Source organism: Podarcis bocagei (genome assembly GCF_964188305.1).
Source record: "Podarcis bocagei genome assembly, chromosome: 9".
Lineage (NCBI taxonomy): Eukaryota > Metazoa > Chordata > Lepidosauria > Squamata > Lacertidae > Podarcis > Podarcis bocagei.
This window is the reverse complement of record NC_138134.1, coordinates 12208218-12273488: the sequence shown is the minus strand read 5'-3', so window position 1 is coordinate 12273488 and position 65271 is coordinate 12208218. Positions and strand designations below refer to the sequence as shown.

At 43.9% G+C, this 65271-nt stretch overlaps 1 protein-coding gene across 2 annotated transcripts; it reads right to left on the bottom strand.

Annotated features, from left to right (window-relative positions):
* Positions 1–14288: 14288 nt before the first annotated feature.
* SLC34A2 (solute carrier family 34 member 2) lies at positions 14289–47410 on the bottom strand. Of its 2 annotated transcripts, none has more exons than XM_081207715.1 (13): positions 47242–47410; positions 40212–40305; positions 39952–40086; positions 37823–37951; positions 35998–36141; positions 34350–34461; positions 31005–31200; positions 28353–28448; positions 27304–27424; positions 24558–24725; positions 22776–22892; positions 19815–19939; positions 14289–18434 (listed from the first exon to the last, which is right to left on the bottom strand). In XM_081207715.1, exons 2-13 carry the CDS (start codon positions 40300–40302, stop codon positions 17877–17879), a joined length of 1992 nt encoding a protein of 663 aa, XP_081063841.1. In that variant the 5' UTR covers positions 40303–40305; positions 47242–47410; the 3' UTR covers positions 14289–17876. The 2 variants fall into 2 exon arrangements, with proteins under 2 accessions (XP_081063841.1, XP_081063842.1); XM_081207716.1 differs by lacking the exon at positions 47242–47410 and adding an exon at positions 46492–46533.
* Positions 47411–65271: the final 17861 nt, after the last annotated feature.

Below are 65271 nucleotides of genomic sequence, written 5' to 3'. Positions count from 1 at the left end.
ATTATTGTGCTTGTTGCCTTTGCCTGCAACGTATGAACTAGTATACAGTTGGAAATGACCACAAGTGAACCATGGTAACCTCTAGTAAGAGCACAGATGAGGACCTGACCATTAAATCAGCCAACTAAGCTTCCATTTTATTGTGCCTGTTATGCTCCCACGTGGCATCTTGCATATTGTTATCAAATATTGTTTCCACTGAAAATATACAAAATGCAAGTGTGAGGCTGCTGAGTCTTTTAAGGGCAAACTGACATGTGAAACGGAAACGAGATTGGTCGTAGAAATTGCCATAATAAATGCTAGCAGATGTTTTGACGCCATTGTGACGACAATGGTGATATCAATCTGGAGATATTAGAGATGAAAAATGCCGTGCCAGCAGTTTATTGATTGGACTAAAGTAATAAAAAAGATGATAATAAGATAAGCCTTTAACTTAAGTGCCCTGTAAATGAAAGGTGTTCTGCAATGCACAAATTAAGTACATTATTTGTTTCTTCTCACAGTTTGGGTCAGGTATGCACTGATATTCCCGTCGCTACCTTTCCTTCACCAACTTCTTTGGTCATTTCCCCCAATGTTTTACTGGCTACTGAGGTGTGCCCCCCATCTCCCACACCCAATGACCTGCTCAATTCTGCCAGAAAGGGCAGGAGAGAGATGCCAGTCTTCCTTGCTCCACTTGCCATAGCTTGCCACTCCTGACACACCTGTTCAATAAGTGAGAAGGATGGGGAGAGGACCAGGGCTTCTTGGAGCGAGTTTAATTTCAAATTCAATCGACTTGGAAATAAAATGCTTTTATCTATTTTGGGGGAAATAGCTCAACTTATTTCTGAATGAATCTAATGGCAGCAAATGAAATGCTCACAATTTGAACTCCATACTGGTTCTCTCAAACTTTTACCACGTTGAAATGATTATATATTCTTGATATTTTAATAGATATATCTCCATATCTATTATCCATCTACAATGGATTCCTAGGTAAAGCAGGTCAATTGGTATAAACTATATTTGCTTTCTTGGGCTCCATGATCACTGCAGATGGTGACAGCAGTCATGAAATTAAAAGACGCCTGCTACTTGGGAGGAAAGCGATGACAAAACTAGACAGCATCTTAAAAAGCAGAGAGATCACCTTCCCGACAAAGGTCCGTATAGTCAAAGCTATGGTTTTCCCAGTAGTGATGTATGGAAGTGAGAGCTGGACCATAAAGAAGGCTGATCACCGAAGAATTGATGCTTTTGAATTATGGTCTGGAGGAGACTCTTGAGAGTCCCATGGACTGCAAGAAGATCAAACGCATCCATTCTGAAGGAAATCAGCCCTGAGTGCTCACTGGAAGGACAGATCCTGAAGCTGAGGCTCCAATACTTTGACCACCTCCTGAGAAGAGAAGACTCCCTGGAAAAGACCCTGATGTTGGGAAAGATGGAGGGCACAAGGAGAAGGGGACGACAGAGGACGAGATGGTTGGACAGTGTTCTCGAAGCTACCAGCATGAGTTTGACCAAACTGCGGGAGGCAGTGGAAGACAGGTGTGCCTGGCGTGCTCTGGTCCATGGGGTCACGAAGAGTCAGACACGACTAAACAACAACATATATATATAGTTTATTCCAAGTGACCTGCTTTACCTAGGAATCCCAGGGATTGAAGTCTACAGAGGTTGTTGAGAAGTGTCTTTTTGAGATCTCTACCTCCACCTTTCCCAAGAACACCTTTCTATGTTCACTGGAAAAGGGGAACTTAAACCAGTTTCCCACCTTGTTATATTCCTTGGAAGGTGCCCCGGGGCCATAGGTGACATTGAACCTCCTCCTCTGAGAAATAGATCTCCATCCTTGAAGATGTCAGGTTCTGCCACCATCTCAGAACCTTTGCACCCTTGATAACTGTGGGACCAATAAGGGGGTAGTTTGGGGATGTATCAGGGACAACCACAGAAAAGTTTGGGTTCATATGGCTGAGTGCCTTCCTAGTTCACTTGTGTGCCCTCAAATCCAGCAGAAATGTACACTACCCCAGAGCTGGCATATTTTGTTTCCAATCAGAGGGAAATGTTTCTTTAAAGACTATTTATTAGGGTTGCCTTGTTATACCTAATCTGTTCTGCCAAAGCAGTTGTGTTAGCTGCTCAAAAAAGTTCTGGGTCTCCAATTTCAAAAGTGTACATGTGACCACCCCCAAATGCTAATTTCGGAAGAGATTAAGGTCTAGATTTAAGTTCTAAGTCAGCCATACTGTGTTTTTGAAGCGAATCCCCCATTTGATAAGGGGCAGAAAGAAGAGGGCTTCCTTTCTACAGAGTCGTTAAACTGACATCCAATTGGCGTTTTGCATACAGGCCTTAATTTAGCAATACTATCACAGTCTTGCGTTTTCGTCTGAGCTTGGGAAGATAACAGCCAACGTACCTGGTCACAGCAAGATGAGTAGGATGTTCCTTTAAATATATGCTAGGGTCAGAGTAGGGATCAATATGTACCTTCAAGAGGAGGGAGGGGGGAAGATAAGAGAAATTTAATCACTTTTATGTGAAAGAACAAGCTTAGTTTTCAGTTCAATGAGACCTTCTGGGAAGGAAGATTATATGACATTGCTGTATGTCCTGGCCACAATATTGCCCTAGCTCTGTTTGCTAAGCTAGAAGCACCAGGACTGTTGGGTAAACAGTGGTCTGTGTTGAAATTTGAGCCAGAAATTCAAGAATAATCCCCACCGTGAGTTCAATGAGTACATGGCAAGAGCCACTGAATAAGCAGGTCACACTTAGGAGCAGTCCTCAAGCACACTTACAGGATAAATTCCTGTTGGATGCAATGCAGTCGTGCCAATGACTGCTAGAGTTTATGACAGAAACTACAAAATGAGCAGGAGGGTCTCCTAGCATATCAGAGCTCGCGTTCCACATTTTGAAGTGATACATCCTTCAGAGAAGCAAGAGCATTAAGGACAGAGTCCAGAGTCTAAAATGACCTAACTTCATCACTGACACAACGGAACAAATGTCTGGGTAAACATGTTTAGGATCACAGCACGCAGCCATATTTCCACGCAGCCATGTCTCATTTTCAGGAAATCTTTGCTTTCCAGCATTCAGACTCCTATGACTGGACAGCTACGATTTTTGTCCCATGAGGTGTCAGCGGCCGTGCTTGTTCTGCTTTGCGGATTGTACTTGATTATTAGATATAGATTGCTATAAATACATACTGAAAGTGACATTGGAAGAGAGGTGATAATATTGCAAAATACTTGTTTACAACCCTACTAATCATAGAATAGATATCTTAAGCTCCTGTGGTTTGGGGTCCATGGATGAGAAACTGAGTACAGTCGTACCTTGGTTGTCGAACGCCCTGGAACTCAGACGTTTTGGCTCCCAAACACCACAAACCCAGAAGAGATTGTTCCGGTTTGCAAGCGTTCTTTTGGAACCCAAACATCCGACAGGGCTTCTGCGGCTTCTGATTGGCTGCAGGAGAACTCCCGTTGCTCAGTCCCTGCTCCTGCCAACCTAGCAGTTCAAAAGCACGTCAAAGTGCAAGTAGATAAATAGGTACCGCTCCAGCGGCAAGGTAAACGGCATTTCCGTGCGCTGCTCTGGTTCGCCAGAAGCAGCTTAGTCCAGCTGGCCACATGACCCAGAAGCTGTACGCTGACTCCCTCGGCCAATAAAGCGTGATTTGGTTTACAAACGTTTTGGAAGTGAAATGGACCTTCGGAACGGATTCCATTTGACTTCCAAGGTACGACTGTAATACGCAAATGGTCAGCCAAAAGTCTGCTCACCTTATCTGATGGGCAGTGTTGTGGCTGCGCCATGGGCCCTGCAGTGATCCGGCGAGGGCGCCAGGGTTTGGTTGCCTGCCAGCAATTGGCATGAGCAGGCAGGCTTTCCTGGGGGGGGGGGGAGAGGTGGGCCTGACTGGTCAACCAGCGCCACCTGGGCCCACTCCTGGGGAGATAAATTGCAGCCCGGCCTGGCAGTTCCTCCTCTGCCACATTTTTACGCCAGATTCCCCACATCCCTTTAATTTTACTGCAGTTCATACTACAACCTTGCTATGGATTACGCTGGCTGCCATATTGGGGCAAGGCAGGATTTTTTTGCACTTGGCAAATGAGCACCCGCCATTTTGTTTTTGCCTACCTCCTAGCAATCGTCACAACTTTGTGTGGTTAGGCCTTGGTCTTGGCTGGAGGGGAGGTTGTAGCCTCTGCCTGCCCCTAAGGCACATGTATGCTGCCACTACTGTCTTCTCTGAACCCAGTCACATGCAGACAAGCATGGTTCTGCCACCTGAGGCTCACATGTTCTCATGGGTGGCCTTGCCCAGCCCATCTCCCGTCAAAAGGTTCAAGCTTCCAATAATGTGTGTCAAAAATGTGAATTCAACAAAAACTTGCTAATAAAGGAATTACCTGGAATAACACATACCCACGTTGTTACATTAATTCAGTACTATTTAAACTGAGAATGAGCCATCCAGAAGTGATTTCATGTTGATTAGGCTCAATCTCATTTTCTCAAGTATCTTATCGATGTTCTTCCTTTTACAGACCTGTTGTGGGTAATAATTTTTTAAAAGGGGAACTCCATTTCCAACGAATTTCAGGTCTTTTTAGCAGTATGGTGAACATAATTCCTAGTAGATTAGCACTTGGTGTCCTACATGTTCTATTTGACTTTGCATAAGGTCATTTTAAAGTGTAGACCGATCAAAGTGATTAACTTTTCTTCTGTTGCTTCTCCTAAAGTCAACAGCATCCAGTTATGTAAAAATACATCGTCCGACCCAAAGCTTAGTTTTCAGTTCACTTGAGACATTCTGGGAAGGAAGATTAAGACAGGGTGTGTATTCTGGCAACACTATTGCTCCCAGCTCTATTTGCTAAGCTAGAAGCATCAAAGGATGTTAGGCAAACAGGGTCTGTGTTGAAGTCCAAGTCAGAAGTTCAAGAATAATCCCCACAGTGAGGGGAAGTTCAATGGGTACATGTGCTTTCAGACCGTAAAAAGCAAGCCCCACTGAATAGAGTGAGTCATGCTGCGAGACTGCAGGGGAATCCTGTTGAACACAATTTACTGGTGCCACTAAGGGCAGGGCTTGAGGGCAGAAGTCCAGGGTCACACTCAGCAGAATGAGAAGGAGGGTCTCCAGGGCTGGTTTAGCACATTTGGAAGTAAGTGAAGTAGTGCAGTTTACCATCGTAAAAGCAGAGGGGGAGCAAGAGCATTAAATGACCTACCGTATTTTTCGCTCTATAGGACGCACTTTTTCCCCACCAAAAATTAAGGAGAAATGTGTGTGCGTCCTATGGAGCGAATGCAGGCTCCTTGGCTTCAGCGATAGCAACGCGAAGCCTCCGAAGCACAGAGGGAGCGCTCCCTCCACGCTCCAGAGGCTTCGCGTTGCTTTCCCTGAAGCCTGGAGAGTGAGAGGGGTTGGTGCGCACTGACCCCTCTCGCTCTCCAGGCTTCTGGGATGACACCTGAAGCCTCCGGAGTGCAGCGGGACGTCCCGCTGCGCTCCGCAGTCTTCGGGTTCCTTTTGCTGAAGCCGGGAGAGCAAGACTCTCCTGGCTTCATCAGAGAGGGAGAGCTGCAGTGCCCCTTCAGCCAAGCGGGAGGAGAAATGGAAGGGGCTCCGTTTCTCCTGCCGCTTCTCTGAAGGGGTGCTGAGCAAAGAGGGGGAGATTTTTTTTTTTCTTGTTCTCCCCCTCTAAAACAAGGTGCGTCCTATGGTCGGGTGTGTCCTATAGAGCGAAAAATACGGTAACTAAAATTGCCTAACTGCAATCGCTGACACAATGGAACAAATGAGTAAATGTGTAAATATGCTTCTCGGGTGTTATAAATGTAGAAAAAGTTCTATTTCCAGGAAATGTTTGCTTTCCAGCATTGAAGCTATTATTGGGAAAGCACACTGTCCACCCACTGATTCCAGTCCTGCCCTCTGAAGCAAGAGAGAGCAATTCTGTATATTTGGCAACCGTCTTCATGTCTTCCCTGTCTTCTGCATGCTAAATATACCCAGGCTAAAGTGTGATGCCTGGAACATTGCAGTCCGGTGGTCCAGAAGATTCTCTTCTGCCTTGCCTACACCATGTTGAATGCTCTGCCAGTTTTCAGCTTCTTTCTATACCTTCTTAGATCTTCTGCATTGTTTTTCCTGCTTGGGTGTATGGAGTGTTATGGGAGGGGTGGTACCTCTGGTGGGGGACATGTCGTGCTCCTTCTGTCCACCTTTGGTCCCCACCCTGCACTAGGCTCTCATCTGTGGCTCCAAGAAGCTGTCAGCATGCAGCCGCCGCCACACCCCTGTCAAAGCGGCTTCGATTGGCTGGCTAAACCAGGTGAGGGTAGCTGGTGGGTCTCAAACCCTCAGTGAGTTAAGGGCTTTCCCTGCATGCGAAGACAGGCTCTGGTGGATTGAGCAAACAAGACCGAAAGTGGATCCAATGGTCAAGAAGGTGGTTTTTGCATGTGTTGTCGAAGGAAATGAGGGGCCAATGGGGCTCGTCAAACTGGGAAGATAGCCCATCTAGCAGAAGGACAACTCTGACCCTAAACCTCATCCTCTTATTTGTAAGAAAGGCTTTGGGAGTAAGCCCTGGGTAAAAATCTGTGAGTGTCTGGAGGCGGTTGGAGGATGGATGGCGGCTAACAGATTGAGGTTGAATCCTGACAAGACAGAAGTACTGTTTTTGGGGGACAGGAGGTGGGCGGGTGTGGAGGACTCCCTGGTCTTGAATGGGGTAACTGTGCCCCTGAAGGACCAGGTGCGCAGCCTGGGAGTCATTCTGGACTCACAGCTGTCCATGGAGGTGCAGGTCAACTCTGTGTCCAAAGCAGCTGTTTATCAGCTCCATCTGGTACACAGGCTGAGACCCTACCTGCCCGCAGACTGTCTCGCCAGAGTGGTGCATGCTCTGGTTATCTCTTGCTTGGACTTCTGCAATGCGCTCTATGTGGGGCTACCTTTGAAGGTGACCCGGAAACTACAACTAATCCAGAATGCGGCAGCTAGACTGGTGACTGGGAGCGGCCGCCGAGACCATATAACACCAGTCTTGAAAGACCTACACTGGCTCCTAGTACGTTTCCGAGCACAATTCAAAGTGTTGGTGCTGATCTTTAAAGCCCTAAACAGCCTCAGCCCAGTATACCTGAAGGAGCGTCTCCACCTCCATCGTTCAGCCTGGACACTGAGGTCCAGCACCAAGGGCCTTCTCCCCCCCCCCCCCAATGCTTTTTATTGATTTTCACAAACATAAATAAAACTTAAACTTTTACAATCAACATTTTGCGTTATCTTATTTACCTTGCACAATTTCGTGCCCCAACTTCCCTCCTTCCCTGCTACGGTTTTCCTAATTTACATCTTCTCTTACGGATTCTTATTTATCCTCTATTCACATCACAGGATTTATATTAGCCTGGAAAGCTGTACACCGGCTCCTTCGGCCAGTAAAGCGAGATGAGCACCGCAACCCCAGAGTCGGCCACGACTGGACCTAATGGTCAGGGGTCCCTTTACCTTTTACCTCAGGAGCAGGATTCTTAAATGGGGTGGGTGACTGAAAGAAAGTATCACCATATAAAGGAACCAAACCTATAACGCACAAAAACATCTGTGGACGAAATAAAGCGAAATCGCACTGTATTTTTGAAGTAACCTGAATTTAATCCATTTGTGTTATATACCATCTTGCCTTAAATAAATAAAGGTCCCCCGCAGGATACTTTTTAAGCTAAGGGTACAATGTAAAATGGGATGCGCGTGGCGCTGTGGGTTAAACCATAGAGCCTAGGACTTGCCGATCAGAAGGTCGGCGGTTCGAATCCCTGCGACAGGGTGAGCTCCCATTGCTCCGTCCCAGCTCCTGCCAACCTAGCAGTTGGAAAGCACGTCAAAGTGCAAGTAGATAAATAGGTACTGCTCCGGCAGGAAGGTAAACGGCGTTTCCGTGTGCTGCTCTGGTTCGCCAGAAGCGGCTTAGTCATGCTGGCTACATGACCCAGAAGCTGTACGCTGGCTCCCTCAGCCAATAAAGCGAGATGAGCGCCGCAACCCCAGAGTCGGTCACGACTGGACCTAATGGTCAGGGGTCCCTTTACCTTTACAATGTAAAATGTGTTAAGTATATACACCGGAGCTTGCCTCTTGTCCTCTCTGCTGCTTGAGCTACCTGGCTGTTCCTCCAGAGCAAAGCTAACCCGGTGAGGATGGAACTGTTTCTTCCTGTTCTTGATGCTAAATGAGGGAAGCCTGACTCTCACAAGTGCCCGGTGGCATTCATAGTACTTCTTCTTTTGTTTACTTGCTGTTGGCAAATAAGATAATTTATAGTGCACTTCAGGTTCCAGATAATTTATCGTGCAATTCAGGTTCTTTTACAACCGTTTAATTGCAAGAATGGCCTCTGCCAAAGAAGTTTCAACTTTCCTTCGCTGATATATGTGTCAGTTTATTTACAAGGGAATCATAGTCCCTTGTGTTGAGAGAGCTGTTGGCTTAGAATTTTTTATCGAACTGTCACATTTGTGCAAACATCTCAATATTATTTTAATTTTTAATTTTAGTTTCTCTTTAGTGTGATGGTGAATACATTTTGCTTGCATTTGGGGTTTTAGTTTTCATATGATTCTGTCAGTGCCAATGGATGTTGTTTTATGGGTGATTGGCTGCATTATTTAGATTTTTTTGTAAAGTTTATTACTATTAGTATTATTATTATTATTTCATTTCCTAATGTATATAAAACAGAGAGAACAATTCTAACAACAGATGAAAATTAAAAGCTGCAAAACAAAACTGTAAAATAGGCACATAGAATAAGTTGTTGCAACATGAGTTTAAATAACAAAGTCCAAGTAATGACCGCTCCCCACATTAAATGGGGGGCACCCTTTGCGTGGTCATGCGCAGCCCCCTGGACCCTATGTGGCACCATTAGCACAGGCTTGGCTTGGCCTTCCCCAGGTGGGATACCTGGAGGTCTCCGCCTACCTCAGCCAGTTGCCCAATCCCGCCTGGGGAGGCGTTGCCAAGGTGATCAGGCCAGGTAGGGGGAAGGACTACCTGCCCACACAATAGGAGAGGATCTTACTTGGGAATTGTCAGTTGGCTCCGGAGCTTCTCCCACCCTACCGACCCTCAGTTAAGACTTCTTTTGCAGGTTAACCTTTTCTCCACAGGTACACGGGCGCTGCTACGTCAAGGTCGCTGTTGAAGTGCTGGAAAGGAATTCCCCTGCATTGGCAGGTTTTGCCTTTCCCGTAGCAAAACGTCACAACTTTGGCAGTATCGGGCCTTGGGTGGAATCCTTTAGTCTATCTTCCCTAAATGGGGGGGGGGCGTGCAGAGGTGACCCACACCCCCCTCCTCTTCACAACAGCGATACTAGGGTTCCCCATTAAAGGGGTTGTTTGAGGGGAGGCATTGGCCATACGCCTAGAGGTCGTCATTGCTCTCTCCTGCGGGATGGACTCTCTCCTTGAACACATATTCTCTAGAGCCAGCCCATCCCTCACTCACACTGGATAACCCTGATGTTCCCCAGATCCCCAGCGAGGGACTGGGAGGGATAAATGGCCAGTGCCTGAGCCAAGGTCTACCCACATCTGAAACATAATAAAGTTGTGGCCAATTTTAATCCCATAGCACGTTGTCTTGAGTCGTTATATCACATGGGGCCACCCAGGGTTTGGGGGACTCTGCCTGTCCACGCAAAGACTATCAACGTTATCTGATCATCAAGTATAGTTCTAGATTTGGCATGTCTTGAAAATGATGGTTCCATTGTATATGCCATAAAGGAATGCCAAATTATATAAAAACGTGTCTGGGAGTTCTAGACCTTGTCAGAATCTCAAAATATGCAAACTATATTTTAACTGATGACCCCCCCCCCCATTGATTTGCATTGTGTTTTCTCTGCATTGAAATGAATTGTGTGTAATAATACAATCAATTACATAATTAATCGTGCAAAATTCTGCCACAGAATTTTCTGAGGACAGAGAGATGAAGAATGTAGTTTTTGTTGGAAGCCGAACTGCAGTAGAACAGAAACAGCTCTGTATGTGACAAACAGGGGTCAGAATAGAAATTGATGCATTCTCACATCCCTAATTTGTGGTGCTGTGAGAGCCTAGCTAACTCCGCTATGCTCCGTTTATAATAATAATAATAATTTATTATTTATACCCCGCCCATCTGTCTGAGTTTCCCCAGCCACTCTGGGCGGCTCCCAATCAAGTGTTAAAAACAGTACAGCATTAAATATTGAAAACTTCCCTGAACAGGGCTGCCTTCAGATGTCTTTTAAAGATAGGATAGCTGCTTATTTCCTTCACATCTGAAGGGAGGGCGTTCCACAGGGTGGGCGCCACTACCGAGAAGGCCCTCTGTCTGGTTCCCTGTAACCTCACTTCTCACAATGAGGGAACTGCCAGAAGGCCCTCAGCGCTGGATCTCAGTGTCCGGGCTGAATGATGGGGGTGGAGACTCTCCTTCAGGTATACAGGACCGAGGCCGTTTAGGGCTTTAAAGGTCAGCACCAACACTTTGAATTGTGCTCAGAAACGTACTGGTCAGCACCAACACTTTGAATTGTGCTCAGAAACGTACTGGGAGCCAATGCAGATCTCTCAACCGGTGTTATGTGGTCCCAGCGGCCACTCCCAGTCACCAGTCTAGCTGCCGCATTCAGGATTAATTGCAGTTTCCAGGTCACCTTCAAAGGTAGCCCCATGTAGAGCGCGTTGCAGTAGTCCAAGCGGGAGATAACTAGAGCATGCACCATTCTGGCAAGACAGTCCGCAGGCAGGTAGGGTCTCAGCCTGTGTACCAGGTGGAGCTGGTAGACGTTTGAATGTTTGTACAGAAAATAGGTATTCCCTTCTTCCTCACTCCATGAGCAACATTAACAGCCAACACAACACACACACACACACACACACAGAGAGAGAGAGAGAGAGAGAAACAATATGAGCCAAAGTTTTCTGCAAAAATGTTGACAGCATAAAAATGTAGATTGTGGAACTGTTTTAAAAATCTTTAATTTCTCATTGAATGGCCTGTACTTCCTTTAAAGAACAAAATCAGACTACAAAATCATATCTTTTCCCATTGCTGGTCATACATACTATCCTCCTAATTTATGATGAAATCTTAATACAAAAAGAGAAGTTTCATTCACAGCAAAAAAAGGGAACAGTCCATAAAAATAGTTAAATATTTGAATACATTGCAGATAGAGTTTCATCTTTTAAGGGTTTTAATTTTGCTTTATCAGCGAATCTCGTTACAACTTAAAATAACATTGCCACCCACACTTTTGGCCACATTCAAACACATCATAAGCCAGGCCAGAGTTTATGACAATGTGGTTTATAGTGCATGTTTCATTACTCCCCTTGCGCAAGCAGGAGGATAATTGAATCATAAAACTGAAGAGTTGGAAGGGACCCGAGGGTCATCTAGTCTAACCTCCCGCAGTGCAGGAATCTTGCCCACAGCCATCCCTGGGTGGTCTCGAACCACCAACTTTGTGCTTAACAGCCAGACACACGGACCCATTGCGCCACAGCAAACAAACCGGGAAGTGGCAATTAAGCTTGGCTTTCTGTTGCAACAGAATCCAGAATCATATTTTGTTTCTCCTTGAGAAGCCAGCCTTAATTCCGGTTTGTTGTTGGTTTATGGATTTTCTCACTTGTGACAGAGCAACAAATCACAATCCTGGGTTGAGATGTAGCGGGAAAGCAAACATAATTGTGTTCAGGGGTGGGCGAATCTGTCGTTTTTGCTTTTTTCCTCAGTTTCTAAATTCTCCACATTTCCTCATCAGTTGGTGAATTTTTAAAAAGCAAGTCCTTGTGAACATTCTGCATTTTACTGAAAATTTCCAATATACGCATTTTAGTATGCAATTTTATCCAATATAATGCATTTTGTAAGCCATTTCCACAAATATATACCAGGGTAATACACAGTTTACCCTAGTATATGCATTTTTGTAACACATTTCTTGGCTGGAGAACTGTATTGCAAGGTTGGCTGTGTTTCAGTCCAGGTATTGTTTCGGAGAATGGTTTGCCTATAAAAACTGGATCAAATTTCTCCCCACCCCTTATTACATCTTTCTGCTTTGCGTCTCCCGCTTACGGCTGCAGAGGAGCAAAGCAGGAAGAAAACCGTGGCTTATCACGACATGTGCATGTGAACCAAATGTGCAGACACAAAAAAATGCCATTTCAAAAGCCATTTCTCTTCTTTAAAAGCATTTCTTACCACAGTGCGCCAAATTGGAATGTTCAATATAAAAGTCACATCTCAAGTTGAGGTGCTTCTTACACAACTTATGAAAAGGAAAAAAACAACTATACATTAAAAACAATTATAAATAAAGAGTCTAAAAAGCTAAAAGATATGACAGGAGTCGACGTTTCCATAAGAAGACTCTGAGATTTCCACACAAAGGAGAGGCTACTTCACTTACACTGCAAGACAGGGGCAGCTTAATGTACACAGCACTCGAGAGAATAAAATTTCTTGCATGGCCAGTGTTCTAAATCTAGGAAAGGGACCCCTCTCACACGTTCCCCTCCAATATGTTGATGATGGCAGTGTGGGGTTCATGAGATGTCACAGAGGGGATAAAATACAGCTGCTGTTTCTAATTTCATGAGGGGTGAGTGGCTAGATCCAGAAGATCTAGACTGTGCACCCACAGAGCTAAAATATTTGAAGCCAGTGGTCTGGCCAGAATGGGGGAATGGGGAAAGGTGGTTTCAACCTCCTTACTCTCGCTTTCCTGAGAAGCTTTTCCGCAGAAATGTAACCTTTCAAATGGACTCAAAAGCTGCATCTATTTGTAACGCCCAATCCAGCTTGGACAATACATACGGAAACCCATGTTATGTATTCAGTGGTCTGGGTTTGCCTGAGCTTGATTCTGGATTAAGGATTCTGAGCCCGTGTTCTGATTTGATACATGATATCCAATTGCAGAACATTTCAGGATTTGGGCATCTGCCATTGGCCCTGAAACTCTGAGTCATGATTCGCAGCTTGGAAGTTTAGGCAGCCAATCATGTTGGGAGTGGGAGTGGCCCAAGTCTTCAGAAATGTATATAAGCAGTTGTTTTTGCCCCTGTTGTCCAGTTCTGTTAATTCAATAAAGGTTCTTGCTGTTATCACTGTGTCTTGCCTCGTGGGAACCCACCTACACTTTAACTTACTTCCACATGGAACACCTTTTGCTGGGTTGGGGTGAGAGTCAGCAGCAAAACACTCAACAGGCCTTTCCTATTACTGCCTAGGGAAGAGGAAGTTTTTTTCCTAAAGCATGCAACTCATGTGCAAAACAGTAGAACCGAGTGCAAAAGCCTTTCCAGAATTGTATCACTTCGGAGAGCAGGGACTCAGCTACGCAGCTTCAAATAAAACATTTTAGATATGTTGTAAAGTGCAATATATAAATGTGACACTAGATGGCGAAAGTGAGCTATGCAAAATTCAATGTGTTTGTCAAAACGTGTGGGGGGTTTTTTAAAAAAAATAATTTCACAGCATTTTTTTTAATACATGTGTAGATTTCACCGGGGTGGAGGGTTGAAGTTTTGCAATAGACAAAAGTACCAGTTTAGGACCCAAAAATTTGTACCAGTAGCAGATCTGTTTGCTTAAACCTGGACCTGTAGAAATCATGTAGATTTAGGAGAAAATGGAGAATGTACCGATTAGGAGTACATCCAAAGTTTTAGCTTCTGGCAGCCTCCCTCCTTCCTCCATGGCTTCCCCTCACAAATACTGGAAGTGAACCAGGTGAGAAGAAAACTGGTTTCCAGGGATCTGACCTCTGCATGTTCTTTTTGCTCCTAGCCTTAGACCCATATACACCACTGTCTATGTCTAGGGCTGGCCGATATCTGGTTTTCAACATTGTGATATATCAGCAGCTAAATATTGCAATATGCTGATATATCATGATGTCTGGCTCTGGAATGGATCTCAAACTGTCTGAAACCAGTATCGTGATCTGAACACCATATTGGACAATTTATCACTATATCGCCCCGCTCTATCTATGTCATTTCAAAATAACTGGGTTTCTACAGAGATCTTGATAGCAGACATTCTGCTGCCACATCTAGCTTGGTCTCTACAGTACCTTTCTTTCCCTTATTCTGTTTTTCAATATGCAAAGAGGGTTTTCTTTCACGATGAACCATGTGTACCATCCATCCAAAATGAAATGTTACAGTTCAGGAAAAGCTTCACCACTTTATTCTGCCAGTTGTACAAACTGGCCTTAAGTTCGACAAACTGCCCAGAATGAAATTGACTGATCAGGACTCCCATTTAACTCTCAAAGAAAGGAGCGCTGTGTAAATAAAGTACATAAAGAAAAACGCAATACTAGTAATGGTCTTCTCCTTTTCGTAAGTGTAACTCTGTCCAGCCTCCTCTCAGTGTTTTTAAGTTGAGACCCTCATCCAAATCTGTGTACCCTAGCCTCAGAGCATCAGATTTCCCCTCCTAAAAACTCAATATTGGACTAGAGAACATGTCTTTTATAAGCTTTTATGAACACCCCTTCTAAAGGTAGATGATGCTAGAGAGAAGGAGGTAGATGAGGTTCAAATAATATGGTCTGTGACTGAGTTCTCCAGAAACCAGATAAGCTGCTTGCCTCTATCCCAGAGTTATTGCAGAGTAACACAGTTTCACTTAAAAATAAGTTTGTCAACATTCTCTGACAGATATGTTAAATAAACTAGTAATGATTAAGCATAAAGACAACATTTTCCATGAAAAAACAAGCAATTAACAACATGACATAAAAAGAATATAGGTACAATGGGATTATGCCCTATCAAATTCAGTAGGAGGGTGAGGCATACGCTTAACAGTGCAATTCTGCATATTTCTACTCAGAAGTAAGCTCCGCTGAGCTCAGTGAAGCTGACTTCCAGGTAAGTGGTAATATGAAAGCAGCCTAAAATTACAATGAGACTGAAAGTGCTTCGTGTTGGATGGACTCTGCCCTTTGTGCCAGGTGCAATCCATTGTATAAAATCTGAATATTTTTCTTATATAAAACAGGTGACTGCTTTAAGTTATATAAAAGCCATATACAACCTCAAATATCAGTGGAACTATAAGATAGAAACCCACTTCTTTAAGAACAACTGCAAGCAAAAATGCTAGTGTCAGAAAGTCTGTGCACAGGACAAAACCCTCTTTTTTTAAAAAAAATAATGTAATACTGTTTTTCAGTTAAAATTTGCTTATGATTAAGCTTTCCTGAACGTGGTAGGAGTTACTGTCTAAGTAAATGTGCATAGAACTGAGCTGTATGTTTGATTTCTCAATTTCATTATAAATTATAGTGGAGAAAAATATGTAGACAAATTTAAGCACTTTTAAATAGCACTGATTTCAGTGGAAGGCGTTCCATCATAAACAATGGAGTTTAAAGGTGTATAAATCTGGCTGGTTCTGACTTAGAGTTTTAGCTAGCCTATTTCAACATCATTTTATCGTCTCTGATGTGTTAACAAGTGGGAGTGACTTTCTTTTGAACCTTTTTAAATGTCTGGCCGCAGGTGGACACTTCTAAGTCCCTAATGATCCCCACAGGAAAAGGTAAAATATTTCCCATGGGAACAACTGGAGGAGAAGAATCCTTCACTTTTACTTAATCTTGCAGATATAAATGTCCTCTTCATACTTGTTCCATCCCCTGAGATCAAAGCTTAGACAATGCCAGACGTATATGTTAAAATTTCCTGCTCAGTCTTAGCTAACAATTAAAATTCACCTCAAAGTATTTTTTGTCAAATAAATAAATGATGCACATCAGATGCAACTATGTTACATAAATCAACTAATGGTTTGGTTTTCCATCCACAGCTGATGACGCAGCAGTATGGTTAGGACATGTTACTCCCAGCCCCATAATATTTTCTAGGGTTTGATTCTCACAAGCCCCTTCCAAAATCCCCTTGGGAAAACATCAGGTTGTCAAACACTTTGGCCTGGAATTCATTACAAAATTACAAGACCTAAAAATGTGCAGTGATCTCAAAAGTGCTTTTTTGCATATGCTGCAAATTTCATCCATGGGGGTCTTAGTCTCGACCTGAACGCAATATTGCATGATACTACAGTCAAACCTCGGTTCTTGAACAGCTCCATTATTGTACGTTTTGGCTCCAGGTTGCCTAAAACCCAGAGGTTTGAGAACGTTTTTCGGAAGGCTTGCAACCAATCAGAAGCCACGTCTCGGATGTCGAACAGTTCGGAAGTCGAACAGTCTTCCAGAACGGATTACATTCGACAACCAAGGTTTGACTGTACTTGCAAAAATGTATTGCTTAAATGCTGGCTGTTGCAGCCAGAAATCATAGGACAAGGTGCACTCTGTTATTGGGGTGCTATTTAGAAAGGCCAGTTTTTGCCATGCTCTAAGTTTTGGGTCACAGGAGGTTATTCCTCAGGAGCTCCTATGTCCCTGGCTATAAAAGAAAAATTATCATAGCAAATAGTTTCAAATCACATTCCATTTTTATGCAATTGAATTTTGCCAAGAGCAGACGTGGGCCTCAATGGGAATCTCAATGGGAAACTCCCTTTGTTCTCTCTTCTGAAAAAGTGCTCTGTCTGAAGGAAGCCAGGTCTGTAATGGTGAGATCCTGCAACTGTTCTCTCTTTCTGAATTTGATCCTCAAAAAATTCAGGCACAGGAAAGACAAGTGCCCTAGAAAGTCAGGGCAAATGTCCCTATTTTCCAGGGACATTCCTGGATTTACAGAAGCCGTCCCAGTTTCTGATTTGATCCTGGAATGCCCTGCTTTTCCTGAGGACGACCCTATTTTTATCAGAGAAATGTTGGAGGGTATGGAGTTATGTGATCCTTGAACCAAGGAGATAAGCAACTATACAACTTTTAAAAGACATCTGAAGGCAGCCCTGTATAGGAAAGTTTATTAAATGTTTTATTATGTTTTTATATATGTTGGAAGCCGCCCAGAATGGCTGGGGCAACTCAGTCAAATGGATGGGGCATAAATAATAAAATTATTATTATGATTATGACTATTATTATTATAGAATAGGACGTCCCTATTATCATTGGAGAAATGCTGGAGGGTATGTAAATATATCCTGATTTCTAGCTAGAAGACACAAACTACTGGAAGCATCAAGCTAAAAATTATAAATTCCTATTCTTACACGCCCAGCTTCTTTCAGTAATATTTCTTTTTTTAAAAAAAAAAAAGTTTGGTACCTTTAAGATTTTCTTACGATGCCCTGTGCCTTAACTTTCGAAACCGCCAGAAAGGAGGTGGTACTATCTCAAAGTTCTTGATGCAACGCTACTAATCACAGACTAGATCCCTTCTGTACCACTGTTGCCTTAAGCCCTGTGTACCTGATTTTGGGTCCACTGATGAGAAGCTGAGCAACCACAGCTGGCAGACGCAGTTTGGGTCTGTAGCAGTACTGGACAGGAGCAGGAAGGCCCAAAGGCCTGGCTATGGCACAGAGTCAGACCTTCACTCCAGCACTGTACTGCTGCCCACTTCCTGGCTCAGCAGACTAGAGGCAAGTTTGTGCACAAGACCACGGGGCTGCATGTGCCCTTAAGTGTGCGTGTCTGATACTTTGGACTTGGCTTCTCGCCTGCTCGCCCAAATGTTCAGCTACCAACAGAGCAATACACACTTTTCGCCGGGTGCAAGAAGATGGCATACGTTTCCCTCCTTCGCTTCTTTCCTCTCCTTTTACATTTTGCCCCCTGCTTTTTTTGTCCCTGAGCCTTGGGCTCTTGAAGTCCTGTCTTCTGCTACAAGGGGGTGGTGGACAAGTTCATTTCAGTCGCCTGCGGTGTCTTTGAAAAGGCGTTTTTCTCATCAGCCAGCGAAACTGGGTTTTCATGAACTTCCATCGCTTTCCCCGGCGCCACGCTTGCCATTTGTTCGCCTCCCCGGCGTTTGCAACATTTGCAACAGTATTTTTCACAGGTGGCGCCTGTCGACACCATAACATCATCCCACGGGTCCAAGGACCGCATCCACAAGGGAAGGTAGTCCCAATTTTGCAGCTTCTCGGGCAGCTTTTCGGGCCGCTTCTTTTGAAGATAGTTGATGATGATCACAGCGAATAAGAGAACCAGGATAGGAACACCGACACCCACGAGGTACTCCCAGCCAGCCACCGACAGACCAAAGACACCAACAGGAATCACAAGGAAGGCGATGAAAAGGTAAAAAATAGCAAACCACCTGTACTTGGCTGTTATGTTCCCCAAAACCTTGGACAGGTGGATGGGGATGCGTGTGTAAGGGATCGGGTACCACAGGAGAATCCCAGAAACATTGAAAAAGAAGTGGCAGAGAGCAATCTGAAAAGACACGAAATGAAGCAAAAAGAGAACTAGTCAGAAGAACGTTAAAACAAGTGTGACTTTTGTACAAATACCCTTGAAAGCACTGTTTTCCTCCCTTCATTGGATCCTCTCCTACTATTCCATCTATTATGACCTTCAAAACTTTTTTTAAAAAAATAAATAATTATTTAAACACAATCAAAATAAGGGCCAAATAGACATGGCATTGGAGTTTCAAGGGGAAATAAAACAATTCTTGCCATGGGGAGGATAAGTTGGATTGGTGCCCTGTACTAATTTTCCCAACTGGAGATCTCCCCAAACTGTTATCTGTCCCACAGCAAACATACAGCTATACCTGATATACCAGGTATGTGTGTTTTAAAAAGCAAGCCAACATATTAAAGCCTATATTCATAATTTTATAAAATGAATCATGGTCATCTGTCAAATAGACTGAGTTAAAGAACCATGGGAGGAAATATTCAACACATGAGCTTAGTCACGACATCAGACCATGGTTTGGCATTTCACGAACGAGCCTTGGGTGTGCATGTTCCCATCGTCCCATCCTTCATCCTATTACACACTTACATACTTATTTCCTGTGTAGCACACATTACATCTGAAATGGCAAACCATGGTTTATGTTTGTCCTCCGAAACAAAACTGGGAACGACATTCAAACCATGAGTTCCAACTCTGGTTTGGCGGGGAAGCACAAACCATAATTTGCCATTTGAGACAGGAAGTGAATCGGAGTTTGCAAGGGGGAAAAGGAAAGGGAAACAAAGGAAACAAACAAGCCCAGGGCTTATATAAATGCCAAACCATCACAGGTTCAAGAATCTAAAAGATGTCATTCCGAACATCATCAGGGTCATCCAAAAAGTAAATATGGGCGATCTTCTATTCCTATTTTGTGCCCTCCAATGGGTGCAGTGTGTACAAATAGCATAAGACATTTATTTTTATCCAACTCGGAAACGTTATTGTATAATGTGGTTTTCAGGAGAAAATAATTTCCTGCACAAAAACAACAAAGTAGCAAGCACCTCCTTTAGCATTTCCTTACTGACCCTTGCAGACATGGAGACTTTAAAATGAAACGTAGCAGAAAATATACACGCAGCCACATGCAACATGTTCCTTCTCCCTTACACCTTAGTATAGCATGTTCAAGACTCTACTGGAGCCCCAGGAAAACAACTACAAGCTTATTGTTAAGTTCATGCTCAAAGGACTTCTCTGGATCAAAAAACCCCAAGTGCTAGAATTGCACTCACAGTTTTTTACATAAGAGATAAAACAGTCCTGACTGGAGTAAAAGTCATGTTCAAATTCTCCCATTTACTCTCTGTTTGGAAATAATATAAAACAGAAATCACAACTAACCTGTAAGGAAGCCTTTAATTTGTTTCCCGGACTGGCCATAGCAGCAAGAATCGCTGTTGTAGTTGTACCAATGTTGGACCCCAAAGTTAGGGGATAAGCTCGGTCGATGCTTATAACACCAATTCCTAGTTGAGGGGCAAAACAACAACGTGAATTTATCATTATTCATGTGGCACTTTGAAGACTCCGAAGTGTCTCATGTTTACGGCGTCCATTACGACGGCCCTAAAACTATAAGGTTACGGGATAGCAATTTACCTACCACAACTTAAGACGGTCACAGCTCTATTAAAACATTGCTGCATTTTTATATACATTTTTTTTATTTCTTAAATTTATGTACCACCCCTCATCCAAAGACTGCAAGGCGGTTTACAACATTAAAAGACAGAATGGAAACACAAAGCAAAAAACAAAAACCCACCCAATCCCTCTTCTCCCACAAAGACATTTAAAAGGCCATGGATGGTTTAATCAGCCAAAGGGCTGGTTATAGAGTAGGGTTACCAGACGTCCCCGTTTCCCGGGGACAGTCCCCGGATTTGTGAATAAGTCCCCGGACAAATTCCATCCCCGGAATGTCCCCGGATTTCATCTAATGTCCCCGGGAAACGCAACAGCGGCAGTCTCAGCAGCCCGGAGCAGTTGGCTCTGGCTGGCTTCAGGAGCTGCTTGGAAGTCCCCATATGATGGTGGTACAGCTTCCGGGCTGCCTCCACCTTCCCTGACCCCAGCAACTAAGCTGTGAAGGGAGGCTTCATGCTGCCTATCGGAGCGGCCTCCCAACTCCTACTTGCGTGCAAGCAGGAGCAGGGCGGGGATCTCTCAACTGTGAAGGGAGGCTTCACACTGCCTATCAGAGCTTGTGTGCAAGCAGGAGGGGGCAGGGACCTTTCAGTTAGGCAACAGGAAGCCTCCCTTCCCAGCTGAGGGATCCCCGCCCCTCCTGCTTGCACGCCAGTAGGAATGGGATTGGGGCTGCTCCGATGGGAAGGGAGGCATCGTGTTGTCCAAGCCCTGCCACCGTCGCCGTTCTCGGTCCTCCTTCTCCACCTTCCATGCCTGACCCACTGCACACCTCTTCCCCCCACACTACCACAGAAAAACCAACAACTCAGGGGCTGCCCAGGCTCATGGAGAAAAGAGATAGAAGCCTTGGAGGAAAGGGAAATGTAGAGGTTGAGGTCAAGGTGGCGGCTGCCCTCTACCACCGCCATTGCTGCATCATCAACAACCCGAATGTGTAGTATTTATTTATTTACTTAAAGTGTCCCTGGAGTCATTGAAAAAAATCTGGTAACCTTATTATAGAGGAACATTTTTCGCCTGACACCTAAAGCTATTTAGCAAAAGCACCAGGCTAGCTTCTCTGGGGAGAGCATTCAAGAAGAAGAAGAAGAAGAGTTTGGATTTGATATCCTGCCTTTCACTCCCCTTCAGGAGTCTCAAAGCGGCTAACATTCTCCTCTCCCTTCCTCCCCCACAACAAACACTCTGTGAGGTGAGTGGGGCTGAGAGACTTCAAAGAAGTGTGACTGGCCCAAGGTCACCCAGCAGCTGCATGTGGAGGAGCGGAGACGTGAACCCGATTCCCCAGATTACGAGTCCACCGCTCTTAACCACTACACCACACTGACTCTCGACAAGCAGGGAGCCATTGCAGGAAAAGCTCATTCTCCTGTTGTCACCCTCCAGACCTCTTGTGGAGGAGGCACACAAAGAAGGACCTCGGATTGCGACTGCAGGGTCCGCGTTGGTTCATATGGGATCCTTGAGGCATTGTGGTCCTGAGCCATTTAATGCTTTATAGGTCAAAACCAGCCCTTTGAATTGGGCCCAAAAACTAATTTGCAGCCAGGACTGCAAATCAATAGGAGTATAGCATCTAGATCAAGGGCTGCATCAATAGGAGTATAGCATCTAGATCAAGGGAAGTACTAGTGCCACTGTATTCTGCTCTGGTCAGACCTCACCTGGAGTACTGTGTCCAGTTCTGGGCACCACAATTCAAGAAGGACACTGACAAACTGGAACGTGTCCAGAGGAGGGCAACCAAAATGGTCAAAGGCCTGGAAACGATGCCTTATGAGGAACGGCTAAGGGAGCTGGGCATGTTTAGCCTGGAGAAGAGGAGGTTAAGGGGTGATATGATAGCCATGTTCAAATATATAAAAGGATGTCACATAGAGGAGGGAGGAAGGTTGTTTTCTGCTGCTCCAGAGAAGCGGACACGGAGCAATGGATCCAAACTACAAGAAAGAAGATTCCACCTAAACATTAGGAAGAACTTCCTGACAGTAAGAGCTGTTCGACAGTGGAATTTGCTGCCAAGGAGTGTGGTGGAGTCTCCTACTTTGGAGGTCTTTAAGCAGAGGCTTGACAACCATATGTCAGGAGTGCTCTGATGGTGTTTCCTGCTTGGCAGGGGGTTGGACTCGATGGCCCTTGTGGTCTCTTCCAACTCTATGATTCTATGATTCTATGATTCTATGATTCTAGGACAGTTGGGCCAGAATCGGTGTTCTATGCTGAAAACATCTCGCCGCTGAATTCTGAACCAGCCGAATTTTCTGAACTGTCATCAAAGGCAGTCCCATGCATAGAATAGAATATTTGTATTGTATATTTGTGTCTACAGCAAGACTCCATTTCTTTCAAGCCCCCATTTTGGAAGCATGGCAATGGACTATCAGTCTAAGGCCACGTCATAAGAGATGGGGGGCAGAGGAGGGGGGGGAAATGTTTCCATTTCTATGCCATAGTCTACCACTAGAGATCTAGGCAGGTCTATCGTGTAGATTTGTTTTTGTTTCTTTAAAAGATCTGACAAAAATATACATGGTGTTATATAAAAACCTGGAATTACCTCATTTGCTCCTAACTTTAGTAGCTGAAAGTTTTGCTAATTCAACACCCCCACCCCAAAAACCGTTACTTAAAATGCTTCCACACAACACTTACCAACAAGTGGAGTAATAGCAGATGTGAACACGGAACTGCTCTGAACAACAAAAGTCATGAAAGCACCAACTACCATGGCCATGTATCCTGTCAGCCAAGCAAATGGATAAGGAAAATCTGGAAAACAAAAGTAAAGGAGGCATCAGAGTCAGAATATTCTGCTCGAAATTATGTGTGGAACTGTGTAGCTAAACACCAGGGTGCCCTACTTAAACCACTTGCCAGAAAACTTGAAAGTCATTTGATCTTTACCTGAAATAAGAAGCTAAAAGGTGGTGACTTGTCCGCTAGGTATGCTTGCCTCACAGAACACTTTCTGTGTTTGGAAAGTTTAAAGTACATTTGTTGCCTTTTCGTGCTTGGCACCCTACCTTCTGAATCACAGAGCTTGGAGCGCAACCATTATATATTTTTTGAATCAGGTTGAGAGATACTTTACTGGGTGAGGCTGAAATATCCCCGGCCTCATAAATTTACTGCAGAATAAAGTTTCTTTCACAAACATCCCGCCCTATACTTCTGATCTGCTACTTCAGTAAGTGTACAAATGCTGTAAAGGCCAAACAGATGGGTCTCTTCCACCCAATTGGCCCCTCAGGAAAAGAAAAATTGCCAACTGGTTGGGAAAACTCACATATCCAAATGGAAAAGGACCACAGGAAGCAGCTTCCATGCAGTTTCATGAATGTATGATGAGTGTCAAAAAAATTGTAGGGCTTCTAACATTTCCCCCCTCTTTGCAGCCCAGTCCTTTTCATTTGGTGATATATAAAAAGGTAAAGGGACCCCTGACCATTAGGTCCAGTCGTGACCGACTCTGGGGTTGCGGCGCTCATCTCGCTTTACTGGCCAAGGGAGCCGGTGTACAGCTTCCGGGTCATGTGGCTAGCATGACTGAGCCGCTTCTGGCGAACCAGAGCAGCTCACAGAAACACTGTTTACCTTCCCGCCAGAGTGGTACCTATTTATCTACTTGTACCTTGACGTGCTTTTGAACTACTAGGTGGGCAGGAGCAGGGACCAAGCAACGTGAGCTCACCCCGTCACGGGGATTTGAACTGCCGACCTTCTGATCGGCAAGTCCTAGGCTCTGTGGTTTAACCCACAGCGTCACCCGCGTCTTGGTGATATATATAGGTACAGGCAAAAGCAGGAATGGGGAAATATTTCAGTTTGCTCCACAATTTGGAGTGAACCTTCCTGGTCTGTATCCAATGGATCAGGCAGCCATGTTTCTTTCCCCCATACAGTGTCGCTGTAAACTCATCCCCATAGGTACATAGAAGCAACTGGGGTTTTTTGTCCTTACAATTACCAAGGGAGAGATGGTACCTCATAGCATACTGTTGCTTCCAGGGACTTATTGGTCAAAAGTTTTTAAGAAGCATGGCAAGCAACAGCAAATGATTTTTAAGAGGGAAAGAGAAAGAGACATGGAAGTCCTCAGACCGCTTTCTAAGCGCTTTATAGTTTTTTTAAAAAAAAAAATTAATTATGCAGGTGTGGTTTTTTGTTTGTTTGTTCGTTTTGGATTTTGCCTTAAAAAGTCCAAATATGACATTTGACAGAATGGGCTTGCCTGGCCACTTATGACCCGGGACGAGAGCTGGATAAAAACCGTTCCGTTCCTCCAGAGACAAAAATATATGACCCACTGGGTACATGTTGCACTAGCTTTTATTGATTCCACTGCATTATGGACAAGAAAAACCATTATACATTGTGCTTAACGTATTTCTACTTGTCAGGCTATGTAATAAAAAGAAAGAGAGAGATTGTTACCCGTGTTGAATGTCTTCTTGATAATATTTGCTACTTGTCCTTGCAGGACGGAATTCAGTAATTTAACGATGAGTATCAGGCAAACGCACAGACAGAGCAGCGAGGAGGCAAGGAGAATGAGGCCGACGGCAGTTTCTGAGAGACCTGAGTCTACAAAAATGTGATTACCTATAGGAGGAGGAGAGATACAGAACTTTTAGTTACACACACACACAATTAGTCTGCTCTGGGAGCTGTCAAGTTTGCGTCTTATTCCCCATGCAAGTGCAACTCCCCTCACCTCCATGGCGATGCTGCATGTGGAAACAATGATAACAAAAAAACCTTTTCCTATATCTATCCATCCAAAATATACCAATGCTATACAGTGGACGCTCGGGTTGTGAACGTGATCCGCGCGGGATGCACGTTCGCAACCCGCATCTGTGCACCCGAAGGTTACAATTCCCCACTTCTGCACATTTGCAAAGCGCGATTTAGCACTTCTGCGCATGCGCGACTGCCGAAAGCTGGAAGTAACCCGTTCCGGTACTTCTGGGTTTCGGTGGTCCGCAACCCAAAAAAAATGCAACCTGAAGCGGCTGTAACCTGAGGTATGACTGTACAGTGGTACCTCGGGTTACATACGCTTCAGGTTACAGACTCCGCTAACCCAGAAATTATAGTACCTCATCAGGTTAAGAACTTTGCTTCAGGATTAGACCACAAATCGTGCTCCAGCGGTGCAGCAGCAGCGGGAGGCCCCATTAGCTAAAGTGGTTCTTCAGGTTAAGAACAGTTTCAGGTTACGAACGGACCTCCGGAATGAATTAAGTACTTAACCCAAGGTACCACTGTATTTCCCAAGGGGTCTACCTATTCTGGCATGCAGTGGGGCAGATAGATGAGATACACTGCATGTTTTACATTGCATTTGAATTTTTGGGGTTTTGACAACATCGATGGCATAGAACAGGAACGTCCAACTTGATGTAGGCTGTGATCTACAATCCAATATAAAAACTGGCAGTGATCTACCACCCAGGGATGGGTGCGGGGGGGGGGGCAGGCGGGTACTGGCTGCTTCCCCTGAGGGGGCAGGCACAAGATCTACGAACATTCATCCCACGATCAACTGATTGATCGCAATTCATGCATTGAACATGCTTGGCATTGAAGAACTACTAGTCTTGGCTGTCTCTGAGTGCAAACCCAGGTCATCAAGTCTGAACTTCCACAGCCGCTGCCCACACTGATCTGCCATGGGCAGACTGGCAGCAATAGCAGCAGATACGTTCTATGCCAGGGATCAGCAATTTTTTTCAGCAGGGGGCTGTCCCTCAGACCTTGTAGGGGAGCGGACTATATTTTTTTGGGGGGGGAATTAATGAATTCCTATGCTCCACAAATATCCCAGAGATGCATTTTAAATAAAAGGACACATTCTACTCATGTAAAAACACGCTGATTCCAGGACCGTCCACGGCCCAGATTTAGAAGGCTATTGGGCCGGATCCAGCCTCCGGGCCTTAGTTTGTCTACCCATGTTCTATGCTTAAGGTAATACTTTATTACATTGCATTTTTGTATATATGTATATATTTTCTTATACACATCCTTTCCCCTCACCTTCCCCTTTTTTTTCTCTGTATCACTTTTTTCCTTCATATTTGACATTCTTTCAGAAAAATATTAATATTAGAAAAGATAATACTTTATTCTCTTGCTAATTATGCTGTTTCCAATGTGCATTTTATATCTGATGTCCTTTAGTAATGTTTTATTTCGAAATGTTAAGGTGACTTTTTTGTTAACTTTGCTGCGTTACTTTTGCATTCTGTACGTTCTTTGTAATAATAATAATAATAATAATAATAATAATAATAATAATAATAATAATAATAATTTATTATTTGTACCCCACCCATCTGGCTGGGCTTCCCCAGCCACTCTGGGTGGCTTCCAAAAAAATATTAAAATACTGTAATACATCAAACATTAAAAGCTTCCCTAAACAGGAAAATAAAATAATTTTAGTTTCCTGTTAATTATGTTGCTTTGACTGTATACTTTATATCTGATTTTCTTCTGAAGTGTTTTATTCTGGGTTGTCTTATTTGATGCTTTAATGTAGGTTTGGAAACCTACATTATTATTCCGGTTCCTTAAAAATATAAAGCAGTATAGCTGATGGACATCGCTACGATTCTATGATTCTGGGAAATAAAATGAATGAATAAATAATCAATTATCAATCAATACAAAGACTAACCCTTTAGATAGTATTACCAGGAGCTTTTCGGCAGCGCTTCCATAGTGGGTGGTAATATTTAAACCAGTTCACAGCACTGTTGCATTTTGCCTCACTTGATGTGTCTCACAAAACAGACTTATTTTAAGACTGTCTTAGATGAAAGATAGCTGGACAACAATCACAGTCTTCCAGTGCACCACAACCAGTTTGGGTGTATTGCCCCTACAATTTTCCACTGCTGGAAAAATTCCCCAGCCAAGATTATAGCGCCTCCCCTACAACCCTCTCTCACACACTGCACATTTCATTTTCGTACAGGCATACCTTTGATCAGAATGGCACCACTGCAACGTTGGAATCACACCCATTGAAAGAGAGCCATTGCCATAATATTTTATATTGTGCCGTCTCTGCGAAGAGGTTTTACAATGCAAGGGGCAGAGATGGGCTGCTGGACTCGAGAGCCCGAGAAAGCTCCGCGTTACGAGCTACAGAAAGCGGCGTTTTACTTACATTTCTTAATATATTCTGTGGTGGATATATTTCGTATCGTCCAGGTCAAGTTTCCATCTCTCCAACAGAGGTCTGGGGAGGTGCAATTTTCCCATGGTGGGATAGTAACATTCATTGGATCCTAGATATCAACAAATAAAGCAGAGCAATGAAATAAACGCTCCACATTTATTTATTTATTAAACTTGTAATCTCACCCTTTCCCTGCAAAGGAGCCCAGCATTGCCAAACATGTGATGAAATAATAATAATTATTATTAATAATAATAACGTATTTAAAACAATTCCAGTAGAGATGCAGACTGGGAAAGATCTCAGGGGTTGTTTTTTTTGTAATGATCTATTGCACATCTCAAAAGAACTCATTACAGTTGTGAAAGTAGGATAACTCTAATGGGTGAGTCCTCTATTGGCCTCTCTCCCACACTCATCATAATGAAAAGTATTCTATTAATGAGGCTAATAATATTATTATTATTAATCTACCTTGCCAAGCAGAGCTTGGATGTATTTGAACACTCTAAAGCATTAGACAAATGCTAAGTAGTATGATTGTGCCAATCCAAACAATGAATCTCAAAGCTAAATCTCCCTTCCTTCCTTCCTTTTCCTTCTTCCTTCCTTCCTTCCTTCCTTCCTTCCTTCCTTCCTTCCTTCCTTCCTCCTTCCTCCCTTCCTTCCTTCCTTCCTTCCTCTCTCTCTCTCTCTTAGCTCTTAATCCTCGTCTCTCACCCTGGGAGGTCTTCCCTTCCCTATTTTTTATTTCTTAAATTGTTTCATAACAAACAAATTTAATAAAAAGTTTGGTATTAATCAAATTAGAATAAAATTGTGTTTCAAAGATCTAGATTTCAGTAGCTGTAAAGCAGTGATATGATACTCCAACGCAATATTTATAACCTTTGAAAGAAGAATTGTAAAGCCAATTTCAGGATTATTATTTTTTTGAGGCTGGATAAAGCCTCCCCTTCTGGAGGTTCGTAGTCTGCTTATTTAATGACGATACAATATCTAATGTACGTTATGGAACACAGGAACATAATACTTACCACTTCGGTCTTGGTTTCGCACCACGTTAGCACTAGGCTTTTGTTCTTTGCTTCCTCGTCGCCTGTAGCAATTGCACTTATCACCGATTTATCAAGCTGTTAAAGCAAATGGAAAATAAGGTTTGGTTTATTGCATCATTTAATAATACATTCCTCCATCTCTTTGTCACACTCTAAAAGGTAAAGGGACCCCTGACCATTAAGTCCAGTCATGGCTGACTCTGGGGTTGCGGCGCTCATCTCGCTTTATTGGCCGAGGGAGCCGGCGTACAGCTTCTGGGTCATGTGGCCAGCATGACTAAGCCGCTTCTGGTGAACCAGAGCAGCGCACGGAAACACTGTTTACCTTCCCGCCAGAGTGGTGCCTATTTATCTACTTGCACTTTGACGTGCTTTCAAACTCCTAGGTTGGCAGGAGCAGGGACTGAGCAATGGGAGCTCACCCCGTCGTGGGGATTTGAACTGCCGACCTTCTGATTGGCAAGTCCTAGGCTCTGTGGTTTAACCCACAGCGCCACCCGCGTCCCTGTGTTGTCACACTCTACTAGAACCAAATAACACTATCCAGGGCAAGCTAGGCAGGTAGGAATGGTCTCATTTAAAACCTGGCTGGGGGCAAGTGGTTATCTGCACTACTTGCAAGTGTGGCAAAAGAGGCAGCCCTAGTCCTGAAGCTGAGATGATCAGAAAGAGAGAAAATTTAGTTCCCCACCCTCATTCTCCCTTAGATATGAATGCCTGAAATTCATTCCTGTGGTAAAAAAATTTAGATGAGCAACTGGAACAGACTTGTAACACTTAGTGGCCTGTATTCTACTGAGAGGAGATCCTGCAAGGATGATGATAATAATAATAATAATAATAATAATAATAATAATAATAATAATAATAATAATAATAATAATAATAAATGATTATTATTTATACCCCGCCCAACTGGCTGGGGTTGTGGCGTTCATCTCGCTTTCAGGCCGAGGGAGCCGGCGTTTACAGCTTTCTAGGTCATGTGGCCAGCATGACTAAACCGCTTCTGGCGCAACGAAACACCATGACGGAAACCAGAGCGCACAGAAACGCTGTTTGCCTTCCCGCCGCAGCGGTACCTATTTATCTACTTGCACTGGTGTTTTTTCGAACTGCTAGGTTGGCAGGAGCTGGGACGGAGCAACAGGAGCTCACTCCTGTTGTGGCGATTCGAACCGCTGACCTTCTGATCGGCAAGCCCAAGAGGCTCAGTGGTTTAGACTTGCAACTCTTAGTGGCCTATATTCCACTGGGAGGGGGTCCTGCAAGGATCAGAATCTCTGACCCACACATAACATGTACTGTAACACTATAACGGCTGCTTATCTTGTCCTGGGGTGGGTGGGTGGGTGGCAGTTGTGACCCTTCGCGGACGCCCCTCAATTCCCAGGACTGCCTCAAGGACAGGGGAATCACCCTGTGCAGCTGCTAAGGATGACAGGATATCCCGCCTAAGCAGAGCTTGGATGGCAGACCGAAGGGGAGAAGACTTCACTCTGGTCCTCTGGCTAGACATTTAAGCCACCTGGGTCTGAGTTCGGGACAACACTTAGCCGAAGATCAACACATGGTACACACTGTAACACCATAATATATGGGGCCTCTCTGTATTTTACCTCCACACAACACTATATTAAACTTTTTTCCTATCACAGCAGCTGAAAAGGCATCTACAAAAAGGGAGTGGAATCATTATTGGCACTTTGGTCTTAAGCCAATTGGGCCTGTCTTTAAGTAGCATGCCCTTCCCTCTCAGGACTTCATTCCTGTACCCGTGAGGGCAGTTAGTATGGGAAACAAATCCTAAGAGGAAAAGTAAAAAGGAAATAGGTATGCTTAGCCTGAAAAAAGAAAGGAAGAGGTCGGAGTGGGGCGACACCTGATAGCACTCTTCAAACTCTGAAGGGCACAGAAGTCAGAATTAGATTGATCGGGCTTAAGTTCCATGAGGATAAATTTCAGCTGATCATTAGGAGAAATTCCTTAACAGCTGTTCAACATTGGAACCTACGACCAGGGCTGGTGGGGTAGACTCCCTTTGCTGAAAACATTCATCCATTAGTTTGGGATGAATTTTCTGTGTTTCACAGAGCTTGCTTTAGCTCACCTCCACGACTCCTTCCAACCAATTCTAATCTATTTTTATTGTAATGTTGTGAGGCTTTCATGTTTATTATGTCAGGAAACTGAAACACCGTACTTTTCCATGTATAAGACTCAGGGTTTTTTTCTTTAGAATTATGTGTAAAACTGTGGGTTGTCTTATACATGGGGCAATCTCAACCCTATTTTATTAAGTTGGAGTCCCTATTTTCTTAAATTGGAGTCCCTAAAAATAGGGGGCGTCTTATACACGAAAAAAATACAAGAGAGAGAGGGTTTATAATCAGTTCTCAGCTACTGCTCCTGTTTTCCCTCTTATACTTTGAAGTCAAGCTATGAAGGCAAAGTGCACATTCTAAGAAGCATATTTTTCAAAAACAAGATTCTAACTCATGGGAATAACAATAACGTCTGCTCAGAAGCCTTCCCTCCATAAGAACGACAATACTATTAGGGAGGGACAAGTCATATCTGAGTACCTAAAGCTGCTTCGGCAATTATTAACTGACCGAGGAAAGCGCCTACCTGGATTATAAGTTTTGTAAGTGGATCAGTGATCACTTTCAGCAGCTGAGGGGCATCTTCCCCACTTTCAAGCTGAAATGAGTTCATAATGACATTGGTGAGGTGATAAAGATAGTGTGTGGTCACTTCAATAGGCAATAGGACAGCCACTGACAGCCAGTTGAAGAAATCGTGGATTGTTGCTCCAGCGAAGGCTCTGCAGAAAAAGCAAAGGAAGACAAAAGGGTAAACCCACATGCTGGAAGACACCAAAGAAAGGTAAATTAACATTCTTATTAGAGAAAAGAGCAAGTAATCTACTCTTTATCACGGTAGATTAACATATCCTGCAACACCTCTCTGATGAAACTAGGGAAATCCTTAGGAAAAGTGGGGCATTCTGGGATCAAATCAGAAACTGGGAAGACTTCTGTAAATCTAGGAATGTCCCTGGAACACAGGGACACTTGGGGGGTCTGGATTAAGAACGAGAGGAAATTTGCCACCTCAGTGCTCACGCTTCCTATTGCTGAGCATTCCTGGCTTCCACAGATGGCAGGAAGTCTCAGGGGTGGTGATACTTGGTCCTCGTTCACAACTGAGGAGGTAAAGGTAAAGGGACCCCTGGCCATTAAGTCCAGTCGTGGACGACTCTGGGGTTGCAGCACTCATCTCGCTTTATTGGCCGAGGGAGCCGGCGTACAACTTCCAGGTCATGTGGCCAGCATGACTAAGCTGCTTCTGGTGAACCAGAGCAGTGCACGGAAACGCTGTTTAGGTACCTATTTATCTACTTGCACTGCGTGCTTTCGAACTGCTAGGTTGGCAGGAGCAGGGACCGAACAACGGGAACTCACCCCGTCACAGGGATTCGAACCGCCAACCTTCTGATAGCAAGTCCTAGACTCTGTGGTTTAACCCACAGTGCCACCTGCGTCCCTCAAAGGTAAAGGGACCCCTGACCATTAGGTCCAGTCGCGGACAACTCTGGGGTTGTGACGCTCATCTTGCTTTACTGGCTGAGGGAGCCGGTGTACAACTTCCGGGTCATGTGGCCAGCATGACTAAGCCGCTTCTCAGGAGTGGTGCTACTTAGTCCTGGTTCACAACTGAGGAGAGAGCACTGGAAACCTATGCTGCCTTCAAAACAGAGGCACCAAGTTGCGCCCAAGATTGAGGGGGCCTGCTGCACAATGCACGCTTGTGACATCACGTGTCTGGCATGTGGTGCGTGTGCGATGTCACATTTTGGGGGTGGCCAGCGGCTCCTCCTCTCTCACGCTCAGGTGGGGCTGGGCACTGAAACCATACTGTGCTTGGCTTGGCCTCTTTGCCCCCTCATCACTGAGGGGGCCCGGCCTCCCTCCCATCAGATATTGTGGGGGCCAAAGACAACTCGTCCCTACAGAGTCGGCAGCCCTGTCTGCTTCATTTGCAAGTATGCAGAGAGAAAAGCACGACGATGTTTGCTATGTGGTACAGATAGCCTGGGACAACTTCAACAGGCAATGGCACCAATGCTCAAAGTCAGTTAAAGAAACTGTGCGGCATCTGATAAAACCCCATCAGGTAAACTCTGAGGACTCCCAAGCAACCACCGATTGATAAAACAATCATCAGGCAAATTATTAATTCTTGGATTCAGTAATAAAAGATTAATAACGACCAATCTCACAACACTGTTTTATGACAAGGACTGTATAAAAAGGTTACTGTACAAATGTAGGGTAGATATGATTTGGCTTAAGAAGATTTATTTGTGACGTCAATCTCACAATCCCAGGGCACAATACACAAACAAGCAGCACTGATGTGCAGATAATGAAAGGAGCACATGCTCCACAACACAAGGTGTGGCAGTCATATGGACACAGGAACAACACAAAGTTCATTCATCTAAATAAGACCACAAACTCTTCCCCCGCACAATTAGCTGTGCTACCGCTCAGTGGTGCTGTGGGTTAAACCACAGAGCCTAGGACTTGCCGATCAGAAGGTCGGCAGTTTGAATCCCCACGATGGGGTGAGCTCCCGTTGCTCGGTCCTGCTCCTGCCAACCTAGCAGTTCAGAAGCACACACTGCAAGTAGATCAATAGGTACCACTCTGGCGGGAAGGTAAACGACATTTCTGTGTGCTGCTCTGGTTCACCAGAAGCGGCTTAATCATGCTGGCCACATGACCCCGAAGCTGTACGCTGGCTTCCTCGGCCAATAAAGCAAGATGAGCGCTGCAACCCCATAGTCGGTCACGACAGGACCTAATGGTCAGGGGTCCCTTTACTGCTCAGTTCAGATGCACCCTATACAAGAAGATGCTTTCACTAGTCATGTTAGTTGCTTGTAAGTATTGTAGGATGTTATACTATTAACATTTTTTTTAAAAAAAGGCAACTAGTGAAATAGTAATGCTTGTGTTTTTCTTTGACCACAGAGAACTGCCCTACTGGGCAACAACCATTTTAGTTTCAATGGGTCAAGGAGGGGGACATGGTATGAGGAGAAATGGAATGGCTGAGGGACTCACTGCTATCCTGTGCTCAAGGGCCCCCAGACTATAAAGGCCCATATTTCGGGGGATACTTCACCCCTGCATATTACTACTGTTGCAAGGCTTCAACCAATATTCATCTAGCCCGGTCATTGCACATTTTGCAGATGCATAATGTATTCTTGTGTGCTAAGAGCATGTCTTAAGCATGTAGCCACTGAGGGTAGGGTGAGAAAGGCGGAAAACAGAGTGACATACTTTATTTTATTTGTTTACTACAGTGGTGCCTCGCAATACGAAATTAATCCATTCCGCGAGTCTCTTCGTCTAGCGGTTTTTTCGTCTTGCGAAGCAACCCTATTAGCGGATTAGCGGATTAGCGCTATTAGCGGTTTAGCGGTTTAGCGGCTATTAAAGGCTTAGCGGCTTAGCGGCTAAAAGGCTATTAGCGGCTTAGCGGCTTAGAAAAAGGGGGGAGCGAAAAAAATCGCAAGACTCGGAAGACTTTTTCGTTTTGCGAAGCAAGCCCATAGGGAAATTCATCTTGCGAAGCAGCTCAAAAATGGAAAACCCTTTCATCTAGCGGGTTTTTCATCTTGCGAGGCATTCGTCTTGCGGGGCACCACTGTATTTTAATTTTATAGATAATATAGGAAGCAATCAGTGTTTTTCTCAACTGCCCAGTAAAAGAAACTGTTTAATCAAATTTATATACCATGCTTCATCAAAAGATCTCAGGGGGTTTCACAGAATATCATGCAATACTGTAATGCAGCAGAAATAAAAATGTCATTGCATACATTTTGGGAATTTCTACAGTTAAATATCACAACCTGCTCCTATAATCGATTGTAGCTTAAGTTTAAAACACTGATACCTTCTAAACTGGTTCCTGTCTCCAGCTTGCATGAGTGCCACAACGGTGTTTGTGACGGAAGTACCAATATTGGCTCCCATCATGATCGGAATTGCATGCCGAACACTGAGTACTGCAAGATATTGGAAGCAACAGATGAAAAATGGAAAGGATGGGCAGTGTTGGCATCTACAGTACATTGAACCAACTTAGGACCTTCCTTTGTTCTTGAGACACAAAAGTAACTAACTTGAGGATCAGAAAGCTTGTTTTGCACTAATCAGAATATGGAGAAAGCACCAACTGTTGCGTTTAGAACATGGCTAAATGAGATCACGGTGGGGTTCGGGTCTAAGTCATCTGCCAAAACATTACAACCCAATTTCCAACAGGAAAATATTTTTATACGTCTTATATTTTAGACTCCGTCTTATATTTTAAACTTGCAGGGTTGCCTTTTCCCCTGTCATTTCCCCCCTCCCCCTGGATCAAATGATTGAAATAAATTCTCTGCAACCACAGACTGACCTTGGCTCTTCCCACAACATTGCTCCTAAGAGTCCTTTCCTACCCAGGGTTACAAAATCCAGACCAAGTCTCACACAACTTAAAAGAGTTACTCAGAAAGGCAGCGTTCTATCAGGTGTACTTCCTCCTATCTTTGCAACAGAAAAGGCACACCAAACACACTGTCTGTTCCTGTTTCCAATATGATATTCCCATAGTAGTTTTTTATGAAAATGTTTTTCCAATATCCCCTTTGCTCTCTATATTTGTGCGTGCACAACTTTCAGGATGACCTGTACAAATCTATAATCATAGAATTTTTTATTTTTTATTTTTTATTAAAGATTTTCTTGGTTTACCGGAGTATGTGTAATGTCTCTCGTATTTTTTCCATGTAACATTTTTACAAATCTGTTTCATTTGTAGAGACATTAGGGGGAGAAAAAAAGGGGTGGAGGGGGGGAAGATGGGTGGGGGTGGGGTGGCGATGTTTCTATTATGCTTAATGTATGTAGAGTTTGGTGTCAGCATTCCTCATGTAGGTTTTCTGCTGTTTGCTTGTGTTCCTTTGGTGGTGAGAGAGGTTGGGGTTGGCCTAGGGTGTGGTTGTTTGTTTGTGATTGGCTGTGGTGATCTTTGTTTTCGTGTGTGAGTGGGGTGGGTGGGTGTTTTGGATCAGGTTAGCCATATTGATTTGCATGCTGTAGGTGGATTATTGCCATTGTCTCGTTGGGCTGTGTATGTGATAAAGGGGAGCCATACCAGGGTAAATGCGTCTTCTTCTGTTTGTCCCTGTGTCAGTTTCAGTTTATTGGTTAATTTTTCTAGTAGGGCTGTTTCCCATACTATTTGGTACCATTGGTCAATGCTTACTCCTGACAGGTCTCTCCAGTGTCTGGTTATGGTGTTTCTGGCTGCTGAGAGTAGGTGGATTATGAGTTCTTTGTGGTGTAAATGGACATCGTTGTCTTGGAAGATGTTTAGTAGGGCCAATTCTGGAGTGATGTCTAATACTTGCTTAGTTATTTTAAATATTTCTCGTATGGCTGTTATAATCATAGAATTGTAGAGTTGGAAGAGACCCCAAGGGATGACCCCCTGCAATGCAAGAATTTCAACTAAAACATCCATTAACTACCAATCCTTTGTACCATTAACCTACTTGAAGAGGACACCATGCTGACGATGATGGATGAGGACGTGCTTGAGCTCTGCACCATGACTGTCACCAGAAGGCCAATCACTACGCCTGCAAGAGGATTTGCTAACACGGAGCCTTCTTTGAAGATGTCCCCTGCTGCTTTGCCTACAAAAGAAGATAGATTGTGTCTTTGAATAACATAATTGCTACCTATATGCAGACAACCCAGTTTCCAACTTCTAAATGGTTCCAACATCTAAAAAAATGTAGTATAAACACCGACAACTGGGAAACACTGGCCTGCGGTTGCTCCAATTGGAGAACAGCCTTGACCAAAGGTGACATGGCCTTTGAAGACGCTCGAACTCAGGGCAAAAGGGAGAAACGTGCTAAGAGGAAGGCACACTTGGCAAACCCTCACCACCCAGAAACACATGTCCCCACTGTGGAAGGATGTGTGGATCCAGAATTGGCCTCCACAGTCACTTACGGACTCACTGTTAAAACTGTGTTTATGGAAGACAATCTTACTTGGCTACGAGTGATCACCAAAGAAGAAGACCTATATGTAGAAAACCCAGTTTCCAATTTTCTGTTGTGCTTTAGTGTGAGCAGGATGTTGAAGCCAGGGGGCAGCTCTGCGTATTGTGGCAGGAGTTATTATTGACTCACCAAAGGTATTTCCTATGCCATTAAATAGAGATTACCCCCACCCCCCAGAGAACCCAACTCTTATGCCTCCTGTATAAAATATTTTGGCTGCCATTCATTCATGTATGGAAGAGTAAATAACTGCTTGCTCTGATGCAAAGGCAAAACCACCCCAAGACTTAGGGCAGGCTTCCTCAACCTCGGCCCTCCAGATGTTTTGAGACTACAATTCCCATCATCCCTGACTACTGGTCCTGCTAGCTAGGGATCATGGGAGTTGTAGGCCAAAAACATCTGAAGGGCCAAGTTTGAGGACTCCTGACTTCGGGCTTATATTGACACTTCCTCTTGTCCCATTCCTTCCCCCCAATTAAAACCACTCTTTGGTGCTCAATCGAAGCAAACAGCCATTTGGGTTTCCCCTGGATTGCTGTTTGTTCCTATCTATTGTTAAAGAGCAGGTTTTCCCTTAGAAAGGAGAGAGGCAAGGGGGAAACTGCTTGGAGCCATACTTTCTAGGCATGGGACAAGCAGATGTGTGGGAGATCCCTTGTCCAGATACTACTGACAGCAACGAACAGTAGACATTCTTCTTCTTCCCCTTTCTCACAGCAGCTGCAGGGTTTTAGGAAAGGTATCACTATATAGAACCATAGAGTGTGTGTGTGTGTGTGTGTGTGTGTGTGTGTGTGTGTGTGTGTTTTCACTGCCTTTGTCATGAATCTGTAAAGTGGTGGTGGTGGTAGTAGTAGTAGTAGTAGTAGTAGTAGTAGTAGTAGTAGTAATAATAATAATAATAATAATAATTTATTTTTTATACCTCACCCATCTGGCTGGGTTTCCCCAGCCCCTCTTTTACCCACAAAATCTCACACTACATAATACCGTTGTAAAAAGTTTAAGGTTCCATAGAACAGTCTAGCTTGACTTGTAATTCATCCCAACGACTGACACCATCTATACCATCCGAGACTAATACCTGAAGCTAAAATAAAGCAATGTCAACACCCCCTTGGAATGCTGAAAACAAAAGGTGCCTTTGCAAATAAAGGGGCGTCAGCATTCATTTACTGACACTTTCTTTTTCTCTTCATCTGTTTGAAGTGGGCTCTTCTGGAGGGGTGAGGCTTAACTCAACAAGATCCTTTTTACAGAAACAGAGACTTAGGTTACCATGATGAAAGTGTTTTCCTACCTCCTACTAACTGGAAGCCTGAGCTGAGCACGTCCAAGGCACAGACAAAAAAGTAGAGCAGGACAAGCAGGAGGACAAACTTTCCAAATCCTTTTGTCACACGGAGTATTTTGCCTTTCGCATCCAGCTCTGCAAAACACAAAGCAAGTTTGCATATACAAAACAGCAAAGAATCTAATACTTGATTTTCAACCGTCAATTGGTTTCCTGCAAGTCTGTGGAGTCAAGGCTGATGCTGTGAGTTTGGTGGATGATAAACCAGAAGGAATGTTCTCATTATTAAAATTTAACTATAGCTAAAAGATTCTTATGAAGCTATAAAAACCCAATATTTTTTTTAAAACAAACCAAAACCAATTACCCCTTCTCACCCTACTTAAAGCAAAATGTGAGAATGATAAATTTTATTTTTTTATGTTTTTACTCAAATTGCATAATATTATTAGGAAAATAGCATCATTAATTTGAAACAAAAAGGGGCAGAAGATTATTACAGCAGAGTTCCCATGCACTTTTAAGCGTTGGAAGATAGTGCTGAATTTGCCTGTTGTGGTACACATCAGCACAGGTCGATGTGTATTTAAATAATTCACTATATGTCCCCAATAGGTGGCGTCTTCGCCTGATGGAATTGCCTGGTTGGCTACTCCATCTTGTTTCTACCCCTGGCAATACAGAAGGTAAAGTGTTTCCATGGGTAGAGAGGGTTCTACAGAACCAGTCCACAACTCTAAACTCTAAAATAGTTAGGTCATGTAAATCACAAATGACCGCCCAAGCAGAAGCAAAGTTGGAGAGCGGTGGCAGCTTTTCGGCAACAGCAATGAACATGCCTTTTTAAAACCATGGTTCCCTAGAATAACAAGATGCATCGTTCCACCTTTGAGAGATTACTAGACCACCAGAAACCAACAGATATAGAATTAATTGTTGAGAAGTAAGGTCAGCATTGACACCATCAACAATGGACACAGCGTAGAGTCCAAGGTGATCTGTTTGCCAACAGCAATACCAATTTTGTTTACAACCTGTTTGCAGAACCCAACAGCATTTGAACACCCTAAATACATAAATGGAAAAGAAGGTTGCAACTTGAGAGATTTCCCCTGCTTCCATAACATGGGAAACGCAACATGTTCAATGGGAGACCTTTCATTAGCCGATGCACTGATTTGTTGTTTTGCCTGCTCAGCTGTCCACTTTTATAACAAAGCATGTCAAATCAGAGAATACAGATAGTTTGGTATTAAAGGTAAAGGGACCCCTGACCATTAGGTCCAGTCGTGGCCGACTCTGGGGTTGCGGCGCTCATCTCGCTTTATTGGCCAAGAGAGCCAGCATACAGCTTCCGGGTCATGTGGCCAACATGACTAAGCCGCTTCTAACAAACCAGAGCAGCACATGGAAACGCTGTTTACCTTCCCGCCAGAGCGGTACCTATTTATCTACTTGCACTGCGTGCTTTCCAACTGCTAGGTTGGCAGGAGCAGGGACCGAGCAACGGGAGCTCACCCCGTCACGGGGATTCGAACCGCCGACCTTCTGATCGGCAAGTCCTAGGCTCTGTGGTTTAACCCACAGCGCCACCCGTGTACTGATAGGTAAATAAAGGCACAAAGTTTCAGAGCCAATGATTAAAACAACTTCCACCTGGGCTTTGCTGCCCCCTTTTCTAGAAAGCTAATGTTTGAAAATCATAGCGTTAGAAGGGTCCTGGAGAATCCCAGGCACGTCCAACAGGTAGATTGTGATCTACCAGTAGATCACTGGACATCTGGGGTAGATCACTGGCAGATCACTGGCTCCCCCCAAAGAAGCTCAGCAAGTTTGTCTCCCCTAAAAAAAGCTCAGCATCTTTGCCCTGAACCCCAGAAAACAGGGCTTCCCTTCCTAAAAAAAAAGCTCAGAAACTTTGACCCAAATTAAAACCCAAATTAAAACCCAAATTGAGTCAAAAAAACTTTGACTCAAAAACTCCAAAAAGGGGAGTAGATCACTGTCAGTCTTTAACTCTGTGAGTAGATCGCAGTCTCTTGGGAGTTGGCTACCCCATTCCAGTCTAACCCCCTGCAATGCAGAAAGCACAAATTAAAGGTGGGAAAGTATAAATATCCACGACAGGTTCTTACCTGACCACTTTACTCCTGTGTTCTGGAGCTCTGGCAAACTCCATGGGTCAAATTCCGGCGCTGGTTCTGCTGCCAAGGCAATGGTGGAGTAAGCGGGCAAAAGTTCCAGCTGATTTCCTACAGGAACCGCTTCACCTGAGAGAACCAGCAAGCAAGTCAATAACTGTTTCCTACCTATCCTTGAGTATAGAACTCGCAAGCTTCTAAACAGAATGTTAATATAGGATATATAGGAATAGGGATGGTAACTATTTGCGTACCTTTTGAATTGTTCATCGCTCTGTCAGACATGACTTGATTTTCTTGGGCTTTACTTGCGTCTGTTCCTGCTAGTTCAGGCCTTGGAGCCATCGCCTGCAAAGAGATGATCCACCAACGAAAGGTCAGAGCCAAAGCATTTCCATGCAAAAGGGTTAATTATATGAATCTGAGGCAATCAACTCTGCCATTTCCTCAAGGGAATGCCATCAACAGCATATTTCCTAACCCCTTTATTTTAACTACGGTAGCTCACATTCCACATTACAAATAAATATCTGAACAAACCCAAAGAGCTACCCGTTTATCGATCTAGCAAATACGCAAACATAAACGAACAATTGTCTCTCACTTTCGACTCTTTCATCTCTTACATAGAGGAAAATACATAGTTCTAAGCATTTTAAATGTCACCTAAACGGGGACGCGGGTGGCGCTGTGGGTTAAACCACAGAGCCTAGGACATGCCAATCAGAAGGTCGGCGGTTCGAATCCCTGCAATGGGGTGAGCTCCTGTTGCTCAGTCCCAGCTCCTGCCAACCTAGCAGTTCGAAAGCACATCAAAGTGCAAGTAGATAAATAGGTACCGCTCCGGCGGAAAGGTAAATGGCGTTTCCATGCACTGCTCTGGTTCACCAGAAGCGGCTTAGTCATGCTGTCCACATGACCCAGAAGCTGTACGCCGGCTCCCTCGGCCAATAAAGCCACAACTGGACCTAATGGTCAGGGGTCCCTTTACCTTTAAACGGGGACAGTTTTAGGCTGAACTGTGCATCTTTACTGAACAAAGGCAGCACTGAACAGAGGAAATATGTGCAGGATTATGCTCTCAATGTTAATTCATTTATTTCATCTTTGGTAGAAAATGACAGTGCTAATGGCTGTCTCCCCCCCCTTTCCCCCCCTTCTTCTTCTTCTTCTTTTGGTTCCTAAGTATTCCATTGACTTCCTGGAGTGATACTAGCTCATTTTTGTGAACATTAAATTGTTGTTAGCCTTTTTTTATTTATTCCTCCTTTCCTTTAAATTTTTCAATTCCATCTGGCAGTATCAAGAACCCTCTAATCAAGAACTAGTGTCTGCGTTTGTTTTTTTCTTTCTCCCTCCCAATCTCTTTTCCTTTTATGTTGTAACCCTGAGGTTGCATTAATTTGAAGAGGTACAAAGCCTCTTCTTTAGTACGTGACCTGTCCAAAAAATGGTCTTCATGTCCCCCGACTTGCTACTACGCTGCTGACCACAGTGATCACAAACCAGCACAAATAAACACAGTTAACGTGATAGTAATCGTGTTATAATAGAATGAAAGGTGTACATTTATTCTAAAGGTGTCCAGTTAACAAGCTACTGTGCTTTCGACTTAGCTCACAAGTACCAAAGTGAGATCTCAGCCCTTCTTACCACCATCGCTTTAGCACAGTGATTCTTCTCTAGTCATGCGCTGCGGAAAAGCACATCTCTTCCTTGTCGGAGGAAGAGAAGGCAGATACATGATCCTGAGGTTTGCCCAGCCTTGTAATTCTAAACTGTAGTTTAGTGTTATGTCCGAATGAGGACAATATGTAACTGGGACTAGAGTTTCACAGGCAGATTTGTTGCAGATTTTGAATTCTAGTCCTTCTCTACAACTTTTCCACCAATCTTTCTCGTTCCACCCCTGAGCCAGGATGCAACTAGAACAGGGGTCAGCAAACATTTTTAGCAGGGGGCTGGTCCACTGTCCCTCAGACCTTGTGGGGGGCCGGACTAGATTTTTTTTGGGGGGGCGGGAATGAATGAATTCCTATGCCCCACAAATTACCCAGAGATGCATTTTAAATAAAAGCACACATTCTACTCATGTAAAAACATGAGGCAGGACCCACAAATAACCCAGAGGTGCATTTTAAATAAAAGACACATTCTACTAATATAAAAACAAGCTGATTCCTGGACCGTCCGCGGGCCGGATTTAGAAGGCGATTGGGCCGGATCTGGCCCCCGGGCCGTAGTTTGCCTACCCATGAACTAGAGAGTGTACTTTCAAAAACTAAAGCGTAAGTGCCCCACCTAAAAATTATCAAAACCCAGGGTTTTTAATTTGTTGTATTTAATTTTAATTTGTTACAGGACTGATTGAAGGCCATTTAAAGTACACCATACATTTAAAGCACACACCCGTCAGAAGAAAAAGAAAAATCCCGAGACCTGTAGTTTATCCACACAGAGCTACAATTCCCAGCACCCATAACAAACTACAGTTCCCAGGATTTTTTTCATTTTTAGAGAGGTATGCTTTAAATGTATGGTGTGTATGCAACTTAAAGAACAATAGGTTATTTTTAGAATTGGAAAGTTTCAGATTAAAAAAATAGTGGTGACTGACAGCCCCCCAACCAACTCACACAAAGCAGCCCAAACTCTTTGAACCGTCTACACTTAAAAAATATTATTCTTACTCCGCATAACACCATGCCCTCCAACATTTCTCTGATGGAAATAGTGACATCCCATTCCATAATGATAATTTTACTATTTATACCCCACGCATGTTATTGCATTGCCCCAGGGCTCTGGGCAGCTTCCAACATGCATAAAAACATAATAAAACATTAAACATTTTAAAAAAACAAAAACCAAACCACTTCCCTATACAGGATGCCTTCAGACAGTTCAGGGGTCAGATAACTCCATACCCTCCAACATTTCTCCAATGAAAATACAGTGGTACCTCGGGTTAAGTACTTAATTCGTTCCGGAGGTCCGTACTTAACCTGAAACTGTTCTTAACCTGAAGCACCACTTTAGCTAATGGGGCCTCCTGCTGCTGCCGCGCCGCCGGAGCAAGATTTCTGTTCTCATCCTGAAGCAAAGTTCTTAACCCGAGATACTATTTCTGGGTTAGTGGAGTCTGTAACCTGAAGTGTATGTAACCTGAAGCGTATGTAACCCGAGGTACCACTGTAGGGACATCCTAAGGAAAAGTGGGACATTCCAGGATCAAATCAGAAACAGGGACTGCTTTTCTAAATCAGGAAAGTCCCTGGAAAATAAGGACACTTAGAGGGTCTGTAACACTAACAACATCATTGGCAAACCCTCGTTCAGCCACCTTGCTCCTCATTTTTCATTTTTCATTTTTCAAGTTCACTCTGTTTTATGTATAACAGCGAATATTTCCTACTGAACAATGTCAAGCATATGAAAGTGCTTCTAGCGGGAGAATAAACTATGGGGTGAAACTCTGTCCTGTTGAACTCAACTACCTGACAGGATCATACCCAAGCTTTAATAGCCTTAATATGACTTATTGGCTCTCATGGAGTATCACTGTCAGCATTCTTTAGCTAGATTCCTCACGGTGTTTTTTTCCCTCCCATAGAAGAGGTTATTTGTACTCCCCTGGGTATAACACAAAGAGGTATAAAACCAGTGACTTGTATGTGACTACAAAGCATTGTTTGCGGCTTGCCATCCATGACAACCCAATGAAAGGACAAGTTGTACTTCAAGTGAATACAGTAAAGAAACCCAATTTAGGAAACTCAAAATTACAGGGGAGCAGACGAAGAGAAACTGAAGCAAAACCAGGAGTGGTGATTTCTGAGGGAAAGTAGTATCAATCATAACCACTTATTAACTCAGCAAGCAGTTAGATTTTCATATGTGAATAGTACTCTCTTCAGATATTGAAGGATACACGAAAGTAGAGGAAAACAAAACCTTGTATGTTTGGCCTGAAGCATCATTTGGAGAGACATTTTAACACTTGCTAACTTTCCATGGTCATGGTTGAAGAAACAGAAGCGTTGAACATTTTCTTTGTGTATTCTCTCCAAGCCATCTGTCTATGCAGACAGGGCCTTCCAGTTAATGAACAACATTAATGTTTCCGTAACCTCCAGACTGGACTGCCGTAATTGAGTTGCGCTTGAAAAACAACTAATTGTTCCAAAATGCCTACTGGACTGTCACCTGGGATTGGCCACTTGGGTCCTTCTTCATTGTCATTGCTTACGATTTGTTTATGGATTATCTACACCTGCTGTCAGACTGGTTTCACAAGCAATATTTAAATCTTTGTTACTGTTTTTTTGCATTTCAAAAGCGATGTTTGCCAGGAATACATTCCATGGTAAAAGCTCGCACGGTATGGACGCTTGTGAAAACGTACTTGGCTGCAGAAATCTATTTGCACCTGCAGTTTTCATTACTCATGCCAATTATCCTGTCTTTTGTCAATTATCCTCATGCAAAGTTTCCTCCACCAGTTCCGGGAGGCGTACATGGGGTTCTCCCAATTTCACCCAGTGAGGTACATAAAGATGAAAGACAGCGACTTGCCCAAGGTTACTCAGCAAGTTTAATGGCTGGGCAAGCATTTGATTATAGCTTTCCTGAAACCGATCCCAAAACTCTGTTCCCTTCACTATTCTGCCTCTTATTCGAATTTGTGTCTATGAGGTTGTGCTTTTTGTCGTGCCACACAGGAATTCTCCTGCCACACAAAACAGCTAATAAGAACTACTGACATCCAGCAGGAACCTCATCCTACTCAGGCTTTAAAGACCTATATTAAAGTCCTACAGTTTCCAGAAGCTCATTTTGTGGGCTTGGACAAATTACTCTCTTTAGCCGCAAGGTTTTTGTGAGGAGGATTAACAAGTTATTCTCCCAGCCCTTCTTCCGTGAGGCTTAAAATAGCATATACTGTGTGTCTCCATTTCCCTTTAATCCTCACAATAACCTTCTAAAGTAGGTTAGACTGAGAGATAAGGGCTGTGTCATGGTCCTCCACTGAACTTCACGGCTGGGCAGAGATTTTAGCTTGGGTCTCCATCATCTAAAGACAACTTGCTATCCACTCCACCCTAGGATCTCAAAACAGAAATAGCATCGCTTGGGAAATAAAACGTTGGTGTACACACACACACACAGAGAGAGAGAGCGCAATAAAAAAATATTCAATAAGAATAACAATAAGCACATTAATGTTGTTCAAATGCTGCTCAAATGATGCAGTGTTGCCAAACTCACATTAAAAAAAAAAAGTTCGTGCAAGTCAGCCTGTATCAACAAATGGCTCCAGGACGAGGCAACTTTATACCAAACGAGAATCTAGCTCAGCTGTCTCAATTTTGTAATATTAGACTAAAAGATTCAGCTTTTTAAAAAGTGTTTTGTTTCTTCATTACTTAAAAGGTGTTGACTTATTTTTCCTACCCAGCTCAGCGCTCCTAGTGATGTCACTGAAGAGAGAGAGAGCGCTGCACATGATACAACAAGTCATAATTTTAATAAGCATGTGTGCACACCAGTTTAAATTGGCTGGGACAAGTTCTGCTTGCTCCAGTGACCGATCGGCATTTAAATTTGTTCCTCTCGGTGCAGGCAAGGGGAAGTGCAATGCCCAAAATTTAAATACGGATCTTGAGGTCTCTGATTGCATCACTGAGGAAGATGTCTGTGAAGTTCAAAAGCCTGCCTACTCTCACGGTAGATAAAGATCCGGTTAAAAGTATCATGTTAGCTGCTTTCCTCTTTTATCCTTTGGGGCCATAAGAGCACTCTGAATAAAACATACAGTACATTCAAACCCAAGTAAAGAATCCCAAGGAAGAAAACATAATGACCACTTCCAGAAAGCACCCAGATCTAATAGAAAAACCATTATCCTGATCTCAGTGGATGTCTGCCTAATGTTATATTCACCTGACAGTGTTAGCACAGTGTAACCTCTTTATCTCAGTGCATCAAAGCAAATTAGCCACAGAAAAAGCATCTTTTTGCAAATACCCTGAAAATGCAACGAGACGTATATTGTGGTAGGTATTAAGCAAAGTTTTGCTCACGGTAGACCTACTGAAAACAATGGCCATAACATGTTCATTCATTTTAGAGAATCTACTCTGAGTAAAACTTAAGTTTTGAAATATATTTTTTAAATGGTTTCAAAAAAAATGAGGGGGGGGGGTTCTGTACAAACAATAAAAAATAAACCCAACATTTGATATGAACTTCCCGTACTTTGAATATGTTTGATCTTTAGAAATCAAACATTCTTAACCCAACAGCTATTTTATGGTTAATAAATGTGGGTTGCCTCTATGGGTTACAATATCTCAGTTGACGTACAATTAAGAAAAGACTACAAAACAGAATTCCATATAATTTTCAGATTTCCTGCACTGGAACAACAGGCTGCTATATCTGGTAGGTAGTTAAGAGGAGCACCTGGGAGGCAAACATCAATGGAAGCATAAAGGCAATGGAAAGTTTGAGCTCAGATTTCCTTTTACTCACCTGCTCCTTCCTTCACAGACAATGAAGGATTTACAAAGGTATCTCTGTGGGGAGCTACAATATATAGAGAGAGCAGGTATTGGGCAAAGACCAGGTTAAATTCCAATTCCACCCTCTGGACTGCCAAGCCTACCTGCTGAAGTTTTTCAGGCAGCACAAAGTTCCTTTACTTTTAGCTCAGAAAATACCCCATCAGCAATAAAGGAGGAACTTTAATAGTCCTGTGCTTCAAAGTTTAAAGGTGATTACATCCATCCTTCTAAATTGCCAGCCACTGCATCCTTTGTTATTCTTTTTCATTTAAGATAAAAACTTGTCCTGACTGGTAGAGCACTGTTAGTGGTATAGTTTTATCTTGCTGCAGATCTTTTTTTTTTTTTTTTAAAGATCAGATAAAAAGCAAGTCTAATTCTCTCCAAACTCGTTAAGAACCCCTTTCAAAACGAAATGATGTCATAATTCGCTCTCCTGAGGTAGAAAAACTTCAGCTTTTGTTTCAGCTGCCGCTGCTGCTGTCCTAGTGCCTTTCTTTAGAAAAGATTTTAAAAATTTATATGCGCTCCGGGTAACCGTACCCCGGCAAAGCCAGAAATCAAATGACATCAAAGAATCGCAAGGTAAGTAAGCAAATTAGAAAGTTCACAATGCTGATTCGTATTGGGAAAAGAAGCAGTCTTTCACAAGCAAGTCACTTGCAAAGTACTGGGACTGCTCTATTTTATTGTTCTGAATTTCAGTTGGTGTACATACCTAGTCAGTCACCGCTGAGACACATCTCTGCTCAGTAAAATTCCTACATCCAAAACCATCTTCAGTGTTTCAAAAACTCCCAATGTCTCTCCAAATAAGCAAGTGCACCTCCCACCTTTATCTCTATTAGCTTGCTGAGTGGATCACACCTAGAGTAGGTGGAAACAGAACTGTCTACCTTTGCATACATCACAGACAGTTTTTTTTGTTGCTGCTGCACCTCAGCTAGCCAATGAGTGCTGGGGATCTCTGGATTAAGGGTGTTCAATTTGCATGGTCAACAATATAATTAACATTCTCCTCCACCCTAGCTGAAGGCTTCCAGGCAAACTAGAATATGCCTTTGCCTCATTTTGCCATCACAACAGTACATAAGAGCTTGTCTTTGTTTTCGTTCCCACTTAATTTGCATGGTCCACATGATGTTACGCTCAAACACCAATATTGATGCCTTCTCCCTGTAAATTTAGGTTCACCCAATACATAGATAGTCAGATAAATTGGGGGGAATTGGGCTCTGAACTGCTCTACTCAGGGTTACAGGCAATTTATTTTGGCGGTGGATCAACTGTAACTTCCTGCTACTCCTCTTTCCATGGCCACTACTCATGTTTTCATTTCTTTTCCAGCTGGGCTAGTAATTATTTCCGGCAGAGCTTTGCCTTTTGGTTCCTCAGCCTTGCACGAAACCGAGAAAACTGCGCAAGCAAACCGCATTAAAAACTGTGTGCTGAGAATTTACAATTGCCTGGCGATAGGCATTTGCACACTTCCCGGGTGGGGAAATGATTTAAAAAAAACCAAGGTCCTTAAGCAGCATGACAGGATAAACAGAGAAGGCAGAGACAAGCACATAAGGAAATGCCTATTGATATGAGGGGAAAGACCTAAATTGTTCCTCATATGCAAATGCAGATTTGTGCAAGTGTGGATTAATTTGAAGGGGAAACAGTGGATTAACAGCTAAATAATGCTCAGTTGGGAACAAGCCTTCAAGTAGTCTAAGAGGTAGTGACTTGGTCGTTCCATTGAACTTCAGGGCTGAGCAGGCATTTATATCCAAACCTTCCAAATCCAATCCCAATATCTGGCAATGAAATAACAAAGTGATGAGGACAAAGTAATTCTGCAGCTAGTTGGGTTATTGTGATTTGGAGCACAACCTGGAAGCACTAACGGTGATATAAGTGTTCGAGTAGAACAGTGTTTGCATGGTATTACTCAAAGCAAGTGGGGACATGGGTGGCGCTGTGGGTTAAACCACAGAGCCTAGGGCTTGCCAATCAGAAGGTCGGCAGTTTGAATCCCCACGATGAGGTGAGCTCCCGTTGCTCGGTCCTGCTCCTGCCAACCTAGCAGTTCAGAAGCACACACTGCAAGTAGATCAATAGGTACCACTCCAGCAGGAAGGTAAACAGCGTTTCTATGCGCTGCTCTGGTTCGCCAGAACTGGCCACATGACCCGGAAGCTGTACACCGGCTCCCTCGGTCAATAAAGCGAGATGAGCGCCACAACCCCAGAGTCGTCCGCGACTGGACCTAAAGGTCAGGGGTCCCTTTACCTTTACAATATTGAAAGGCAAACTATGCTAACATCGTCATTTTGCTGATGTAGAGAGGTCAAGGTTGAGAGACAGTAGCTTACCAAAGTGAGTAGGTTCTTGGGTGAAAAAAATATTTGAATCTGAGACTTCTTAGTTTGTGGATCATACTTTTAGCCACTGTGTGAAAACAGCTTGCAAGGTTAAACTGAGTTGATAGTGTGATAGTGAACAAACTATATGCAACTCTTTGTTACTTAAACTTCATTTATTCTCGCAACCCTTCTAAATGTGGTAAACTTGGTTATTATTTATGTTTGGCAGGTTTCTGGTTCTATTTGCTTTACTTTGCACCTACTTCTAAATTTATTTGCTACTTTGGAAAAAAAGTTTATAAATGTTCTAAAAATAATAGATCTAATGACATAAAATAATTATTCAAAATATCCATTTCTCTTCCCCCACCCCCAAGAAAGTACACTTCCAAGCACAGGGGTAAATAAATTGATATAGTTCCATTGTCATGCAAAATTGTTCTCCAAATACTGAAGTTATCAGAATTTTGAAAGTTCAATGTAGTGAAAAATGGTCAGATTCTGTTCTCTAGACAGGGCAAAACAGGTTTTTGTGATTCAAAATACCTCATACAGATTTTGGAGTGTTGGAAAGAATGGAAATATAATTTACACATTATAGAAATAAACAGAATTAGATGCAAATTCAAGAAAACCAGATGCCTGCATAGGAGAATAAGAGAACTGAATGGGTCAAACAGATGTAAAAAACCACACGAAATTCTGGCAAGTACAGCCCTTTTATCAAAGCAATATGAGGTTTTTTTAAAAACCACACTTGCTAAAACTCCTTCTTCTGCATGGGAATTCTGGAATTTACTATATTTGGTCACCACCCAAACCAATCCCCATTCCCATTAGAGTTTAGGAGGTTGTGATGACACTATCTGTTGCTAAGGCAACCTTGATTTTATGCCAGAATTTTAGTCAGATGTGAAGAAAGGAGGAACAAGGTAAAAGATCCGTAAATGACCAGAGAAGTTTAAGGGCAAACCCCTCTGACTCATAACTGTGAAAAATAAGCCTTTGGGATTAGTCTTTTAATGTTGAGGTGACCTCCCCAATGTTACGGCGCAAAAGTTAAGTAATACAGACGGATATTGAGCAAACAAAAAAAAGTGTCCTAAGGAGCTTCATCTGCTTGTTTTGAGAAGTCAATCTCAAAACAATGCTTTATTCATAAAGTGCCAAGTATGTGAAAATCTGAAGGAAAACTTTGTCGAATCATTCTCTTCTTTGCAACCTTCCGGGACTGCAAGCTGGAGAGGGAAGAACCAGAGAAAATAGTTGGCAGAGCAATGGATGTGCCCAGAGGCACTGAGTTCAGGGAAACGTGCCAGCCAGGCAAAAACTCTCCAGGAAGGTCCAAAAGCTGGGTTGGTGAAAGGTGTGGCCTGAGGACACAGGGTGAATATGGTCATTGTTGTTGTTTAGTCGTTTAGTCGTGTCCGACTCTTCGTGACCCCATGGACCAGAGCACGCCAGGCACTCCTGTCTTCCACTGCCTCCCACAGTTTAGTCAAACTCATGCTGGTAGCTTAGAGAACATTATCCAACCATCTCGTCTTCTGTCGTCCCCTTCTCCTTGTGCCCTCCATCTTTCCCAACATCAGGGTCTTTTCCAGGGAGTCTTCTCTTCTCATGAGGTGGCCAAAGTATTGGAGCCTCAGCTTCACGATCTGTCCTTCCAGTGAGCACTCAGGGCTGATTTCCTTAAGAATGGAGAGGTTTGATCTTCTTGCAGTCCATGGGACTCTCAAGAGTCTCCTCCAGCACCAGAATTCAAAAGCATCAATTCTTTGGTGATCAGCCTTCTTTATGGTCCAGCTCTCACTTCCATACATCACTACTGGGAAAACCATAGCTTTTACTATACGGACCTTTGTTGGCAAGGTGATGTCTCTGCTTTTTAAGATGCTGTCATAGAATCGTAGAATTGTAGAGTTGGAAGGGATGCCAAGGGTCTGAAACATCCATGGCAGATGTCCATCCAACCTCTGCTTGAAAACCTCCAAGGAAGTCCACCACTTCTCGCAAGAGTCCATTCCACTGTCAAACAGCTCTCACTGTCAGAGAGTTGTCCCTGATGAGAATGGTCACTTACCCAATTCCAGTGTGTGTGGCTGTTGCCTCCAGAGCCTTGTCATGTTGTAGCAGCTGTTTTCACTTCCCCCTTGCCACCGTTGAGCATCGTGGGCATCGCCAGACCCTCACTTCAAATTTGGCCATTCCACGCAGCCTGGGGCTTAGGGAGCAGACCTGAGGTTTGCAGTTGTCATTTTGGTCCGCTCCCCAGGCATAAAAGCCGGCTGACGCTGCTCTCAGCCGCTCAGTGGGCCAGGAGCATCACCCACCCAGCCCTCCCTCTAGGAATCACTGTTGCTCTTGTTATTTTCTTTTAACCTTTTCCTTTTCAGATTTGCGGACTTTGCTGTGGTTTCTCAGCAGTTGCCGTATTCGGAGCCAGGAAGGAATTTTTCCTGCACTGCAACTTTGGCAATTTAGGCCTTGGTCAGAATCCTTTAGTCTATCTTCTGACCTGGGGGGTGAAGTGGTGACTCACCTTCCCTTCTGCAGCGGTGACCCTCGTTATGTCCAAATAAACCATATATCCTAAAGACACCACAGTCTCCGCTGTCCCTCATTCCAAGATAACCGAATCCTGGGTATGTGCCTGGCTTGAACCACTTGGAGATTGGGGTGGTGAACAATGTCATAAAAAGGTAAAGGTTAAGGTAAAGGCCAACTCTGAAGTTGCGGCGCTCATCTCGCTTTATTGGCCGAGGGAGCCAGCGTACAGCTTCCGGGTCATGTGGCCAGCATGACTAAGCCGCTTCCGGCGAACCAGAGCAGCGCACGGAAATGCCGTTTACCTTCCCGCCGGAGCAGTACCTATTTATCTACTTGCACTTTGACGTGCTTTTGAACTGCTAGGTTGGCAGGAGCTGGGACTGAGCAACAGGAGCTCACCCCTGTCGCGGGGGTGATCGGCAAGTCCTAGGCTCTGTGGTTTAACCCATCATAGGTTGCCATATTTTGAAGAGCAAAAAAGAGGACCCATTTGCCAATTTCTACTTTTAACTATTAGTGATGTATGGAAGTGAGAGCTGGACCATAAAGAAGGCTGATCGCCGAAGAATAGATGCTTTTGAATTATGGTGCTGGAGGAGACTCTTGAGAGTTCCACGGACTGCAAGAAGATCAAACCTCTCCATTCTGAAGGAAATCAGCCCTGAATGCTCACTGTCCACTGCGTCTCCGTGGAGAGCTGTGAGTCCAAAATGACTCCCAGGCTGCGCACCTGGTCCTTCAGGGGCACAGTTGCCCCATTCAGGACCAGGACGAAGATGCATCTTTTTGCGTGGGTCTCTGGAGGAAATACCCAATTAGACAAATGGATTAGCTGCTGCTATTAGTAACGGCCAACAAATGAGTGATTTGTTATGAGATGTTGTTGTGTTATTTCACAGTATTATTTTCAACTTTGAAGGTATTATTGATGGGAAAGGGAGTGCAGGCCTTCTTGATATTGGCAACCAGACTGCAGAGCTACCTCCCAAAATAGGCTTAGTTGCCACTTTTCCTTTGCGTTTCAGAAGGATGACTAAGTCTTGTGTTATTCCACTGTACTTTTATTCTGTTTTTATTCTACTTTTTTTTTAAAAAAAATGGCCTGCTGCATCCATCTGTTTTTAATCCAAGCCCATCTCATGCTACTGTTATCACGATTTAATAAAAAAATTCCTTCCAGTAGCACCTTAAAGACCAACTAAGTTACCGTATTTTTTGCACCATAACACTCACTTTTTTCCTCCTAGAAAGTAAGGGGAAATGTCTGTGCGTGTTATGGAGGAAAAGCCTACGGGTGGCATGCCTACGGATTTTCCTCCTCTAAAAACTACGTGCGTGTTATGGTCGGGTGCGTGTTATAGAGCGAAAAATACGGTAGTTCTTGGTATGAGCTTTCGTGTGCATGCACACTTCTTCAGATACTTCGTGCATGCACACAAAAGCTCATACCAAGAACTAACTTAGTTGGTCTTTAAGGTGCTACTGGAAGGAATTTTTTTATTTTGACTATGGCAGACCAACACGGCTACCTATCTGTAACAGGAACCATGATTTAATAGATGTAGCATATATTTTTTCAACAGGGCTTCTATTTTATGTTAGGGTTTTTATTTTGGAAGCTGCCCTAGGACCCAAGGGCAGTGTAGAAATTTTTCAAAAATGAAAAATAAAATTGCAAACTGTCATCCTGCCTAGTTTGGCCTTAGGAATGGCGTGCATACACACACATTATACATTGTTGTTGATGTTTAGTCGTTTAGTCGTGTCCGACTCTTCGTGACCCCATGGACCAGAGCACGCCAGGCACTTCTGTCTTCACATTATACTTATATAATGCATAAAAATACAAACCCATTACAGTGGAACCTCTGTGTTGGAGCCAGCCGTTATACAAATGGTGGTTTTTAAGCATAAAATAAAGACACAGAGGCTAGCAATATTTCCATAGATGGAGGGCAGCTCAATCAGACTTCACCTCTTCCTCCAGTCCCTTTCTTTCTTATTACCCTTTGTTCCTCTCCAGCCGCATGGCTGCATTCCAATGTCTCACGTTACCTACATCCGGTCAAGGCTTTAACCCACCCACAAACGATATAGGGTTACACTGCCCAGAGGGGGGGGGGACATAACTCCATATGAGGTCATGCATTCCAATACATTGTAAAGCTCAGAGTGCTGGTCAGCCGAGGTCAGGGGGCACCCTGCAATATTACAAGCCTTTACCATGGCTATGACTCCCACACCTCTCGTTACGTACTTAGTTTGTTCTGGAGATCCGTTCTTAACCAGAAACTGTTCTTAACCTGAAGCTCCACTTTAGCTAATGGGGCCTCCCGCTGCCGCCGTGCCGCTGGAGCACGATTTCTGTTCTCATCCTGAAGCAAAGTTCTTAACCCGAGGTACTATTTCTGGGTTAGTGGAGTCTGTAACCTGAAGCGTATGTAACCCGAGGTACCACTGTAAATGCTTTATCTACATGCACTTGAAGAAAAAACGGAAGTCTTATCAGATCATTCTGATGATTCATGTGATTAGGGCAGGATTAGGACATGATAACCACAACCATTCTATTCTTGAAACTTGCCAGATCAGGAATTAAAGTGTGAAAGATTCACTTGAGGTTAACAACCAGAACCTTGGCCCAGACTTTTATAGATAACATAGATAAAGTGACATCAGCCAGGAAAAAGCTCAAAGTCCCTCTTTTTTCTTTCTATTTTAAAGTATTTTGGATAAGGCATATTTGAACTGCCACTGTTCCTTTGAAAGATGGGCTTTGTTGATTTGTTATCCCTATATTAAATCTACAGGAAACTCCCCCTTTAATACCTGCCTTTAGTTTAAATTTGGTTTGCTGTGAACTATCACTTTTTAAAAGATATTTTTAAATGTCTGACTGCATCGTTTTTAAGAGCCCATCCACCTAGTTAGTCTCAGAGTTTATTATGCATGTGCATGCTCTGGTTTGGACAAATTATATCACTGCGCTCTGCTTTAGAACTTAAACCATTATTTGGTGGAATAATCAATTGCAAGTAATATTGCACGGTACACAATTTGTGATCATAGTCTCAATAATACTAAAATACTGATACATTTTAGGAAAGTACTGGAGTTACTATGTTCATTCACTGCAGTGTATCACTCAGAAAATGTTCCCATCTGGTCAACAAATATGTAATTACTGACTTCCATAGAAATGGAACTTTCTAAACTAAAGGCAACAGGTGTGACTGGTCATATATACATTTGTAATTATGCATATTTTTCTGCTGACATGTAAAAGAAAGACCTTGATACTATGGGGCAAAGTTTGTTTCCTTTTTTAAAATAAGAAGTTTATTGGTAAAACACACAGCTTTTTATTACTGATAGACTTAATGGAAAAATATATGGCACTGCCCTTGACCTACAAACTTTGATACAGTGATGTTCCTATTTATAAATTCTCTGCATCTGTCTAGAATGTATGGAAAGTAAACATTTATTGGGCTTCTTATCAGATTTTTTTCTGTTGCAATCTTCCAGTTTATCTTTATATTGCTTCATGGCATGTATTTTTAAACCTGGAGATTTTAAATCTGACCCTTGGTTTGTTTCATACTTTAAACCTGAGTATTTTGGTATGACAGCCTGATCCTATCTAGTGTTTACTTAGAAAAAGTCCAACCAAGTTCAGTCACACACAGAGAGAGGTGTGCAGATAACTGCCGTTTCACACAGCAATCCTACACATGTCAACTCAGAAATAAGTTTCATCCACTGATTGATAAGACTTACTCCCAGGTAAGGGATTGCAGCATACAGTCCTTTGTTCACTATGGTGAATAAGAAATAAGAATGAAAAAATCATTCCTAAAGAGGTGGAATACAGTACATAATATAAAGCAACAGCATTTCCCCAGATTCTATCAACAGTATATTAACAATAATGTGAAGCAGTGTGGCCTAGTGGTTAGTGTGTTGGACCAAAACCTAGGAGACAAGGGTTCAAATCTTCATTCAGCCATGCAACTCCCTGGGTGACCTTGGACCAGTCACTGCCTCTCAGCCGAACCAAGGAAGAGAAGGGTTAAGCATCTTGACATATCCCTCCACTCCTGCACTTTCATGAACTGTCAAAAATCAGGTTTGGGAATTTGTGTTTGCCAAGACAGTTCTGCCCTCACAGGAGAAGCCAACTCCATTGAAAAAAGGTAAAGGTAAAGGACCTCTGGACGGTTAAGTCCAGTCAAAGGCGACTATGGGGTTGTGGCGCTTTTCAAGCTGAGGGAGCCGACATTTGTCCCCAGACAGCTTTCCAGGTCATGTGGCCAGCATGACTAAACTGCTACTGGTGCAACGGGACACCGTGATGGAAACCAGAGCGCACAGAAATGCCGTTTACCTTCCCGCTGGAGCGGTACCTACTTATCTACTTGCACAGGCATGCTTTCGAACTGCTAGGTGGGCAGGAGCTGGGACTGAACAACGGGAGCTCACCCCGTCGTGGGGATTCAAACCGCCGACCTTCTGAGCGGCAAACTCAAGAAGCTCAATGGTTTAGACCACAGTGCCACCCATGTCATTTGAAAACTCCATTGAAAGAGAGGTTAGCATACAAACTCAAAACATTATTAAATCAGGTGGGATGGGAGGGGTGTTCTTCGGATGACTGCGGTCCCTGGGGTCAGCTGGCCTTCATACGCTGAGTGTGGACTGTAGTGAAGAATACGCTGAGTGTGGACTGTAGTGAAGAATTGCTCCAGCAGGTAGGCCCAGGGAGCCTCACATTTGCAAGTTGTCTTGGTTGAGAGGGATTCTTCTTCTTCACTTCAATTAAAGCAAGACAAACTAACTAAAAAAGCTCCTCAACCACCTCTTAAAGTTCAGTGCATTAAATGACAACACCCTCCAAAAGCCATGGAAATTTGGTGTGACGTTTATCCCACCTCCAGGGTGGTGCTGTGGCATAAACCACTGAGCCGTGGACTTGCCGATCGGAAGGTCGGTGGTTCGAATCCCCGCCACGGGGTGAGCTCCTGTTGCTCGGTCCCTGCTCCTGCCAACCTAGCAGTTCGAAAGCACATCAAAGTGCAAGTAGATAAATAGGTACCGCTCTGGCGGGAAGATAAACGCCGTTTCTGTGCGCTGATCTGGTTTCGTCATGCTTAGTCATGCTGGCCACACGACCTGGAAAAACTGTCTGTGAACAAATGCCAGCTTCCTTGGCCTGTAAAGCGAGATGAGAGCTGCAACCCCAGAGTTGTTCACAACTAGACTTAACTGTCAGGGGTCCTTTACCTTTACCTTTTTAATCACACCTCCAGGTGGGGTCTTTATTTTACCCCCAGCAAATACCTGGAAAAGGGCTGAGCTAATTGTTTTTGGCACAGATCTAGTAACAAAAAGACCATGGTTTATCCGCTCCTAGAATCATAGAATTGTAGAGTTGGACGGGACCTTGAGGATTATCAACGCCCTGCAATGCAGGAATGTGCAGCTGTCCCATACGGGGATGGAACCTGCAACCTTGTCCTTATCAGCCCCAGGGTCTCTAACCAACTGAGCTATCCAGGCTGGTAAGCTTCCATGCATTATGCACACTGGATAGCTCAGTGGGTTGGAGTGTGGTGCTGATAATGTCAAGGTCACAGGTTCAATGCCCATATGGGATATTCCTGCATTGCAGGGATTTGGACTAGATTATGCTTATGGTCTCTTCCAGCTCTATGATTCTATGACTGGAAGGCTATATTTTGTTTGGTAAGTCATACAACATGCATAGAACTGGGCTGACTCATTTATTTCGTTTTATTATTTAAGGTTGTCTTTGTCCATGGAGTTTTCTTGGCAGGGATACTGGAGTGGCTTGCCGGTTCCTGCTCCAGGTGACAGCAGCCATGAAATTAAAAGACGCCTGCTTCTTGGGAGAAAAGCAATGACAAACCTAGACAGCATCTTAAAAGGAGAGACATCACCTTGCCGACAAAGGTCCATATAGTTAAAGCCATGGTTTTCCCAGTAGTGATGTATGGAAGTGAGAGCTGGACCATAAAGAAGGCTGATCGTCGGAGAATTGATGCTTTTGAATTATGGTGCTGGAGGAGACTCTTGAGAGGGCCATGGACTGCAAGAAGATCAAACCTATCCATTCTGAAGGAAATCAGCCCTGAGTGCTCACTGGAAGGACAGATCGTGAAGCTGAGGCTCCAATACTTTGGCCACCTCATGAGAAGAGAAGACTCCCTGGAAAAGACCCTGATGTTGGGAAAGATGGAGGGCACAAGGAGAAGGGGACAGCAGAGGACCAGATGGTTGGATAGTGTTCTCGAAGCTACCAGCATGAGTTTGACCGAACTGCAGGAGGCAGTGGAAGACAGGAGTGCCTGGCGTGCTCTGGTCCATAGGGTCACGAAGAGTCGGGCACGACTAAATGACTAAACAACAACAACAATTATTTAAGGTCAAGAGTCAAACAAACGCAAACTAAAGCTAAGTTCCAACTGGACAGAACATATTAGAGGCTTCCCCAATATCCACTATCTGCTTCAAAAAGAATGGGCTTTTGGAACTGGAATTGGGCAGGCAAATCCACTCCTTGCCTCCAATTCTCTGCTGCGTACGGTTGGCAACTCCCGGCAGTGTTTGAGCCTACCATCAAGGACTGGCAAAACAAGTCCAACTGACGGCATTTGGCAAGAAGCCTAAGTGGTCCGCCCAGCTACTTGGCACGTTCTGGCAGAGTTAATGGCAATCAGGAAAGGCTTTGATGCCAGTTGACTTTGATGCTAAGCTAGAGTGACAAGAGAATGTTCCCAAAAAAAGAATGATTGCGGAAACACGAATGGTGATCTGTAAATAAACTATAGTAACCCAGTGCTAGCAATTCGTACTTTCCTCATAACGATGTTTGATTATGAGAGATCTGATACAGGGCTTTTCCCCCCAGCACCTCTCAGGTGGGCACCATCGCCATTCTAAGAGAACAAGGGAGAAGTTCGTAGTGAGTTACACCACCTCTTTTTCTAGGAAGATAGCACTGGTCTTACATTAGGAAGCAAAGGTAGAAAGTGAGCAAACAGTGAAGTGCAATCCAACATCTTTTTTAATTAATGTTTCGTGAAGTTCTTCAAGTTCTCTTGTAAAGGTGCTGGAAGAGGAGAATGAGGTATTGCCTGTTCAAAGAACAGTCTCTCAAAACAGAGAGGAGAATAACTGCCATGTCACAAAAAGCCGTAGGTAATTTGCAGAATGCAGATTTCGGAAAGAATAAAATCATTGGTGCTGCCTCGCCCCTAAAATGCCAATATACTGAAAGTTGAACTACAGCGGTGACTCGCAAGACGAAATTAATCCGCCCAGCAACAAAGGGGTGGCCTTCCAGACCCCACCGCAACACGTGCTCTCTATTAATGAGAACATGCTTTATCAAAAAAAGTAAAACTAGCTATAGCAAGGTGAGGAGTTTGAACAGATAGACAGGAGGAAGTGGACACAGAAGGAAGGAAGGAACCAAGGGTCTTAAAACTGCTCTGTGTGAAAAATCTTGATAAAGATCTATCTTTATATTAGGTTGGGAGTTGCTCCTTTGATAACACAGATAGCATCACATGAAGCAAACATGGTGACATGCAAAGAGCAAGAAAACCAGATGAGTGGCCCACAGTACTAGAAGATCTAAAACTCACATTTAGAAAATTTAAGACCTTACACATCCAGTTTTGCCTTCATGATGGGCACCTTCAGGAGAAAGGGTGAGATATAAATTCAATAAAAAAATAAAATCCAATCACTTCCACCATATCTTAATCCTAGAGCTGCTGCTAAAGATAAAAAAAAAAAGAATTTGCCACAAAAAGCCATCCTCAAAATTTCATGTGAATTTTGATACTGAAAGATATCTGAATATTATCAAGATGTGGGGGAGGGGATGGTTCCTCTTCTTCTCTATTTATATGTGTATAAAAAGGACGTTGGCAGGGCTTTTTTTTCAGCCGGAACTCCCCAGAACTCAGTTCCGGCATCTCTCAGGTGGGAGCCATTGCCATTTTAAGAGAACAAGAGAGGTGTTTATGGTGAGTTTTGCACCTCTTTTTCTACAAAAATCGCCCTGGGTATAGGGTCTAATATTTGCATCCAATGTGGTGGGATTGTAAGGTAATTAAAAAATCCGCCCCCGCCACTTAATGGATCCAAATGGTTTCCAGAGAGTGGTAGGGAATGTTTTATCCCATGTTGATGGCCTTTCAGCTGATTCCCTGGTGGCCCGCTGGAATGTGGAGTTAACCAGGGCTATTGACTGTTTGGCTCCAAAGCACCCTCTCCGATTGCATGGTTTTCCACGGATCTGAGGGCAATGAAACAATCATTGAGATGGCTAGAGCACCGGTGGCGGATAACCCATTCTGAATCTGACCAGACACGGGTTAGAGCTCAATGTCGAGCCTGCCAAGTGGCGATAGCGCCGGCGAAGAAGACTTTCTTCACCGCCTCTATTGCATCTGCAGAAAACAGCAGCAGGAGACTCTTTCAGGTGGTTCGCAATTTAGCGGAACCACCTGCTCCATCAGGGCCCAGTAGGGGCCACATGATCTCCTGCAATGCTTTTGCAAAGTTTTTTGCAGATAAAGTCGCTCGGATTCGAGAAGAGGTAGACTCCACCGTGGGAGCAGGGCTGGGGCGGGAGAGTGCTAGAGTCCTGTCTAATCAAGTTGTGTGGGATCAATTCCAATCTGTTACCCCCGAGGATGTGGACAGGCTGCTTGGACGAGTGAAACCAACCACTTGTCTCCTTGATCCTTGCCCATCCTGGCTTATAAAAGCTAGCCGGGAAGGACTGGGCGATGGGCTTCATGGGGTGGTGAATGCTTCCCTCCGTGAGGGAGCGTTCCCAGACCCGCTGAAAGAGGCGGTTATTAAGCCGCTTCTTAAAAAAACATCTTTAGATGCGGCCACAATAGCCAACTATTGCCCAGTCTCACCTGGAGGAAACGGACCATTTGGATCCCTTCCAGTCGGGATGCAGGCCTCATCATGGGACTGAAACTGCCTTGGTCGCACTGGCTGATGATCTCCGGCGGGCTAGGGACAAAGGTGAGAGCTGTTTCCTAGTTCTGCTGGATCTCTCAGGGGCATTTGATACCATCGACCATAGCATCCTTCTGGACCGTCTTGAGGGGCTGGGAGCTGGGGGCACTGTTATACAGTGGTTCCGCTCCTTCCTCCTGGGCCGTGTTCAGAAAGTGGTGGTGGGGGATGAGTGTTCAGACCCCTGGGCCCTCACTTGTGGGGTGCCTTAGGGTTCTGTCCTCTCCCCCATGCTTTTCAACATCTGCATGAAGCCGCTGGGAGAGATCATCAGGGGATTTGGGCTGGGTGTTCATCAGTATGCGGATGATACCCAGCTCTACCTCTCTTTCAAATCAGAACCAGTGAAGGCAATGAAGGTCCTGTGTGAGTGCCTGGAGGCGGTTGGAGGTTGGATGGCGGCTAACAGATTGAGGTTGAATCCTGACAAGACAGAAGTACTGTTTTGGGGGGACAGGAGGCGGGCCGGTGTGGAGGATTCCCTGGTCCTGAATGGGGTAACTGTGCCCCTGAAGGACCAGGTGCGCAACCTGGGAGTCTTTTTGGACTCACAGCTGTCCATGGAGGCCCAGGTCAAATCTGTGTCCAGGGCAGCTGTTTACCAGCTTCATCTGGTACGCAGGCTGAGACCCTATTTGCCTGCGGACTGCCTCGCCAGAGTGGTGCATGCACTGGTTATCTCCTGCTTGGATTACTGCAATGCGCTCTACGTGGGGCTACCTTTGAAGGTGACCCGGAAACTACAACTAATCCAGAACGCGGCAGCTAGACTGGTGCCTGGGACCGGCCGCAGAGACCACATAACACTGGTCTTGAAAGACCTACATTGGCTCCCAGTACGTTTCCGAGCACAATTCAAAGTGTTGGTGCTGACCTTTAAAGCCCTAAACGGCCTTGGTCCAGTATATCTGAAGGAGCGTCTCCACCCCCATCGTTCTACCCGGACACTGAGGTCCAGCGCTGAGGGCCTTCTGGCAGTTCCCTCACTGCGAGAAGCCAAGTTACAGGGAACCAGGCAGAGGGCCTTCTCAGTAGTGGCGCCTTCCCTGTGGAACGCCCTCCCACCAGATGTCAAAGAGAACCACAACTACCAGGCTTTTAGAAGACATCTGAAGGCAGCCCTGTTTCGGGAAGCTTTTAATGTTTGATGTATTATAGTATTTTAATATTCTTTTGGAAGCCGCCCAGAGTGGCTGGGGAAGCCCAGCCAGATGGGCGGGGTATAAATAATAAATTATTATTATTATTATTATTATTATTATTATTATTATTATTATTATTATTATTATTATTATCATTATTATCATTATTATTAAAATTTTGGGAAATGATATATAACGAATTGAAGAAAATGTTCCATTTAACATTTGTTTAAAAACCTGAAGCATTTTTATTAGGGATTGTAGGGAAAGTTCTGCCAAAAAAGCTGAAAAACATCTTCATGTATGCAACAACGGCCGCGAGAGTTTTAGTAGCACAAGGATGGAAGACAAAGAAACCCCAGCTAAAGAATTATGGCAAGAAAAATTGATGGACTATGCAGAACTGGCAAAACTGACATACAAGCTACGGGGTAAGGATAACTGTGACTTTAAAGATGAATGGGAACCCTTTACAAAGTATTTGAAGACGCAACAAAGCGAAGTGGACTCCTTGGCTGGTTTTGAATAAACATTCACAAACTTTTTTATTGATAATAATCAGCTAAATAGTTTGAGGATCTATACAACTGTGTAACATGCAGAAAACAGTATTTTTAGAGAAATCAAAGACTGGAACTGAGGGAAGTTGGGGGATGGGGGTGGGTGGGTTCTGTGGGGGAAGGGAGGAAAAAAGGGGGGAAATAAGGATGATATGTTTCTAGATAACATGTTTTGTTTTAATTTTGAATAAAAAAGTAATTTAAAAAAAAATAATAATTTTTGCATCCAATGTGACTTGTGGGTGAGAGGATTCCTCCTTTCCTGCCCCAGGCATTTTTTCTCCCACTCGGGATTGCGTTCTGAAAAGCAATCGCTTCCATTCTCAGAAAACATCCACTCACATCTCCTGTCATCTCTCTCTTATGCCTCACGCCCAGTCCTTAATCTCTGCTTAAATCACTCTCAACTACTCCTTCTACTTCTGTCCCCTCCCAACCCTGGACAATCCTTTGTTACACCCGTGACATTAGGGAGAGGGTGAGAAAAATTAAACTTCATCAAAGTATTTTCTATGTATTTCAAAGTATTCTCCCTTCCTCCCCCCCCCCCAATTGCTCAAGATAGTTCTGAGAAACAATCTAACCCTCAAGATCACACCCTGCTGCGCTTGTTCCCTGTTCTGCTGGTTTATTCCATCTCCCAAAAGCTCTCTTTGGCAAGCCCAGCCCAAGACAGGCCAGTCATGGAGTGAAACTTTGTGCGCATGGATCAGTTTCGTCACATCTGCAAGCCGCCTGCGCAATTTTGCAGCAAACAGCAGTTTTCTAGCCTGTTCACTGCACCAAGGCTGTAGCTGGGGAGGAGGCAAAAATAGGGGTGATAGCCTTGCACCCAACCTTGCTACTGCCTTGCTACTGCCCAGCGAGGGTCTCAACCTCTTCCCTTCCTAGGGAATTAGGGTGGAGGGTCTTACTAGCCCTGCTGCTGCTAAAGCAACAGCAAAAGAAAAATATCCATACCTTCCTACATTTTTCAGATGAAAATGGGAATGTCCTACTCAGTGCCTTTTTTCCGGGGGCATACAGGGGTCCAAAACACCGTATTTTTCGCTCTATAAGACGCACCAGACCACAAAACACAACTAGTTTTTGGAGGAGGAAAACAAGAAAAAATATATATTCTGAATCTCAGAAGCCAGAACAGCAAGAGGGAGCACTGTGCAGTGAAAGCAGCAATCCCTCTTGCTGCTCTGGCTTCTGTGATAGCTGCGCAGCCTGCATTCGCTCCATAAGACGCACACACATTTCCCCTTACTTTTTAGGAGGGAAAAAGTGAGTCTTATAGAGCAAAAAAATACGGTAAATGGTTAAACTTACCAAATGCTTAAAAAACCCTAATAATTAACAATTGTCTAAAATTGACACACCTTGAGCCTTTGAACCTGAGGCCCCACCCCAATTGGCTGTGGGGGCCCTCATATCTTGCCTCATATCAAGGCAGTGAAGGCAGTTCTAGTTGAGTGTTTTCTTAATTTCACCTCTTTAATGGCTGCTTTCTAGTCTTTTAAAGTGGTTCCTCGAGTTACAAACACCTCAGGTTACAAACGCTTCAGGTTACAAACTCTGCCAACCTGGAAGAGTTACCTCGAGTTGAGAACTTTGCCCCAGGGTGAGAACGGAAATCGTGTGCCAGCAGCGCAGCGGCAGCAAGAGGCCCCATTAGCGAAAGCACGCCTCTAGTTAAGAACAGTTTCAGGTTAAGAACGGACCTCCGGAATGAATTAAGTTCGTAACTGGAGGTACCACTGTATTGTTGTTTTGTATTTATGAGATTGCATTTCTGATCTCTAGTTGTGGTTTTATTGTAAGTCGCCTTGATTGCATTTCAGGTAGAAAGGCAGGACAGAAATCATTTTAATAAAATAAAGCTCCAAGTCTGAATGTAGATAAGCTCATAGTGTTTGGCATATCTCAGGGTTCGATCTTACCCACCAATGCTGTTTAACATCTACATGAAACTGCTGGGTGGGGTCATTTAGAAGACATCTGAAGTGACATTTTAATGTATTTTTAATCTTTGTTGGAAGCCGCCCAGAGAGGTTGGGGAAACCCAGCCAGATGGGCAGGGTACAAATAATAAATTATTATTATCTGGAGTTTGGAATACGTTGTCAGCAATATACTCATGACACATAGCTCGGCTTCTCCTTTACATCTGCAGGTGTGGCAGTGGAAGTGCTGGACCAGTGTCTTGCCTCCGTAACGGAGTGGATGAGAGCCGGACTGGATGAGAGAACTGAAGTTCAATCCAGATAAGACTGAGGGCCTTTTAGTGGGTGGTACACGAGACCGAATCGGTGGGAGATTGCCTGCTGTTGATGGGGTTATCTTCCCTCTGAAGGAGTGAGTATGCAGCTTGGGGTTACATCTGAATCCTTTGCTGTCGCTCGAGGCTCAGGTGGCCTTGGTGGCACAGAGTGCCTACTATCACTGGCTCCCAGTATGTTTCCAAGCACAATTCAAAGTGTTGGTGCTGACCTTTAAAGCCCTAAACGGCCTCGGTCCAGTATACCTGAAGGAGCATCTCCACCTCCATCGTTCTGCCCAGACACTGAGGTCCAGCGCCGAGGGCCTTCTGGCAGTTCCCTCACTGCGAGAAGCCAAGTTACAGGGAACCAGGCAGAGGGCCTTCTCGGTAGTGGCGCCCGCCCTGTGGAACGCCCTCCCACCAGATGTCAAAGAGAAAAATAACTACCAAACTTGTAGAAGACATCTAAAGGCAGCCCTGTTTAGGGAAGCTTTTAATGTTTAATAGGTTATTGTATTTTAGTGTTTTGTTGGAAGCTGCCCAGAGTGGCTGGGGGGGACCCAGCCAGATGGGTGGGGTATAAATAATAATATATTATTATTATTATTATTATTATCATCATCATCATCATCATCATCTTCGGCTGGTGGCCCAGCTATGCCCCATTCTGGATAGGGATAGCCCAACTTCCGTTGTCTATGCTCTGGTAAATGTTAGATTACTGTAACATGTTATATGTGGGGCGGCCTCTGTAGATAGTTCAGAAAATCAGCTGAACTCTCCGCTGCAAGACAGTTTGAGTGCATAGCACTGACCCTGGCCCGA

Coding starts and splice junctions, on each gene's coding strand:
- SLC34A2 (XM_081207715.1), bottom strand. CDS start 40,302: ATGGCTCCAAGGCCTGAACTAGCAGGAACAGACGCAAGTAAAGCCCAA. Junction 40,087..40,211: donor AGCGATGAACAATTCAAAAG/GTACGCAAATAG, acceptor TGGTTCTCTCAG/GTGAAGCGGTTCCTGTAGGA. Junction 24,726..27,303: donor CACAGAATATATTAAGAAAT/GTAAGTAAAACG, acceptor CTCCTCCTATAG/GTAATCACATTTTTGTAGAC.